General features: G+C 44.7%; 1 protein-coding gene across 11 annotated transcripts; it reads left to right on the top strand.

Annotated features, from left to right (window-relative positions):
* The first annotated feature begins 21,305 nt into the window (after positions 1-21,305).
* Positions 21,306-65,548, top strand: Atp1b3 (ATPase Na+/K+ transporting subunit beta 3). 11 transcript variants are annotated; one of them, XM_052717342.1, is made up of 8 exons: positions 21,306-21,320; positions 46,043-46,125; positions 47,754-47,882; positions 50,716-50,823; positions 57,966-58,150; positions 59,835-59,885; positions 63,189-63,275; positions 64,901-65,548. In XM_052717342.1, the coding sequence occupies exons 3-8, from the start codon at positions 47,816-47,818 to the stop codon at positions 65,069-65,071; spliced, it is 669 nt and encodes a 222-aa protein (XP_052573302.1). In that variant the 5' UTR covers positions 21,306-21,320; positions 46,043-46,125; positions 47,754-47,815; the 3' UTR covers positions 65,072-65,548. The 11 variants fall into 11 exon arrangements, with proteins under 11 accessions (XP_052573302.1, XP_052573311.1, XP_052573330.1 ...); XM_052717370.1 differs by lacking the exon at positions 21,306-21,320 and adding an exon at positions 31,358-31,473 and having other exon boundaries at positions 46,043-46,082; XM_052717361.1 differs by lacking the exon at positions 21,306-21,320 and adding an exon at positions 31,359-31,473 and having other exon boundaries at positions 46,046-46,082.
* Positions 65,549-71,197: the final 5,649 nt, after the last annotated feature.

Below are 71,197 nucleotides of genomic sequence, written 5' to 3'. Positions count from 1 at the left end.
GTTTGAGGCCGGCCTAATCTACATAATGAGTTTCAGGCCAGGCAAGTCTACAAAGTGAGACTGTGTCTCAAAAGCAAACAATTTTTAAAAAATAAGCTTTCCTTACTAATTTGGTTTTAATTATCTTTGATCACTGACCACTAGGAAAAACGTTGGGGGACGGTGGCATAGAAATGGCTCAGCGGTTAAGAGCACAAATTGCTCTTGCAGGGGACCCAAATTCAGTCCGCAGCACCCACATCAAATAGCTCACAACTGCCTATGACTCCAGCTTCAGGGGATTCCTGACTCTGCATGCACCTGCACTTACACATGTGCATAGGCACATCATTAAAAACGATTTTTTAAAGTTCAGTGCTGAACTGTTCTTCGGGATGAGGCACAGGGATTGTGCTCCCATTAATGAGGAACAGCAGACTCATGGCACTCATTATTTATTTCTTACAGGTTTGTATTGTGTTCAGAAAACAAAGCCTCGGGTCTCCCTCGGGGAGGGAAGAGCAATTGCTTCCCCTACGCACAAACTGTCTTGGCAATGTCAGCCTGGAAGTCTCCATTTTCTCTGTGGCTGCACAGGAATCCAGTTCACACTAAAAGCTGGATGGCCTCAGTTTCTGGGGGAAACAAGTATTCTTTAATGAGACTCATTAAATTTAATGAAATTGCTTGAGCGGTCTCCTGGCTTAGTGAAATCAGGAGGAGGATAATGATGCTGAACTCCATGCTGAACTCCATGAACACACACACATACGCACACAATAGGACCTCATCTATAACACACATGTGTACACATGCACACAACAGGACCTCATCTATACACACATGCACGCAAGACCTCATCTATAACACACATGCATACACATGTGCACACAAAAGGACCTCATCTATAATATCCAAATAAGATTTGATGCCTTATTTTGGTGATTTGGCTAAACTTGCAGAAGACTCCAGCTTTCTTCCTCTTACGAATGACAAAACGAAATTGTGACTTCCTTTTTTCCCTTTTTTCTTTTGAGACAGGGTCTCACTGTAGCTCTGGCTGTCCTGGAACTCACTAATGTAGACCAGGCTGGATTCGAACTCACAGAGGTCTGCCTGATTCTGCCTCCCAAGTGCTGGAATTAAAGGTGTACACCACCTCCACCATCACCCGGCTGAGATTGTGACTTTTTATGTCTAGTTTCTGATTTAAAGCAAAACACCCTGAAGATGGAAATTGGCTTTCAGTCTAGCTATTTGGTTTCTTGAAGATTAAAATTTCTCTAAAGTATTATGCAACCAAAGTTAAACTTTCCATTGTGATAGTCAAGGTTTTATATCTATATATGTATATAGATATAGGTAGATTAGATAGATAGTGATAGATACAATTAGTAATATACTACTATTAATGTAATAGAAGTATAACCTTAAAGTCATCCAGTCATCCACCTGCTGGTTCACTCAGTCCTGAAGGACGAGGACCCAGCCACACACACATTTACATTTCGGAAGGAGTACTCTAGAGAGAGGAGACAGCGAGAACAGACTCTAAGTGAGGTTGGGCTGGGCTGGGACTGTCTATGAAAGAAGGGACCTGCAAAGCTGGACCTGCAAAGCTGGAGCACGAATGTGGCAGGTTTTCTCTTAGGCCACCAGCCAGCTCCCAAATCGTGACATGGAAACTTTTATTAGTTATGAGGGCTCGGCCTTCGCTTACCTCTTATCTTAATTAAAAAATAATTAATTCATTTTAATCTCTACCTGTGTTTTGCCTCAGGGCTTTTTTTTTTTACCTTTCTTTCTTCCTTCCTTCTGTTCCTTCTCTCTCTCTCTCTCTCTCTCTCTCTCTCTCTCTCTCTCTCTCTGTATATCTTACTTTCTTGCTGTCTGTCTCCATGGCTGACTGGCTGCTGACCGGCAGCTGACTGGCTTCTGGCCCCTGACCCAGGGTGTCCCTCTCCCCCTGTTCTCTTCTCTCTTCCCTCTCTTGTTCTCTTCTCTTCTCCTACTTATTCTCTCTGCCTGCCAGCCCCTCCTCTCCCTGTCCTGTCTAGCTATTAGCTGTTCAATTTTTTATTAGATCAATCAGGTGCCTTAGGCAGGCAAGGTGAAACAAATGCAATGCATCTTTCCATAATTAAACACACATCCTTACATCATTAAACAATTGTAGCATAAACAAATGTAACACACTTTACACGGTTAAAGTAGTATTCTGCAGCATAAACAAATGTAATACATCATTACACAGTTCAAGTAATTTCCACAACAGGAAGAGGTAGGGGATGAGGTCATACAAGCTGACGTCAGGGCAGAAGTGTAGACTGGAGATAAAAATCTGGAAGAAATCGGAGGATGGGTGGTTTTTCAAGCCTTGACGTTGGATTCAGAACTTCTATTGCTGTGATAAAACAGTGTGGCCAAAAGCAACTTGTTGAGAAAAGGATTTATTTAAGCTTACAATTCTCAGGTCACACTCTGCCACCGAGGAAAATCAGGGCAAGAACTCAAAGCAAAAAAACCCAGAGGCAGGAGCTAATGCAGAGACCATGGAGAAATGCACTTACTAACTTGCTCCTCTTGGCTTGCTCAGCCTGCTTTCTTATAGAACCCAGGACCACCTGCCCAGGCATGAGTCCCAGTGAGCTGGGCTCTCCTATACATCACTGATCAAGAAATCCCCCACAGACTTACCTACAGACCAATCTTATGAAGACATTTTCTCAATTAAGATTCCCTCTTCCGAATATGTCTAGATTTGTGTCGCATAGACACCCGCAGTGATGGTGGATAAAGAAGAGGGTATAATGAATCTTTCTCTGTCCCACCAGTCAGCTCCCAAATAACGACATGGAGACTTCTTACTAATTATGAAAGCTTGGTCTTAGCTTAGGCTTGTTTCTCACTAGCTCTTATAACTCAAATGAACCCATTTCTATTCATCTATGTGCTGCCACATAGCTCGTGGCTTTTACCTCTCCTCCTACACGTCCTGCTTCCTCTGTGTCTGAATGGCAACTCCTCTCTTCTTCCCAGAGCTCTCTCTTTCCAGAAGTCCCAACTGTACTCCTGCCTAGCTATTGGTCATTTAGCTCTTATTAAACCAATCACAGTGACACATCTTTACACAGTGTAATCAAATATCTCACAACAGGAGGGAATATCAAGGAGGTAAATTCCAAGAAGTCCAGTGAAGACATCACTGAATGAATGGAGACCCCTCACCTTCCCCACCCACCCGACTTCATGTTCTTTCTATCTCTTTTTTTTGTTTTTTTTTTTTTGTTTGTTTGTTTTTTTTGGTTTTTCGAGACAGGGTTTCTCTGTGTAGCTTTGCGCCTTTCCTGGATCTTGCGCTGTAGACCAGGCTGGCCTCGAACTCACAGAGATCCGCCTGGCTCTGCCTCCCGAGTGCTGGGATTAAAGGCGTGCGCCACCACCGCCCGGCTCTTTCTATCTCTTAAAAACAAAACAAAACCAAATATTTCTTGGTCCCATGTGCAGCTCCATTCTTCGCTTCCCTTTACAGTAACACTTCTGGCGTTTTCTCGATGTTCGGTTTTTCACTTCCTTTCCTTCCCTTCTCCCTTGAGTCCACTCCAGCCATTTGCTCATCTCTTCCTCTCTACCTAAATGGCACTAGCAGATGTCAGCAAGGCCCTTATAGTACCAATTCACCGAGAGTTTCTCGTCTTCTCTGGTACTCTATTTCAGTTCCTGCTTCAAAGTTCCTGTCTTGAGTTCATTCCCTGTCTCTCCTCAATGATGGATTGTTGTCTGAAAGTGTAAGAAGAAATACACCCTTTCCTCCCCAAGTTGCTTGTGGTCAGTGTTTTATCACAGCAATAGAAAGCTAGTTAGGACATCTTTTGACCTCTGCACACCCGTAGTGGCACTTGTACATCCACATTCACACACCCACCCACACACAGGAAAGAGAGAGGGAGAGATTAGAAAAATTAAAGAAAACAAAAATTACCCATCCTATTCTCTTGATCTGGTGCCAGTAACACAGGTGTATGAGTATACACACAAAAGTTCACCAGGGACACACTCCCGATTGCCATTCTTCAATATATCTAAAGTGTGCATACATTTTATTCTCTGTACTTGATTTTTTTTTTTTTTTTATTTAGACAGAGACTCGTTGTATAACCCAGGCTGGCCTCAAACTTACAATCTTCCTATCTCAGTCTCATGAGTACTAGAATTACAAGCATGCACCCCCCCCACACACACAATGAATATCTATACATTTTTTAAAGATCTAAAGCAAAATAATTACGCTGCAGAGAAGAGGGGAGACCATTGCTGGAGGCCATGCCAGGGAGGCACAGGCAGGTGGAGGCTGCTGTGTGGCTGTGGGAAACAGGCAGCTGGGACAGAGCTAAGGGGGAGGGGGAGGAGAAGTGGAAGACTAGAGGGTGAGAAGTGGTCGGGCCATCGAGAGGAGCCGCGTGGGAGACCCTTTGCCAGTGCTCAGCAAAGCCCGGCCTCAGGTGTTATTCGGTCATTCATTTCCGAAGAGGCAGGGTCTCGATGCTTACCCTGTCCAAACTCAGCTGGGCACAGGCAGAAAGGCTTTGCCGGGTTTGGAAAGAAGCAGGGGCAAGGAGTTGGAGATATGGAAGGAAAAAACAGATAATAAAGGTCCGGGTCAAAGAAGGGAGTGTGGTCACACAGAGCTAAGGGTGCTGTGTTAGGAAAAGAGAGTTGAAAACACATCGTGAGGCAAGGAGAGGTGAGGAAGGGCAAGGCAGGGGTGATGGAACTGGGGAGTTTTATTGGTAATCACAGTGTCTGACGCTGGGATGGGCAACCAGGTGTGTATCCATAGAAGCTGACTGATGGACGAGAGCCACTCAAAAGAGTTTAGGCGCCCAGGACACACAGGTTGATTTCTGGCTTTCCAATCACAGTGTGCTGTGAGTTTTCCGTTGGTGCTGCTCCAGGGCCTCAGCACCGACCTCTGGCACTCTCCATCAGGCTCGGAGAAAATGAGTGTGAGGGCAGGGGACTATATACTCCTTTGTCCAGAACTCAGCCATGAAGCCACACCTAACCTCAAAGGAAGAAGAGAGGAACTATTAGATCTCCTGAGTAATGAGCTGACTTCTGGCACAGGTGGGAAGTCAAGGTCACTGGGAGAGAGGTAGTCACGGCCAAGTCTGTTCGTGTGGGCTGTGGAACTATCATGAACTTGCAAAAAGTGACAGAATGAAACTCTAAGAAATCGAGAGACATGACCTCAGAGTCAACAAAGAGAAGTATTTCATAGTCACAATCGAGTTTCTCTTCCTCTCTCTCTCTCTCTCTCTCTCTCTCTCTCTCTCTCTCTCTCTCTCTCTGTGTGTGTGTGTGTGTGTGTGTGTGTGTGTGTGTGTGTGTGTGTGTGTGTAGCACTGGGAATGGAACCCGTGGCCTTGTGAGTGCTGGGCATGCACTCTACCATAGAGCTACACCCCAAGCTCCTGATGAGAACTTTGGATCTTATAGTTTTGAATCAGGAAATAGAGGTGCATTTACCCCCTCCTCAAGTGAGGTAAGTCCAAGCTGTGCAGGGTGAGAAAACAGTCTTCAGAAGCTTCTGGGGAGGTGTGTTCTCTCCAAAGGATGGGGGGCACTGGGCAACACCGTTCTATGTGAGGTTCACTGTCTTAAGACAGGGAGGGCAGTAATACTTTCCTCAGATGGCTGCATGAAATACAGAAATACCTGAAAAGTATTTGGCCTGCATGACATCACTTCTTAGTGTTGTGCTAGAGCATGCTGGGGCAGGTGAAATAGCACAGTGGGAAAGGTGACTGCCGCCGAGCCCGACAAGTTGAGTTTGGTCTCTAGGACCCAATGGTAGAAGAAGAGACCAGATATCACAATCACACTGTGGTGTACACACACACACACACACACACACACACACACACACACACACACACACACACACACAGAGACACACAGAGAGAATATACAGTTTCTCCTTTTTTGTTTTTGTATCTCATTGCTTATGGTTTTTGTTGTTGTTGAAACAGGGTCTTATGTAGCCCAGGCTGGCCTTAAACTTGCTAGTAGCCAAGGATGACCTTGAACTCCTGATCCTCTTGCCTCCCCTCTCAGGGCTGGGATTGCAGGTGTCATAACCATGACCAGCTCTCCTTCATCTGTCTTCTTTCTCTATCTCCATACTTTCCTACATGTGAGCCTGCGCTGGGCCTTTCTTTAGAAAAATGAAAGCTGGATTAGCTCTGCCCTTGTTCTAGGACCTGATTCACAAGTGAACACATCACGTTCACATAAACTTAGGCTGCCACTCAGAGTAAAGGTTCGGCTTTGGCACCATGTAGTAGAAATTCATTGAACTTTAGGCTAGTTCGGGGGAAAGGGACATGTATCGTCTATAAATAGAGTCAGAATCTCATTTCAAAAGGGTGGAGGGAAAAAAAAGCTTTTTATTAGAACAGGGAAGTCCCGGGAGGGTGTGGTTCCTTTCCAGATTACAGTCAAGGAAACTGTGCCCTCACCCCACTGTCTGACACAGACATGTGTGAATGACAGATGGGTAGGGAGGAAGAGTTTGGGCGTTTTCTCCAGTGCTTTGTTGTTTGACCACATCCCCTGTGCCATGCCCAGGGCAGCAAAGGCATCCATGCACGTGGTCTGTGGAAAGAGCCTACACCCACGTTCCACCGGCACTCTGTAGACTGGTGATACCCAGAGGGGACTCCTTGGACACCGCTCTTCAGCTCTCCCTCCAGAGACCCAGGAGCTCATCCGAATTCCCTCTGCCATGGGACTGTAGGCAGATAGCTACTTGTTCAAGTCCAGCCTGGGAGAGGAGAGAGATGATTCTTCTGCCCGAGACTAAGTAAAAACAAGGGGAAGGGATGTGGCATGAGGAAAAGCCATGCATGGCAAGTATGCAAAAGGTCCTGGATTTCACCCCCAGCACCACATTAGAAACGAACAACAGGGCTGGGTGTGGTGGCCCGTGCCTGCAATTCCAGAACATGGGAGGTAGAAGCAGGAGGATCATGCAAGTTCAAGGCCAGCCTGGGTGACATATTCAAACCCAAACAAAAAGAAACAAAACCAAACCAACAAAAAATAAGTCCATTGGTTGAAAACCTTCATCTTTACATCATTAAAAACAAACAAACAACCCCCCAAAAACTCTTGTGAGGGCCAGATGGCACAATGGATAGCAGTGCTTGCTGCCAAACCTGACAAGCTGAGTCCCACGACCCGTGTGGTGGGAGAGAACTGACTCCTGCAAGTTGTCCTCCGACCTCCACATACTCACTGAGGCCCAAGAATGCCCCCCTCCATGTGTGCACACATAGAATAAATAAAAATGAAGGAATAAGAACAGGTAATATGAAGGGGAAGGGGTGAGGGTGGTTGGGGGAGGGAGGGATCAGTGGGGAGAGAGATGGGAGAGTAGAGCAGAGAGGGGAGGGGAGGGATAAATCATATTAAGGATGTTTGAAAAGCCTGTACGGTAGCCTACCATTTTATAAGCTGTATAGTATAGTCATTAATAGAGTCTAATTGGAGTTAAACTACACAAGGTAGGCTATTTTCCTCCCAGCAGCCGTAAGTCAGTAATAAAAAGCCCAATACTAAGTTTGGGATATTTTTCCTTGAGTTGTTGGTCAGGGGCATCTTGGCGACCCCCTTAATAATACAGGCTCTGGGGCTGGAGAGATGGCTCAGAGGTTAAGAGCACCGACTGCTCTTCCAGAGGTCCTGAGTTCAATTCCCAGCACCCACAGGGTGGCTCACAACCATCTGTAATGAGATCTGGCACCCTCTTCTGTATACATAATAAATAAAATAAATCTTTAAAAAAAAATAATACAGGCTCTGTCATTGTTCTTGGTTGCCCACAGAAACTCGATAGTAAGACCTTATTGCTGGAGACCTAAGACACATTGCTCACAGGAGACGGAGAAATCAAGCTGGTATTGCCCAGGAAGCTCCCTCCCTGCTGGCTAGCTTCATCGTGCTGGAAGCCGCTGTGTAGGCTATTAGGAGGAAATGAAGACATCGAGTCTTACCCAGCAGTGAACTCTATGCACTACAGCGATGACCTGTGCGGCAAGATACACCTGTAAGTACAATAGTGGCCAAGTATTATGGGGTAACCAAGCACTTTCTGGGTGGATTTAAGGACTGACTGCAGGAGGGAACGCATACTGCTTTCTACTCCTTGGACATAGTATCAAATTGCCCTCTAAATCTCTCTCTCTCTAGTCATTGATTAGTGCAGTGTTCAGATCTCACCAGAGAAGTTGCTTTGTACAGTACATGATGGTTAACACAGAGACTCACAACTGGTCAAAGTGCAAAGAGTAAGGGTCAATGGAGTGCTCAACCTGAAGTGGGACATCCATATCACACACACCCCACCAAGGCTCGAGGCCACGAAGAAGAAGAGGGAAAAGACTGGAAGAATTAGAGGTCACGGTGAAACAGTATCTTCTGAGGGGACCTCTGCACTAAAGAACTCAGGACAGCTGTGTCGCCTACTCTGGATCAAGCCAGTCCACAGTCTAGTATGGAAGGGAAATGGTTCACAAGCAGTACCACCCCAACTGAGGAGCTATAGCCAGTTGATGGCTTCAGGGAGAGGGAGAGTCTGTTCCTTTAAGAGTGTGACCCCTGGTGTGAGCATGCTCCAGCGAATGGCCACACCCCCAGGAGTGTATGAGCAGCACAAACTGGACTCCTTGGGTTATTTAGAAAAAGAAAAGAGGACACAAGGCTGGGGGTGGAGGTGAGGTGGATCTGGGAAAAGTTAGGGTGAGGAGTGGGGGAAGTTGGGAAGGGGGGGGATGAAAGAATATGATCAAAATACATTGCACGAGATTCTCAAAGAGTTAGTACACATATATTAAAAATTTAAAATCTCTTATACATGAGTTAACGCGATGCCTATAGGGGGCTTTGATGGTTTTCTGAGTTTCCATGGTCTATCAAGTCTAACATGCCAGGAGACCTGACAAGCAGTGAGGCAAGGCAGGGGTGCTCAGCGTGCCCCAGTAAAAAAAATGTGAACGGAGAGGAGAGAATTCAGGGCACCTTCTGAATAGGAAGTGTTTTAACATTCTGTGGTACTTCATCACACCTCCATGTAAATTCCCTTCAAACCCGTGTCAGAAAGGTGTTCTCCTTATTTATAGATGAGGGAGATTTTTTTTTTTTTTTTTTGGAGTGGGTTCGTCATCGTCGTCGGGTCACACAGTTATGAGAAGTTGGTAAAGGCTGGCTCATAGTGCTCCTCTGATGTCATTTCCTGTGCTCTTGCACAATGCCTACCCTGTCCTGTTCTTAAAAATTAAACCAAAATGACACTAAACACTGCTTCCTCTTCTATATCATGCTATCCCAGAACTTGTGTGACCAGTGACTTGTCCCAGCTGCCCAGCTAGTAGGCGGCCACAGCCTCCAGTGGCTCCTGGATTTTTTTTTTAATTTATTTATTATTTATTATTGTTATTTATTAGATACTTAAATTCTTCATTATTTGAGAAGGATTAAAATGGAAAAAGTATATATTAAATTACCTACATTCAGTTATTTTTGGATTCTTCCCAAAGAATATTAGAATTTCATCCATGTATGAAATAGTAGCAGCTTTTAAATAACAACTGATTTAAATCAACCAACTTCAACTTAGATGGCCCAATGGATGTTGAAGTAGACAATTCTGTGTTGCAAATCTCAGTCGATATACCCCTGAGTTAGGGAGTAGCAATATTTTTCATGTTTCTGTTCAAAAAAGAGCTTTATTCAAATGTGTCAGTGACGTCACATGGCTGTGTTGAAAACTATGGCTCCCGGATTTTCCCCAGGAAAATCCTTGGGCTTGAGAGTCTAACACAGATGGAAACAAACTGCTCTTCTATGACTTTTATATCTTAATATTTTTTCAGTAATCCTTGTGTATTAATCATCATTTACAAAGTAGGAAGACAGGTTTCGGAGCCTGAGCATTAATTTAGTTTGAACCTAAGTTTAAGAACTTGACACAGAGCTGGGTGGTGGCGCACACCTTTAAGGCCAGCACTCAGGAGGCAGAGGCAGACAGGTGGAGCTCTAAGTTCAAGGCCAGCCTGGTCTACAGAGTGAGTTCCAGGACAGCCAGAGCTGCAAAGGGAAACCCTGTCTCAAAAAAACAAAAACAAAAACAAAAAGGGGGGGGGATTCAAATCCAAAAGAAAAACAAACCAGAGCAAACAGAACCTAGCATTAATTGCCTCCTCCTCCACCTCTTGCAGAGAAACGAGCAGTAGTTTCAGTTTACAAAGTCCCATTTTACTGTTTAGCCTGGAGTTGAAGAATCCACCTCATCTAGCCTTGCACCACCATTCAAAGTCCTTATTTCTACGTGAGTCTCTGCCTCTCCTGCAGGTGCATCCCAGTGGGTACTATTCTTTTAACTTCACCTTCAAACAATAAACTTCAGCTGGGTGTGGTGGCACACCTCTGCGATCCCATTCATCACTTAGGAGATTGGGGAGAAGAATTGCAAGGCCACGCCCACCTGATTATCTTAGTTACTTTTCTGTTGGTGGCTGTGATAAAACACCACAACCCGGGCAACTTATAAAAGAAAGACTGTATTTGGGCTATGGTTCCATAATGTTGGCATCCATAATGGCAGGGACATCACGGCAGTAGGCAGAAGACATGGTGGATGGAACTGGAAGCTGAGCGCTCACATCTTGAACCACAAGCGTAAAACCGAGAGTGAGTCAGGAATAATATGTGACAGACAGGTCTTCCAACAAGGCCACACTCCCTAAGCCTACCCGAAGAGCACCACCAACTAGAGAGCAAGCATCCAAACATCTGAGCCCACGGAGTCATTCTCACATGAACCACTGATCTACAGAGTGAAACTGTCTCCAAATACCAGAAACTTCCTCCTAGCCTAGAGGGCTTTATTCCAACCACGGCTTTTGTGCTCAAGACCTCTACAGAAAGAAAGGATTCCTCCTTCTTGACCTCAGTGGTACTGATGGTTTCATGTATTGTGTTATCTTCATTGACAGTGTTCATTAACTAAATGACTATAAAGGACTGTAAACCACTGTAGCTACTTTTTGTTTGTTTGTTTGTCTTGAAATGCTGGGGATTGAACCTGGGGCACATGCTAGGCAAGCACACTAACACCAGGATACAACCTCAATCCTTGATTTTTTTTTTTTTTTAAAGACAGTCTCATTGTGTAGGCCAGGCTGGCCTTGAACTCACGATCGGCCTGTCTCTGCCTCCTAAGTGCTGGGATCACAGGTGCGAGCCATGACCCCCCACTTGTGAGTAACTAGCTCTGTATGTCACCCAAGAAGCTTGTCTGCTGGAAGGGGATATTATCTATGATTGCTTGCCTGATTTTTCCCCTGTGGTATGATGTTTATATTCCAGAGACCAGCTCAGCATCCCTGACTCAGGGACTACTCCCTATGAAAACAGTTTGACCATTTGGGAAGAGTGATAAACAATGGTGACTCTTTTTGAGAGCTGAGGTGTCCTGTGGTTCTCCATTCTTTGGCTCACTGGACAAAGGAACAAATCCAGGCATCAACCCTCTTAGAGCTGGGGCTGGAGGCGGTCATGAGCCACCCGGAGAGAGTGTTAGGAACTGAACCCTGGTCCTCTGGAAAAGCAGCAAATGCTCTTACTTCGCAACCATCTCTTCAGTCCCAGTTATTTCATTTTTTTTGAGCTACTCTCATGAAGCCCAGGCTGCCTGCAAACTGACCTTGAACTTCCGATACTCCTGCACACCACCCAAGGGCGATTATAGATACGTATTATTATAGATGGGTATTGCCAAGCCTGGTTTATGAGATGCTGAGAATTAAACCTCAGGCTGTGTGAATGCTGGGCAAGTACTCTGCCAACTGAGCGACATTCCCGCCTGTTTTTTGTTTGTTTGTTCTTGGTTTTGGTTTTCGGTTTTTGAGATAGAGTCTCATGTAACCAAGGTCAGCTTTGAATTTGCTGTGTTGTAGTGACTGTGTCAGGCCCTCCAGGTGCATGAGTGGCCAGGGCCTGAGGACCTCCAACTGCCAGACTCTCCCCACAGAGTACTCTAATAGCCATAACGCTGGACCCAGGCCCTCCAGACACCTCCGGTTCCCTCCAGAGTGAAAAACCCAAACTCAGAACTTGAAAACTCATCAATCCTCACCCTGGAAAGCTCCTTCCTCCAAGAAGCCCTATACAAACCCTGTCTCCAGATCAGTTCTCTGCGGCTTCTCCCCTGAGCAGAGGCAGCCACCCTCCTGGGTTTTTCCCTCCCAATAAATCTCTTGTGTGAGGTTTGTTGTGCGGTGTGACTTTGTGGTATTCCTTCGTTCCCGACTGCTTTCCCTTCGGAGCTGTAACACTCCCACTGGGAAGGCTAACCCTCAGAGTGTGACACTGACAGGCTGGGGAAGGCTACCCCTCAGAGTGTGACACTGACAGGCTGGGGAAGGCTACCCCTCAGAGTGTGACACTGACAGGCTGGGGAAGGCTACCCCTCAGAGTGTGACACTGACAGGCTGGGGAAGGCTACCCCTCAGAGTGTAACACTGACAGGCTGGCCTTGAGTTCCGGATCCTCCCTCTGTCACTACTTCCCAATGCTGCGGTTACAGGCCTATGCCACTGTGACTGCCCCTAATGCAGTTATTGACTTAAGCAAGGATTATCAAATGATGTTAAAACCTACATAGGGGCTGGACAGAGGGCTCACTGGTTGAGAGCACTGGCTGCTCTTCCAGAGGATGTGGGTTCAATTCCCAGCACCCACGTGGCAGCTCATACCTGTCTGTAACTCCATTTCCAGGGGATCTGACACCCTCACACATGCAGGCAAAACACCAATGCACATAAAGTAAAAACAAGTTATAAAAGAAAAAACTAACAAACAAAAGCTTAAATGGGCCGGGCGGTGGTGGCGCACGCCTTTAATCCCAGCACTCGGGAGGCAGAGCCAGGCGGATCTCTGTGAGTTCGAGGCCAGCCTGGACTACCAAGTGAGTTCCAGGAAAGGCGCAAAGCTACACAGAGAAACCCTGTCTCGAAAAACCAAAAAAAAAAAAAAAAAAAAAAAAAGCTTAAATGGATGATCTTCTACGGAAGCCAGGCCAATTTTCCTAGAGAACGTGTCCTCTTTAATCCTGTCTGTCTCTCCACATAGATGTGAAGCTAAACCCTCTATTTCATTTCCATAAGCTTGTTGTCAACATTTAGCTACATCCAAGCTCAGTACTTTTGGTTAAAACACAGATGTGTGGCTTAAACAAGGTCTGGCAGCTGATACCAATAATGGTGCTGAGGGATCAACTCCCACAGGTACCACACTTGCTGTGTAGACCAAGCTGGTCTCAGACTCACAGAGATCGGCCTGTCTCCGCCTTGAGTGCTGGTCTACACACTTCCAGGCCAGTCAGGGCTGCGTCGTAAGACCTTGTCAAGACAGGAGAGGCACTAGTATAGGTAAAATGGTGCTTGAAAGCCATAATTAAGAGGAATGTTTGGTGGCCTTGTTCGTAGTCTGCAGAAACCAGTTATAAAAGACATTTGAGGGCAGGAGTGGTGGCGCACACCCTTAATCCCAGCACTTGGGAGGTAGAGGCCCGTAGATTTCTGGGAGTTTGAGTCCAGCCTCGTCTACCTATCAAGTTACAAGTCAGCTATGATACGCAGTGAGATCCTGTCAAAACAACAACAACAACAAAGGCATTTATGAACAAAATTAAGGCATTAAATATGTATTAAGTATTAGATAATTTTTGAAGACAATATTAATAGATGAGAAAATGGTACAACAAAATCCATTACTTTGTATGCTAACCGAAAAAATTAATAAAGGAAAAAGAAAATGTTATTTGAACTGCATAGGAAAATATTCCTTTTATTTGTTTTTAATTTTTTATTATTTCCATTTTTTTACATGCATTGGTGTTTTGCATGCTTGTATATCTATGTGCCAAGACAGGGTTTCTCTGTGCAGCCCAGGTTGTCCTGGAACTTGCTCTGTAGACCAGGCTGGCCTTGAACTCACCTGCTTCTGCCTCCAGAGTGCTGGGATTAAAGGCATGTGACACTACTGCCCAGCTATGCTTGCTTTTTTTAATTTTTAAGGTGGAGCCCTGCCAAGGAAGACACCTAACATCAACTTCTGGCATCCACATGTGTGTGGGCAACCTCCCCTCCCCCACGTCCCCCCACTTCCCAAATGAAGACAAAAGATAATGGGGCTCCACTGTGAACTTTATTTCTTTCATGTTCTATTGGTCAAAGCAAGTCACATGTTCAAGTCTAGCATCAGTGAAGAAAGGAAGTCTAATTCTTCTTTCCACAGGGAAAGACAGTAGAATTATCTAGAAATCAATGACAAGCAGAACAAACCACGCCAAACTTAGACATAACAAATTGTTTATTAGGGAGAAAATTGCAATCTTAAATCCAGATGTTGGAAAGCAAAGAAGAAGAAAAAGTAAATGAACTTGGCTTTTTCCTCCAGAAACTAGAAAAGGGATAACAAATAAGAGAAGAGAGGGAAGGGATTAATAAAGTGAAATAGATAATATCAAATAGAAAACCAAAAACAGTAGACCTAAGTTCCACGTTTTTGATACGATCAGAACATAGAAAGCCTTTGGCAAATGTAAGCCAGAAAGAAAAAAAAGTACACTAGCATGCCAAATAAAAACAGGATGTGGAGATGTCAAATTCCTTTAGAGGCTGCATCCCCATTTATTCCAATGAATTTAAAGATTCAGATCACCAGGAAAAATATAAATTACCAAAAAGGATTCAGGAAGGAGAAAGGCTGAATTCACCAACAAGAAACAAATAATCCAAGATTTACATTCAAAAAAGAGAAAAGTCCACGTGGCTGGGGGAGGTGGCACATGCCTGTAATCCAATCGGGTGGAGGAAAGAGGGTCAGAAGTTCAAGCTCATCTTTGTTTACAAAGTGAGTTCAAGACCAGCCTGGGCTTCAAGATACTCTCTCTCACCTCTCCACCCCAAATAAAGAATAGAAGAGAAAAAAAGTCCGCGTGAACCATAGGTAAGGGTCCCAGGGATATTTAAGGAGGGCATGGACCCCGTCTGTTGGGAAATGTCTCTGGTGAGAGACTGTCTCATTGTCTAATGTCTCATTAGTGAGGGATGGAGAGCTTCCTAAAGGTAGAGGAAGTTGCCATAGGACCAGGAGCTGGACAGTGAGCTAAAGAATGATCAATAGAACACCTTCTAGGCAGCTGTTTTTGAGAGGGCTCTCCGTGGCGTTCTCAGTGAGTTCCCTCTCTGTCCTGTCCTCTCACATACATTTGCGTTTTCACAAGTCGGTACCTTTCATAGTTGGCAGCTTGCCCTCAGGTACCTTTTGTCCCAATGAAGGGAGCAAGATTTCTCCATAGCGGCTTTCTCTCCACATAGATCTGAAGAAGGGCTCTGAGAAGTAGCTGTGCCACAGACTGAATGGAATGCTATCAGACAATTTTCTCCACCACAGAAAATAAACCACCATTCCTATATTCGGCATTCCTCGAGTTCTCAGGGCATGGGCAGAATGCAGACAGACCCCCCCCCCCCACACACACACACTCCCCCTTTTTAGAGGATCTTGCTATGTAGCTCTTGGGTGGCCTTGAACTCATAGAGGTCTACCTGCCTCTACCTCCTAAGTGCCAAGTGTAAAGTCATGTACCACCACACCAAGCTTGTAAACAGATTTTCTTTTCTTTTTTGGAGCAGGAGATTTCAAGACAGGGTTTCTCTGTGCAGCCCGGGCTGTCCTGGAACTCACTCTGTAGACCAGACTGGCCTCAAACTCACAGAGATCCACCTGCCTCTGCCTCCCGAGTGCTGGGATTAAAGGCGTGCGCCGCTGCTGCTGCTGCTGCTGCTGCTGCTGCTGCTGCCGCTGCCGCCGCCGCCGCCGCCGCCGCCGCCGCCGCCGCCGCCGCCGCCGCCGCCGCCGCCGCCGCCGCCGCCGCCGCCGCCGCCGCCGCCGCCGCCGCCGCCGCCGCCACCACCACCACCACCTGGCTTTCTTTTCTTTTTTTAAAACCAGAATACAACATGAATGCCCAGTTTCCAACAGTCATGTTTCCCCTATGAAGCTTTGTGAGCCCAACCTTGACGGTTATCATTTCTCTGAGCATTCTAGTCTTCCAAGTTCCTGTCAGAATGTCCCACTAAGCTCTGCTTTTAGCACTTTGGGGCTTTTGTTATCCACGGCTGCAAACTGTTCTACCTCTACCCCCTACACATCCCAAAAACCAGTTCTGAAGACCTAAGAACCGTGTGATCAGGTCCATTAAGGCAACAGCCCAACTTCTCAGTAACAATAACCTGTATTAGTTATTTGTCATGTTGCCAGGACAAAATTCCTGATAAGCATAGCCTGAGGGAGGAACGGCTTAATTTGGCTCACAGTTTGAGGGTACAGTCCACGGAGGGAAGTCAGGGCATCTGGAGTTTGAGGCAGCTGGTCACGCTGTATCCACATGCAGGGAGTAGCCAGCTGTGAATGCTAGTGGCTAGCTCACTTTCTCTGTTTTAGTCTGAACAGGTCCCCCGCCCATGCAATGGTGCTTCCCACAGTTAAAGTGGGATTTACCACTTCAGTCCGCTTCATCTAGGTAATCTCTCACAGGCACGCCCAGAGTCTTATCTCTTAGGTGAGCTCTTATCAAGTTGGCAATCGATATTAAATATTACATGATATTAAACATCACAAGGATAGACAACAAATGAATAACACAGATGTGATGCTTTCTGCTTACTAAACATTTCAAAATCAAGGGTAAGTGAATACATGCTCCATGCCCCAAGTGAAAAGTTCACATTGGAATGCCTTTGCTGGGGGAGCTGCCAAGTGACTCCAGGCCCAGGAAGTATGGCATGTGAGGTGGTGAATCAGGCAGGGGGTTAGGACAAATCTAGTTAATAAAGCAGAAAAGGCAGCCACCTCTCTGAGGACCTGGGAGAGCAATGTAATTGCTAGGGACTTAGAAACAAACCCGGGGTGAGTCAGAGATGGGGAAATGAGGCAGGCGCTTGCTTGCTAGGAGTCTGGAAGCCAAGGCAAAGACAGAAAAGGATAAAGCAAAACGGGCCATTCTCAGAGTTTTCTGGAGTTAGAGGCCGAAGGAATGAGCCTGGAGGTAGGCAATAGGCCTAGGGAAGGGCCAGGCAAGGTCCCAAGAGAAGCTCATTACCCCAGACACACCAACTGTCTCCTTAGTATTTGAACTGTTGTCAGAAAAGGCCCACAAGATATTGCTAAGAAAAGAAGCCAGCTGTGATGTACACACCTGTAATCTCAGCATTGACATGTGGAGGCAAAAAGATCTGGAGTTCAAGGTCATCCTTGGCTACATAGTGAGTTTGAGGCCAACCTGGGTTCCATGAGATATGGAGAGAGAAGGGGGGAGAGGCTAGGAGAGAGAGAGAGAGAGAGAGAGAGAGAGAGAGAGAGAGAGAGAGAGAGAGAGAGAGAGAGAGAGAGTGCACGCTGCAGGGAAGGGACTGACAAGAGATGGATGAGCTGCAGTGAGCCCCAAAGGCAAGGGCTGCCGAGCACAGGAGGTGCAGGAACATCAGATGCAGAAAGACCTTCCAAAGCCAGACTAAGAGCCTCTCATTGGAGATCAGCCCTGTTTGGAACCCGAGGAACACAGAAGAAAGTTAATGTTAGTTGGTACTCCGTTCTCAAGAGAGTTCATCCCTGCCAGGCAGTGGTGGCACACACCTTTAATCCCAGCACTCGGGAGGCAGAGCCAGGCAGATCTCTGTGAGTTTAAGGCCAGCCTGGTCTACAGAGCGAGATCCAGGACAGGCACCAAAACTACACTGTCTCGGAAAGAGAGAGAGAGAGAGAGAGAGAGAGAGAGAGAGAGAGAGAGAGAGAGAGAGAGAGAGAGAGAGTTCATCCCTAAAGGCCAGAAGTATCAGAAGTGCTCAGCTCCTGGGAAAGGCCCTGCACACAGCCCAAGGCCAAGCTTGGATCTGGGTTCCCTCTAGGCAGACTTACATTTGTCTTAGAAAGAGGCCAGGGGACTAGAGAGAAGGCTCAGAGGTTACGAGCACCAGCAGTTCTTCCAGAGGACACAGGTTCAATTCCCAGCACTCACATGGCAGTTCCCAACCAGCCCAACTCCAGTTCCATGGGATCTACACTCTCTCCTGACATTGTGGACACTGGACACACATGGTCCACAGATACACATGCAGGGAAAACACTCAGACACATAAAACAGTAGAAACGGTTCAGGCCTGGGTCTGGGGGTTGGTTCAGGCCACAGAGTGCTTGTTTTTCAAGCATGAGGACTGAGTTTGATTCCCTAAAGCCCACATTAAACAGGTAGGTTGGTGTGTCAGGCGATTGCCATCCCAGTGCTGGGTCGGTGGAGACAGGCCCCCAGCCTAGCCCACTTGGCAAGTACCAGGCCAATGAGAGGCCCTGTCTTACAAACAAGATAGACAACTCATGAGCAATGACACCTTAGATTGACTTCTGGCTTTCAAACACACTGGACACTATGTGTGGATGTGTGCATGTGTGCAAGCAGGTACACACGAACATACACACACAAGCAGGCACATGCGAACACAAGCACGCACACTTGCACGTGACAAAATAAATTAGATCTTTCTACTAGGTGGCCCTTTTCTCCCTCCCCATCACCTAAAGAACATCGGTACACTGCCGGGCAGTGGTGGCGCACACCTTTAATCCCAGCACTCGGGAGGCAGAGCCAGGTGGATCTCTGTGAGTTCGAGGCCAGCCTGGGCTACAGAGTGAGTTCCAGGAAAAGGCGCAAAGCTACACAGAGAAACCCTGTCTCGAAAAACCAAAAAAAAAAAAAGAACATTGGCACAACATCTGCCATAGAGCAGGTAGTCCAACCCTGTAGGAATCACGAGGGAGTTTATTCCGCTGCATTTTGCCAGCCTTCTGTGGTTTTCCTCTCTTTTCTGCTTCTCTTCTGTTCTTCACTCCCTCTTATTCCTCCCAGCTTCCCTGTAGGGGGGCATTCCCTGAGACCTAAAGCCCGAACTATGAGGCCCAGAGCATCCCACTGGACACCAAGGAAAGGAAATATAAATGGATCCCCTCGGTCCACAGAAATAGCCAGCTCAGACTGACAGACAGACAGACACCGGGAATGGCACAGTCACAGGACCTCCCTCTCTTCATGGATGCGACTTCTTTTTTTTTTGGTTTTTTGAGACAGGGTTTCTCTGTGTAGCTTTGCTCCTTTCCTAGATCTCGCTCTGTAGACCAGACTGGCCTCGAACTCACAAAGATCCGCCTGCCTCTGCCTCCTGATGCGACTTCTTGGGTCTTTCAAAACACTGTGTCTAGCAGGCAGGCCCAGTCAGGCGTGGTTCCCTTGTGCTTCCTAGGCCTTGGCGTGTTTTCCCAAAGGGAGCCTGAGGAAAGGTCTTAGTCATCCCTTATCGCCTTGTAACTTCCTGCTCTGGCAGCGGCAATGTCCAAAACGTATGAGTAAGTCTCAGGCCTTATTTTATGTAATGCACACAGGAGAGAGATTTAGTTTTCTTTTTTCGAGACAGGGTCAGTCTCACTAATGTAGCTCTGGCTGTCCTGGAACTCAGGATTTGTACTGGATTTGTAGACCAGCTGGCCTCAAATCCAGAGTTCCTCCTGGCTCTGCCTCCCAAGTGCAGGTATTAAAGATATGTGCACCACTATGCTTGGCTGAGGTTTCGTTTTCTAAACTAAATTTCTAATTCCAAGCAGGGTTCAGTGGATTGTGGGGGCAGGGAGACGGAGACCCCCTAGGTTCAGGTACTAAATACTGTAACTACTTCATCACTCAATGCAAAGGTGATTTCTTTCTCCAGAGAAGTAGAATGTGCCAGCTCTCCTTGGTGGTTCAAAATATAGCACTATTTCAACTATCAACGTCAAATTACAATATCATTATTACCTTGCACCTTCATTTCAAGTGCTAGGGACTGAACCCAAGCCTTGCCTAGACTAGATAGGCACTCTACCCTCAAATTACATTTCCAGTCTTAGGGAGAATCTAAGAGGTCTTAAGTTGTAGGGTTAGACTCACAGTGGTTATCAACCTGTGGGTTGAGACCCCCTTGGAGATCAAACAACCCTTTCATAGAGGTCACCTAAGACCACTGGAAAATACATTATGGAAATTAATACATTTTTCTAACAATAGCAAAATTACAGTTATGAAGTAGCAACAAAAATAATTTTATGGTTTGGGATCACCACAACATGAGGAACTGCATTAAAGGGTCGCAGCATTAGGAAGGTTGAGAACCACTGGTTTAGAGGCATCTCTTCAGCCTCCAACTCCAACAGTGAATGATACAGTAGGAAGATGTGCGTGCCTGGTATGGTGTGTGGGTGGCTGATTGGTTGTTTATTTTCTTTTCCTAGAAAGCTGAAGATGTGAGGAACCAGTCTAGAAATAAGGCCATTCTTGGGAACTGATCTCCCTAATGCCTTTCACAATGCTGCCCATATTCTAAAGTCCAGTTCTCGCTGCTTGCTCTTGCATGGAAAGGAGTGATCTCAAGGCAGAGACAGGATTGATTACATGTCTCAGGTCAGTGAGTTCAAAGTCAGTGTGAGGTACACAGTGAGACCCTGTCTCCAAACCCCAAGAGAGGGGATACGGATTCAGCAGTTCAGTGCTTGCCCAACATGTTTGAGACCCTGGGTTTTAGCCTTAGCAAGGGGAGAGGGGGTAATTTCAAGGCCTTGTATATTGTGAGACAAAGAAAAGTTTGCTTAATGAATCAGTAAATACATGGGTGACTGTAAATTCAAATGCCAGTGTGTGTGTGTGTGTGTGTGTGTGTGTGTGTATGTGTGTGTACTGGGGATCAAGCTAAGATCTTGTGTATGTTATAGGTAAATGTTCTACTATCAAACAACATCCCCAGTCCCTGAAGGCATTTAAATAGATTATAGAATTTCTCTCCCTTTTCTTCTTAACACTACTTCAAATTTCTGACCCATTACACACAGGTCAAGAGTAGTGTCTTAGGCTTTACCCAATCAGCACACCCCTTTTCTCTGGTCTCCACGAATGCTTTAAATGAACACAGGACCTCAGGGCCACCAAGGTCAATGACATGACATGTGGGAGTTTTGAGAGTTTGTCTTTTCTGTGTGAAATCCTGCAGGCCTATATGCTTCTGAAAATAAACCATGAGGTAATGGAACAATCGATGGAAAGCAGGAGTCCAGGATGTGTTTAGATCACTTGGGCCCCGAACCAAACCTTTCTTGATGCCAGTAACCTCTGGACTTTCCGGCAGTGCTCACCTGTAAGTTCCCCTTACTGTTCAATTTCATTTTCTTTCTTGTTATGTATGTATGTATGTATGTATGTATGTATGTATTTCCTTTTTATTATTTCATACCTGTTTATCATGTAGTAATACATTTTGATTATATTCACCCCAAATTATCCCTTCTTGTCCCAACACACTTCGTGTGTGTGTGTGTGTGTGTGTGTGTGTGTGTGTGTGTGTGTGTGTGTGTGTGTGTTTTCTTAACCTCTGAGCCATTTCTCCAGCCCCTAGGGTTGTTTATATAAGCACAGGCGAGGCGTCATTTCCCTTTGCCAGTCTAGGGGGAAATCTCCCATGCCCCCAGCAACCATTAACTGTCAATCAGGCAGGGATGGAGCCTCAGGAGTCCCCTCCCCTGTCCATCACAGAGTATTGAAGAGTCCAACTTGTACAGCTTCTGGGAGTTAGGAATGTAAGCAGCATTCCACAGCACTCCTCTCCTCCCTCTCTTCTGACCTCTCTGCCCCCCCTTCGATGTTCTCTGAATCCCGGAGGAGGTGATGTAGATTTCCCATTTATGGCTAAGCCCTCAGCAGTCCCTGATTCTCGGCACTTTAACTGGTTCTGAGTCTCTGCAGTAGCTGTCGTCTACTACAAAAGAAGCTTCTGTGACCAAAACTGAGGGCAGCACTAACCTATGCGTATAGACATTATGGTGGTTTGAATAAGACATCCCCCTCATCTTGGACATCTGAATACTTGGTCCCCAGTTAGTGGTGCTGTTTGGGGACACTTAGGAAGTGTGATCTTATTGGAGGAAGTATGTCATTGGGGATGGGCTTTGAGAATTCAAAGATTCACACCACTCCCAGAGTTTGCTCTCTGTTTCATGCGCGTGGTTCAAGGTGTGAACTCTCAGATCTCAGTTCCAGCTCCAGCCTCCATGTCTGCTGCCTGCTGTCAGGCTGTCCCCACCTTTAGGGACCACAACTCTTTTTTTTTTTTTGGTTTTTCGAGACAGGGTTTCTCTGTGTAGCTTTGCGCCTTTCCTGGAACTCACTCTGTAGACCAGGCTGGCCTCGAACTCACAGAGATCCGCCTGGCTCTGCCTCCCGAGTGCTGGGATTAAAGGCGTGCGCCACCACCGCCCGGCAGGGACCACAACTCTTATGGACCATAAGCCCAAATAAATCTTTCTTCTGTAAGTTGTCTTGGTTATGGTGTTTTATCAAAGCAATAGAAAATTAATTAATACAAATAGGAAAATTTAGAAATCAGTGTGACAGGCACAATATGTCCAGTTATCAAACCAACATTATAATCTCCTCCCAAGCCACAAGCAACTTAAATTGAGTTAATTAGTGAGGGGAATTTTTACCTTGCTTGCATCATCAGGCTCGAATTCCTTCCTGTGAAGCAGGTCACAAGCCCAATCAGAAAGCGGTTGTTTACCCCATAACAGTGATGTCCCGATAGTACCAGTGTGTACACCATGCCTGGAAGGTCAATAGTGGAGGGTGAGGGTCCACTGTTGGGTAAGACTATTGATGACTCCCCCCACACTCCCCTGAGCAGCCTGCGTCGTACCTACCAGGACTATGAGAGCCAGATAGCAAGGAGGAAACCTCCAACTTGGTTCTCTATGTTCTGCAACCAACATGTGTGTTGTCTTCAGCAATAGGTTCTTTTTTTTTGAGACAAGGTTTCTCTGTGTAGCTTTGGTGACTGTCCTGGATCTTGCTTTGTAGCCCAGGCTGGCCTCAAACTCATAGAGATCCGCCTGGCTCTGCCTCCCCAGTGCTGGGATTAAAGGCATGCACCACCACCACCCAGCTCAGCAATAGGTTTTTCACCCAATTCTGGTTGGCAATCAAGATCAGTGCTGTCCTGGTCACTGTTCTATTGCTATGAAGGGACACCATGACAATGGCAACTTTTGTTGCTGTTGTTGTTGTTTCAAGACAGGATTTCTCTGTGTAACAGAGCCTTGGCTGTCCTAGAACTCACTCTGTAGACCAGGCTGGCCTTGAACTCACAGAGAGCTGCTTACCTCTGCCTCCCAGATGCTGGGATTAAAGACATGAGGATCATGACAACTCTTACAAAAGAAAGCATTTAATTGGGACTTGCTTACATTTTCAGAGGTTTAGTTCATTATCATCATAGCAGGAAGCATGGCAGCACACAGGCAGATATGGTGCTGGAGAAGTGGCTGAGAGTTCTACATCTGGATTTGCAAGCAGCAGGAAGAGAGAGCCACTGGGCCTGGCTTGGGCTTTTGAAACCTCAAGTCATCCCAGTAACACACTTTCTCCAACAAGGCCACACCTACTCCAACAAGGCCACACCTCCTAATCCTTCTCAAGTAGTGCCACTTCCTGATGAGAAGCCTAAGCATTCAAATCTATGAGCCTATTGGGGCCTTTCTTACTCAAACCACCACCACAAGTGCCAATAGCCTTGGATAGGGGTAGAGGGTCACAGGGAACTCCCTTACAAACAACTCATGGGTAGGTATCCAAAACGGAACTGGAGTGTTTAAGAATCTGTGGTTTATGTACTCTATTTCTTGGGAAAGATAAATAACGAACACTGCTGTGGGATGGTCTATATGTCAAATGTGTTGCTGATTGGTCAATAAATAAATCACTGATTGGCCAGTGGCCAGGCAGGAAGTATATGTGGGACAAGGAGGAGAATAAAGCTGGGAAGTGGAAGGCTGAGTCAGAGACACTGCCAGCCGCCACAATGACAAACAGCATGTGAAGATGCCGGTAAGCCATGAGCCACGTGGCAAGGTATAGATTTATAGAAATGGATTAATTTAAGCTGTAAGAACAGTTAGCAAGAAGCCTGCCATGGCCATACAGTTTGTAACCAATATAAGTCTCTGTGTTTACTTGGTTGGGTGTGAGCAGCTGTGGGACTGGCAGGTGAGAGAGATTTGTCCTGACTGTGGGCCAGGCAGGAAAACTCTAGCTACAGAACACAACTTTATATGATTTTTAAGAATGTGAAACACAACATGAATTTATGGAGGTTTCCTGGTTTCCAAATCAACATTTAACCCAAAGACAATTTTTTCCCCTTAATATTCTTTGTAAGGTAAAATTACATATTTACATGCAGGGCATTGGAACACAGTAGATATGTATAAAAGTAATCAAGCTATGGTCTTCAGCATGTGATGGCAAAATAATTAGAATAAAGGAACTGGAATCCCCACCCATTCACCCCAACACATTATCAAGTCTCTCAGAAAATAATGAGCTGATAACGCCAATGGTGCCATTTAAAATTTCCCTCATGTTCCCCTTAGCCAGATTGTGACAGACTTTCTGTGTTTAAAAGGACATAGTCACTTCCATGACACAATTATTTTTCACTAAAGACAAAACATCAAACTGATAGGGAGAGACAGCACTTATACAACAGCATGTCAGCCATTTACTAACAAAATCCAGTGATACCATCTTGGTAACTAGAAAATTAGATTCCAATTTTGACTTGCTCCAGCTTTGTTCTAGTCTAGCAAACCAGAGGGAAAGAGTCCTGACCACCTGGAGGCTTTGTTTCTACTGGCTAGCTTCCATAGTGCTGGAAGGTTCTATGTACAGTACCGGGGGAGAAAAGCCAAAAGTCTTACCCAGTTGTGAACCCTGCAAGGTACAAAATGACTGGCCTGGCAAGATATACCCACTGTTGCCATAGTGGCATAAATGTTATTGGAGTAAGCAACCACTTCCTGAATGTATTTAAAGCCTGACTCACAAGATGGAACTCATGCTTGGTACCATTAACTGGGCCAAAAGTCTGTGGCTGACTAGGTCATAGATCCTAGGGAAGAATCTGGTACTATTACTCTGCTAAACAATAGTAATAAAATGCCCTATAAGTTCTTATCTTTATTATTTTTAACTTTATTTTTATGCATAAGGGTGCTTTGCCCACATCTGTCAATGCACCACATGTGTGCAGTGCCCAAAGAGGCCAGAAGGTATCAGATCCCCTGTTACTGGAGTTACAGATGGTTGTGAGCTGTCATGCGGGTACCAGGAATTGAACCAGTGTCCTCTAGAAGAGCAGTAAATGCTGTTAACTGCTGAGCCAGCTCTCTTTGTAGACCCTTATTTTCATTTTTTTATGACTGATTTTATTATTTGTGTGTGTGTGTGTGTCTGCATGAGTTTATGTGCACTGTGTGCATGCATTGGATGTATTTGATCCTGTGGATCTGGAGTGATAGGCAGTTGTAATCTATCTAATGTGGGCACTGGGAACTGAACTCAGGCCTCTGGAAGAGCAGCCAGCACTTTTAATCACTGAGCCATAAGTCCAAGCCCTCTTTTTTTTTGTTTTTTGTTTTTTGTTTTGTTTTGGCTTTGATTTTTTGAGACAGGGTTTCTCTGTGCAGCCCTGGCTGTCCTGGAACTTGCTCTGTATACCAGGCTGGCCTTGAACTCAAAGATCTGCCTGCCTCTGCCTCCCGAGTGCTGGGATCAAAAGGCATGTGTCATCACGCCCGGCTCCTTCTTTGTATTTTATGTACTATAAAATTTCAAAATCGAGCCAGTGAGTAGCTCAGCAGGCAAAGGCATTACAACCAAACCTGATAATCTGAGTTCAGTCCCTGAGACCCACGAGGTGGAAGGAGAGAACCGACTCCTGAAAGTTGTCTTCTGACTCCATGTATGTGCCATGGTATACATGGCCCCCCATACATACAAGCACATAAATAAACAAAAACGTAATTTTTAGAAGTTACAAGGTAAAGTTACGTACCAGTGCATTTCCATTTCTTTTGCTGAGCACTTTCAGTCTGAGAACTCCTGCCTGTTCCTTCGCCGCAGGAAGTTTTCTTGTTGTCTCTTGCAGTTTCTTTTCTTTCCCATTATAATAGCCATCGTTCTTGTAAAAAATCAAATTATTAAATGTATATTTTCAATCGTTTTAGATTTTTTTCTTTTAATAAAAACCTCCCCTACTGCTCCTCCCTTGGGTGGATACTCTTCAGGAAGCCCCCTCTGGCCCACCCTACTTCAATAGCATCCTCTCGACTTCTTAGTTACCAGTGTGTTGCTACATTAACCTTGTCTCTGGACTTCGGACAAAGTTTCCTTTCCTCTGTCTTTTCCCTTTTCCTCTGGGAGTCCACTGAGCTTTCCTTTCAGCCCTTAAGTTTGTTTTTCTTTCTTCCATGTTTGAGATAAACCCTACATAGCTCTAGCTGGCCTTGAATTTGTGGCTGTCCTTTTTCCTCTGTCTCCTGAGTACCGGGATGGCAGATGTGTACCACTGTGCCTGAACTGATGTTTTTGTTTTTGGAACAAGTCTCCTGACAGTGTTGGCCTCGAAAACAATATGTAGTTGTGGAAGGCCCTGAACGCCTGATCCTCCAGTTAGGGTTAGGGCTCATCTGCCTCCCAAGTGTTGAAGCTACAGGTGTGGGACACCTATGTGGTGCTAGGACTCAAACCAGTGACCTCATGCATGCTAGGGTAGCATGCTGTAAACTAAACTTTATCCCCAGCCCTGATTTTCTTTTCTTTTTTTTTCTTCTGATTTTCTTTTTTAATTTTAGAAAATTTTAACTTCTTGTAGTACAGGCCTGCCATCCCATCCATCTACTTAGGAGGTCGAGGCAGGGGGATTTCAAGTTTAAAGCTAGCTTGAATAAGTGTGTGAGAGTCTGTCTCAGAATAAAAAGAGGACTAGGCTTAGCTCGATGCTTGCCCAGCAGTTGCTGAGGTCCCAGTTTCCTTGTTGGGTTTTGTTTGTTTTTTTGGAGACAGGGTTTCTCTGTGTAGTCTGGCTGATCTAGAACTCACTCTGTAGACCAGGCTGCCCTCGAACTCAGATCCGCTTGCCTCCGTCTCCCCAGTGCTGGGATTAAAGGCGTGTGCCATCACCCCCGGCAATCCAGCTTCTATTTTCAGTACTGTACACACATACCCGCACTTTTGGTAGCTGTTAACTACCAATAGCTTTGACTAGTGGTGAGACCTCATGTGCTCCCTTTAAACCAACCAGAAAAACAACAACATTGGATTTATAGCTCCTTCTGGCTGTTTTTCAGCTAAGTGAATCAGAAAAATACGTATCAGGGAGTTTGCCTATCCCCTGCCCATATTTGGTCCTAGGATTAAATTCAACACATCATGCATGCTACTGAAGCACTGGTCGTTCTCTGAGTACTGCCAATACTTTTAAAAGGGCCTACTATGGGAAATTTCAAAATTACACAAAGCAGAGTTTAGTGGACCCCTTTAATTCATCTACCAGCTTCAGTAAATCAACACCTGTGGTTTACCTCCATTCAGTGCTGCAGAATTTCACAGCTGAATTAAGTAAATAACCTCTCACAGTGAGTCGGTCATTTGGATTTATTATGTTATATCTGGTTTGTTCAGTTTTTTTTTTGAGACAGGGTTTCTCTGTGTAGCTTTGCGCCTTTCCTAGAACTCACTCTGTAGACCAGGCTGGCCTCGAACTCACAGAGATCCGCCTGGCTCTGCCTCCCGAGTGTTGAGATTAAAGGCGTGCGCCACCACCGCCCGGCCCTTGTCGTTTTTGAGGAAGGGTCTCATGTAGCTTAGGCTGACCTCAAACTTGCTTTGTAGCCAAGGCTGACCTCGAACTCCTCCTGATCCTCCTGCCTCCCTTGTGATGAGACTAGAGGCATGTGCCAGCAGGCTTGGCTCAGGAAATTTAATATCCATTCTCTCAGGGACAAAGCTTCCAGCAACTCAGTGCCAACATCATATCCGTTATAGACCCAGTTACAAAAGACAAAGTCATTTGAAGAACCCAAACTCTTTTTTCTATCCGTGCTTCTAAAATTCAGGAACGAACCTAAGATTTTCAGTAAATTAAGGGCTGAACGATTCTATCTGCATTCACAGAAAGTGGGAAATGGATTTTGCCACCCAGTAAGTGGCCTACAATGGGTCTTCCTTTCGATTCCCTCAGCTTGATGACTTTTTGCCAGATTTCTACCTTGGGCAGCAGAAGAGAGATACTCACTTAAATCTAACTGTTGTTATTCATTAGCATTGTGACCACAGTGAGTTAGTTTCTCTACACATTGGTTTACTCATTTATAAAATTAGGCAAACACTTTCAGATTTGGGTTTTTGTGAAGATTATGCACTAACCACTCAGTCCAGGGCAAGGATGTTAGTTATCTACGCATGGCCATTATTACCGTGGGTTTCTAAGTTTGTTTTCTACGGTAGGTAGGGCTGTCAGATTCGCCAAATACAAATATAAGATACTCAAAGTTAAATGCACCTGTATTTAATTTCAGATAGGTAAAACCCAGTGTTTTTCAGGGCAACTATCCCAAGTTATTATTATTTTAAATTTATTCCAATTATTTATTTATTGTGAGTGTGCTTGAACATCCCACAGCACATGCGCGGTGGTCAGAGGACAACTTGCAGGAGTCAGTTCTCGCCCTCCACCATGTGGGTCCCGGGGATCAAACTCAGGCCTACAGACTTGGCAGCAAGTCCCTTACCCTGCCAAGCCATCTTGCCAGCCCTGTACCAAATATCTTACTAAAAAAACTTATACTAGTGCTGGAGAGATGGCTCAGAAGTTCAAAGCACTGGCTGTTCTTCCAGAGAACCTAGGTTTAATTCTCAGCACTTACAGGGCAACTCCCGATGGTCTGTGACATCCAGGGACATGCCCTCTTCTGACCTCCTTGGGCACTGCACACGTTTTACACAGACATAGTGCAAGCAAAACACCCACACATATAAAAAAGAGGGGAAAAATTAAAAATACTTATAATAAGAAAGTTAGGCATCATTTCTGAAATTCAAATTTAATTTGGCATCCTGCATTTTACCTTGGCAAAGCGACTTCTCTTGTAAAATAGAAGGTTACCTACAAGGAATAAAACTGACTGAATTTGATATTTCATCTGCTCATATTTGGCAGGCTAATATCCCAAGACAATCAGTGTTTTCTCTTCCAGGTCATGCTCGATTATTACACAGAGGAGAAACAAAGAGTCCCCATATTGCTGGAGTAGAGTATAATATTTTTGCCAAATTGAAATCTGTTGGAACTAGCTGCTGTACTGACTAGACTAGGCATGGGTTTTGAAAGTGTTTACTGAATTATATTTGTATTTAAACCCTTATTTAGAAAAACCACAAAGCACTAAGTATAAAAGCCATATTATGGCTACTAAAAACACAGAAACCGAAACTCTCAGACAGACACTAACATCTTTGAAACACAGTTTCATAATGCTCTTATTTTCCATTTTCTTTGTGTGCACCAGGTAATTATTTAAGTATGCTTATTATTAGCACATACACACACAAAAATAAGCAGACAGGTTTTATATTTGACTCCAGATAGACTATGTATCTTTCTTCTTACCTAAACTAAAAAGCTTGTAGTTAATTCTATCAGCACTCTAGCTGTACCCTCGTGTACAGTTCAGTTTTTGAGGTAAAATTATTTCCAATCCTTAGTCTTTAACCTTGCCTATAATCTAAAGAAATGTACTCTAGGCTCCTTGCATGGTATTTTGGTATTTCTAATATCAGCTCCATGCCAAACTCTACAAAATGTTTCTGCAAACCTTCTGATGTTATTAGCTTAAAAAAATAACTGGAGGGCTGAGGATACAGCTCAGTTAGTAATGTGCTTGTAGTGTATGTATGAAGTCATGGGTTCCATTCTCGCCCCAAAACCCCAGTACCCCAAAACAAAACAGTTAAAAACTGGAAATCAGGATGGCAGCACATGCTTGTAAACTCAAGAAGCTGAGGCAGGAGGACTGGAGCTGGGATACATAGTGTCAAGTCACCTGAAGCTACATAGGAAGGCTAAACCAAACTTGATTTTGGATAGTCATGATAAATTGGGGCGGGGTGTTAATGAAGAAAATTATTGCAAACAAAGTGTGTTGCGTTTATTCATTCGTTATTGTTATTTAACAGAGGCAATGCTCCATTTCTTTTCCGGAAAAAAAAATCTCACCTTCTGCTCCAACTCCCATCTTGGGTCTTTTAAAAACCCATCTATGGTGTGAGAGCACTTTGCTCTTCAGCTCCCTCTCCTGTAGAATGCCACTTGCATCCTCCGCTCCTCCCTGGCGCAGCGGCCACCAGTGGCAAAGAAAACACCAGCAAAGTGGTTCAAGCATCCACACTCCATCAAGTATTGTAGTTAACAATTGGAGTGGCCGGGCAAAAAGATCAGGGCATCTTTCAGTGGACAGGAATCTCGGGAAAACATTTATATTGATTTAACTGATATGCTTAATTGAATCTGGAGAAAACGTATGCGGTACTCCATTTCGTTAACAATAGCATATTTAGAACAAAACTGCCATGCCCGAGGCCCTGGGTCAGGTGGCCACAGCAGCCAGTCCACACTGAACGCCACAAATGCTGCCAAGGCCCCGCCGCAGGTGTCTTTTAGCGACGTCATAGAGACCCCCGAGGAGAACGCACAGCGACGGTTTGCAGGAGGCTCCCGAGCCGAGGACACCCTCCAGGCTTTGACGGCTACACCTCAGGCTGATGGCCCGAGGCCTGGGCTTCCAGTGGAGAGCGCTGCAGACTCGGGTGCCCACCGTCCTCAGGCCACCACCCAGCCGGTCCCTGTGCCCTCCAGACTTCCGCCCGCAGCCCCGCGGTGCTAGCTTCCTCGCACCTGGGCGGGGGCCACAGGCGCAGGGAGCCGGGGCGGGGCCTGCTCGGGGGCGGGGCGCTGGCGTCATGGGCGTGGCTGCCGGGGGCGGGGCCACCCGGGCGGCCCCGGGCCTTCGGGCCGCGCCCAGCCGGGCGGGAGGCAGCGGCCGCGGTGCGCGCCAGCGGCGCGGGGATTGGCTGCGGAGGGCGGAGACGTCAGGCTCCCGCGGCCCCAGCGGCCGCCCGGCCCGGCGCGGCGCAGTCGGCTCGAGTGGTCTAGTAACGGAGAGTTGTCTGCGGCCCTGCCGTCCTCTGCCGCAGTCGCTGGGCTGCGCCGCCGTCGCCAGGACGCGCCGCCGAGCCCCTCGTCGCCCCCAGCCCCGCGGCCTGCGTTCGCCTCGCCTTCCGCACGCCCACCATGACGAAGACTGAGAAGAAGTCCTTCCATCAGAGCCTGGCCGAGTGGAAGCTGTTCCTCTACAACCCGACCAGCGGAGAGTGCCTGGGGCGCACCGCCAAGAGCTGGGGTGAGCGCGCGGCGGGGCGGGCGGCGCCGCGGACGGCCCCATTCATTGCCCGCGGCCTTGGTGGCCCGGCTCCGAGGCTAAGGCGGCCGCTTCCCCGGCCCGAGCGGGGCGCACGTGCTGCCGGTTCCCGCCGCGAGCGGCGCCGGAAGCGGGACCCGCCGGCCGGGCCAGGCCTCCTTTGTGGGGAGCGCGCCCTGGAGGCCCGGGCCGCGCCGACTGGGGAAGCCGGACCTGCCCCTCGCCTGCCTGGGGAGAGGAAATTTCCACTGTCCGCTATCTTGTGACTCGGCGACGCTGCCACCCGGACGCCCGGGAGAGTGCGGGCGAGCGCCGGGTGTGTGTGTGTGTGTGTGTTGCAGGGACGTGTGACGGGGGAGTTAATCACTGGGGCACATTGTCCGCGAAAATGCACTTGAATTCCGACCGAGAAAGGCCGGCTCGGGGAGGGCTTCCTCGTGCTCGGAGGTCACAGCGCTTTTCTGCCTTGCGGATTTTGTTTTGGGGAAAGACAGTCCTATCTAAACACCCCTTCCCCGCGCGCCCGCCCGCCCCGAGCCTTCAAAACATTGGAGTGATGGTTGAATGTTAGCAGCTTTTCTCTGCGCGAACTCATTGTTTTAAAAAGAGATAGTGAATCCATCTTCTGGGTGTCGTACTGTTGCTTTAAGGTGCCCTTTTTGTTCAAAAAAAAAAAATGTTAGGGAAGAAGGTGGACAAGCGAGTTCCATTATTACCTTTATGTTTCAACAATTTTATCTTTTTGAAATCCTTTTAAAGAGTATTTTGTTAGGGGATCTTGACCGTTTTTTTTTCCTTTCATTCCGAGCAAGACTAGATTTCTAGAGGTGAGAACCGTTGGGGCAATGACATTTTTAAGAGAAGCATAAGGACCTTAAATGAGCTGTGTGGCTCAGAAAACAAGTGAGCTCCTCCAGGGTGGAAGGCGACGTGACGTCCTGTCACCAGCTGAAAGGGGCCCTGGAAGGGTGGTTTTTTTGTTTTTTGTTTTTCTTTAAATTCCCAACCTCCACTTCAGAAATGAGGAAAATGAGACCCAGAGGTTGTGATTTTGCTTATGTAAAATTACATATTCCACGGGGCCAAGAAAAGAGCCCAGTCTCCTTTAATCCCAGTCCAGTGGTTGTATTATCTTACACATGCCTTGCCTAACTGCCCAGTAATCATGTACAATTTTTATTTAAATTGCTGTCTTTTCTTGGGAGCTCACTATGTGATGACGAAATAAATCTTCCACCCAGAGTTAAAGAGAGAATGATGAAAATTGCTTGTTTCTGAAGTACACTTTCAACCGAAGCGACTTGGGGGTGCAGGGGAAGAGATTTATTTTTGTAGATTACCTTTTGCCTTCCTGTCTGCCTTTCTTACTTCTAGCACTGAGTGTCTTCACTTCGCTAGTGCTTCTGCAGGTCCTCGCCCGGACTGGCCCCAGGCTAACTTCTGGGTAGTCCTCTTGTCTCAGCCACTTACATGAGTGGACCATCATGGCAGCTCAGACGGTGCTGTTGTAGGATAGAGATTTCCTTGGTAATAGGCATTTAAGTAGATAAGTTGTACAAAGTATCTCAGAATTGGGCAGAGTATAAGGGGTTGTAGCAGAACAGAAAATAAAGCTGGGCTTAGCAGCTTTGAAAGAATTAGGCAAAACTTCTTTTTACAGAATCAGTATTTATTAGCCTTATGCTCAAATAGTAAATTTCGAGTTTATTGTAATTGTAAGCCTGTGCAGATTGCATGGCTAGTTGAAGATTCCAGCACAAGGACATTCTTTTAAGAAAATGTGGGTGAGAGGAGGCTGGAGTCCATTCTCAGCCTTCAAGGCCAAGGACCTAGTAGTCATGGTGGGTCTGCTTTGGAGAAGGGCTCCTACACTCAGACTCTGCCGAGGTTTGGACAGCTATGTGCCTATGGGGCTGTCTGCCAAGAGGGGTGCTTTTTACTTAAAATCATCAAAGCCCTGTATGAGCCAGCTGCCTGATCCACCATTAACATTCTGGTGTGTCTTTTTGCAATTTGTATGATTTTTTATTTGTTTGTTTTAAGCCAAAAGAGATCATAACCATATAATCTAAGTATTTGTAAACACCTTCCTATGTTAAAATGATCTGTATCACCATTTTTATTAATTTATTTACTTGACTGGTGTCCCACTGTATAAATATCCTTTTTTCCCCACTATATGTCCTGGTCCTTCCTTCATCCCCTGCGCCCCTTCTTGGGATCTGTTCAAACTGGTAGGATTTCTAGGCTGCTCATACAGACCTTGTAGAGTTTGAAAGCATGTTGTCATTGGTGCCTTCCTGGAAATGTGTCAGAGTATATTCCCACCAGTGAGGGTGTAATGGTGTTTTATCTTCCACACTGAAGCTATTCTTAACTTTGTGATTGCTTTTACATTTTCTGGTAATAGCTTTTTTATTCTTGAAAAAAAAAAAACTCTTTATGTGGGCAAATATTTATCATAAATTTAATGTATGTAGGTGGTTGTAAAGAAAAATGGCGCTTTTTTTTTTTTTACTTTGTAAAGTTGCTCAGTCTGTTTTGTATAAAGACCTCCCTTCCAAGATTTTATAAAGATGTCCATAGTTTTCTGGTCTTATTATACTTAGGTCTGCAGCATGTTCCATATTGGTCTGAGGTGTTTCCCTTTAAGTGTATTAGATATTTTAAAAATCTTATATTTAAAATAATTTTATGCCAGTCGTGGTGGCTCACGCCTTTAATCCTGGCAGTCTGGGAGGCAGAGGCAGGAGGATTTCTGTGAGTTCCAGGACAACCAGAGTTGTTACACAGAGGAACCCTATCTGTACTTTTGCTGTAAATATTTTAGAAAATGAAAATTTTTTTGCTTGTTGCATCACATTACCATATTGAAAACAGCTGTCTGAAGTTTTTGAGTAGCTGCTTGCTGCCCTGTGTATTTACTTGATAATCTCGGCACACTGGGTTACAGCAGTCTCAGAATGCCTACATACACCTCATTTAGTTTCCCTAACAGCCCTGTAAAGCAGAGGCAGTGTGGGGATTGAGGTATACTTAGTGTTAGTTTCTCAAACTGAACAGTAAGCACACAGCAGGAATAAGTATTGCCATTTCTGACAAAACAGAACAGAAAATGTTGGCGCCTGGTGGCTGATTCTGCAGACATTAAATAAGCTTGTGAATTAAACACAATGAGAGCTAATGTAGTGTTAAGGTAGGCAGTGTACCATGTGTTGCAGATAAATTTGTTTGGTTGTTTTGAGTCCTGCTGGCTTTAAACTGGAGCTCTCCCACCTCCACTTCCTGAGTGCTGGGATTATAGGCATTTGTTACCACATCTGGTTTATAAGTAACATGTAATTATGGCATATAGTAGCAAACAATGTATCTAAGGAAGAGTTGTTTCTTATTGTTTCTGTATATTGTGTGTGTAGATACACTGTAAAAAATAAATTTACATCAGGTACCAAATACTGTGATACGCTTCCAGCAGGAATTGTACACAAGACATAGGTGAGAAAAGTCACTTGGTGAGAGGACAGAATCCTAGATCAGAGGTTTGGTTTTGTAAATTATGCCCGGCATGGTATCATTAAAGATAAACTTGGGGCATTCTTTGGAGTCCGTTATCGTATTTGGTTTGTCTATTGATCAGCGTTGTAAATTAATATTGACTTAGAACTCAAGATTCCGATTACTAAGCGTAGTCACATAAGTTCTGGTCCATAACTAGCCGACTGCGGGTGTTCATGTGCCTGCTCTTCACTGTAGATCCGTGGAATGCCATTTTGGCAACTGCTTGCTTCCATTCTGGGTCAGACCTTAGCAAATGTTCTGCACAGGAGAATAGATTCCATCTAATGTTAGTGTCTAGCTGTAGGAGAAGCCAAGTGTGTTTATCATTCCAGTATTCTGTAGCTTTATAAGGTGGTTGTCTTTGTCTAGTGAGTAAGACAGTTGTGAAATTTTACAGATATGGGCACTTTTGAAAAATTACAAGCCTTACCTTACCTTGTGTTCAGGTTATAAATGCAGGACAGTGGGGGAGGGGCAGCCCCAGATCAGGGCATGTACTGAACTGTCATCAGCAGGACTAAGACATCACTCCTGAACTGTGCAGGAAGTAGACCTGTAGTGGATGGGAGGGAAGGAAGGAGGTCACAGGACCATTGTGACGCACGTGTTTTAATGTTATTAAAGAACCTCACTCCCAAATGGTTTGTTTGCTTTTTCCTCTCCCTTAAAGTAGATTTCTGAAATTTTATCAGAATTAAACTTGTACTAATAGGTAGCTTTTATTTTATTTTTTAAACTAGTTAATAGGTCAACATGACAGCCCACATCTGTAATTTCATCATTTGGAGATTGAAGATGGAATTACGAAGTAGAGGCAGGAGAATTGCTGTAAGTTCCAGGCCATCCTAGTTTATATATTGAGTTCAAGGACAGCCAGGGCACCATAGTGAGACTCTGCCTTAGAAAAACAAAACAAAGACCTACCTACAGTAACAATTTTGCAATGGTTTATTATTACATTTGATTAAGGACTAGTTATATAAGCACTGATTGTGTAAAAGAAAAAAGTTACTTTTTTAAGATTTACTGTTTTTACATTTTTTTAAGATTTTATTTATGTGTGTGTGTGTGTGTGTGTGTGTGTGTGTGTGTGTGTGTGTGTGTGTGTGTGAGTGTTTTGCCTGCATGCCTATCTCTGCACCCTGTGTGTGCTTGGTACCCTCAGAGGTCAGAGGAGGCTGTCCAATCCCCTGGGACTAGAGTTATGTATAGATGGTTATGAGCTACCATGAGACTGCTGGGATTCAAACCCAGGACTTCTGGAAGAGCAGCCAGTGCTCTTAATTGCTGAGCCATCTCTCCAGCCCCCAAAACATTTACTTTTGAAAGATAAATTTATTGTTTTCTGATATTTGTATTGTATTGATTTTAAGTAGACATACTGCTGTTCTCTGACCATTTCATGTAATTGCTGTTAACATTCTAATAGTCTCTTTTCCTATATGTAAATAAAAGTTTAAAGCCTGTAATACTTAAAATATAGATAGCTGATTTTTGTCATTCTGTGTTTAAGGAGAATGACTTTATCTTTTTAAAGTTTAGTTAATATATTAAGTATCCACGTTTCATTTTTTTCTATTTGTTAATTATATATTTGTGTGTGTGTTTATACACACACGCACATGTAAATGTTTCAACAGTGCCATGTGTAGAGGTCTCACGACAACATGTTAGAGTTGATTCTCTCCTACCGTTGTGGGTCCCAGGGTCATGAAGTTTGATAGCAGATGCTTTTACTCACTAAGCTATCTCATTTTAAAGACAGTTTTACTATGAAGACTTGAACTTGAGGCAGTCCTGCTGCCTTAGCTTCCAAAGTGCTAGTGCTAGATGACAGGCACAAACGACTTTGTGTGCTTCCTTGTGAGGTGTATCCTAACAGCCTCAGTGTCTTTGTATCAGGATCCAAGGACTACATGTCTGTCTAGTCATAGGATTTTTATATTATCATAAGCCTGCTGCCTAGCAGAGATCTTCATGTGTCTGACACTTATCTCTTTGTGATAGTCTGCACTGCTCTCGAGGCCTCCTTGGTCTGGAATGACCAGCTTGTTCCTTTCTCCATGCTGTTCATTCTCTGCATATTAATTCTTCCTATTGGACTTCTTTTGCATGTCAGATCTGCCACAAGCCTTCTGATGTACTCTAAGTGAAAATAATACCATTTATTTCTCGTACTATCTGAACCTGGTGTGTGTATTCCATAATGCAGGATTTTCACCTGCAGTTATATCCCTGTAGCATCTAGTAGTGTGTGTTTTGGGACGAGCAACGTTTTAGCTTGTGATTCATTTAGTCCTTGAAGTAAAATTGAGGGTTTTGAGTTAGTTGCTTTAGCTGTATACTGAAAGTTTGATGGCATTTGTTGTACAAAAAGTCGTAATTCAGTCAGCCAGATTACTGTGTGTTCCACTAAGTTTTGCACTGATTTTGAAGTTTCTAGGGTCATAATAAGGGTGAACCTATGCACATGTATATTACTTGATGTCTTTCAGAAGTCCACTGAGAAGATGATCAGACTGGGACAGAATACAGACCTAAATTCCAGTTCCACATCTGTATCTAAGCTTAGATTTCTCTTTGATTTTTTTTTTTGTTTGTTTGTTTTTTGTTTTTTCGAGACAGGGTTTCTCTGTGTAGCTTTGCGCCTTTCCTGGAACTCGCTTTGGAGACCAGGCTGGCCTCGAACTCACAGAGATCCGCCTGCCTCTGCCTCCCAAGTGCTGGGATTAAAGGCGTGCGCCACCACCGCCCGGCTAGATTTCTCTTTGAAAAGCCTCTGGGCCTCTGTAAAGGGAGAGGTTGCCTAATTACAGATGTCACTGTATGAAGCCTGTCCGAATGTAGCAAACATTGAAAGACCAGATAGTATTGTAGGCTTTGCTGACTGTACAGTGCCTGTTGGAGCTTTACTGGCACTCCAAGTGGATGACAGTTGTGCGAGTCTGTATTGATTACAAAAACGAGTTGCAACTGTTGACTCTAGACTTAAAAGTAGTCGTTGTGGGGGGCTAGAGAGAGGGATCAGAGGTTAGGAGCACTGGCTGTTCTTCCAAAGGTCCTGAGTTCAAGTCCCAGCAACCACATGGTGGCTCATTGCCATCTGTAATGAGATCTGGTGCCCTCTTCTGGCCTGCAGGCATACATGCAGGCAGAACACTGTATACATAGTAAATAAAAAAAAAAAAAGTAGTCCTTGTGGACTGACTCAAGACATAGTGAAGTGGGCCAGGCTCAGTAGTGCACACCTGTAATCAATCCTAGCAACTGGGACGTGGAGCAAGAGAACCAGAAGTTCAAGGCCAGTCTTTGCTACACAGCATAGTTTGAGGCCAGCCCGAGCTGTATGAGGCTGTCTCAACCCCCTCTATTCCCAAAAGAAGACAAGGAAGGAAAAAAATCGTGAACTGATCTGAATGGCATATAGGATTCTTGGGTTTCCTATTCTCATGTAACAGAGATAACACACTTGTTTGCAATTTTACAAGTAGATATCAGTAGATCCATTGCTTCTCTGGGCAATCACTATTTATTATCTGTGTTGGTGCTTTTAAACATGTGATGCTTGATGTATCTATTTTGGGTAGAAGTCTGTCAGCTTCTTATAAAAGCAAATACACACTTACATCCCAACCCAGCAGTTCTCCTATGTGTTTACCCAAGAGAAATGAAAACATGTCCACAAAAACACTTGTACAAGAATGTGCATAGTAGTTCTATTCATAATAGCTCTAAACTGGAAACAGCCCAGGTGTCCACCAGTAGGAGAATAGACAAACAAACTGGTATGTCTACACAGTGGAATACGACTCAACTGTAAGAAATGTATTAAGGGGCATACGTGGATGATGGATAACGCTGAGTGTGGTGGCACATGCCTCTGATTCCAGGAGTTGGCAGTTTGAGGCTAGCCTGGTATACATAGGGATTTCTAGACCAGCCAGAGCTACATCATAAGACCGTGTATTTTAAAAAACAAGCAAACAAACAAATACCCTCATAATTTGATTGGGAATGCTTCACTGAAGAAAGTACATACTACATGATTTCATTTGCGTGGGGTGGAAATGTCCAGAATGGTGGCCGCATTTAGAGCAGTGGAAGTAGAGATCTACTATGATGGTATGAGGTTATGTCTTCGGTAGGAGTTGGGATTACAGAGATGAATGGATTTTGTCAAATGATCTGTTGGAGATTTGTCTGGTTTCTTGAGTGTAAACTTGCCCCTCAACTTTAGCTCATAGGATGCTGTATTGTTTGGGGGTGAAGGACATTGACACCTGCTGTTTGAACTGCATTCAGAAACCAGACACAGGAAGGTAAAATGTTAACTAGACTCTGAGTGGGCTTCTGGGTGATCACTGTTAAATTTCATTCAACTTGCCTTTGCGTTTATTTGTAAGTAATACTGATTGAAATGGCATTACCAGTCTGTTTCCTACAGAAATTTCAGTTTTCAGGACTGGAGAGATGGCTCAGTGGTTAATTCCCAGCACCACATGGCAGCTCACAACTCTGTAACTCCAAGATCTGACACCCTCACCCAGACATGCAGGCAAACACCAATATGCATAAGAAATAAAAACAGTTTTTTAAAAGATTTATTTACTTATTATGTTTACAGTGTTCTGCCTACATATATCCCTACAGGCCATGCATACTAGAGATTTGAACACTTACTGATTGAGCTACCTTCCCAGACCTGTGCTGTTTTTACTGCCTTTGTATATTTTTGTAGCGGTTTGTGCCTTTCTTTATTCTTTTTTTTGGGGGGTTTTTTTTTTTTTTTGGTTTTTTGAGACAGGGTTTCTCTGTGTAACTTTGCGCCTTTTCCTGGATCTTGCTCTGTAGACCAGGCTGGCCTCGAACTCACAGAGATCCGCCTGCCTCTTTATTCTTTTTAAATATTTTAATTCTATTTTTTAGTCTCCATTTCGTGTGCGTGTTCATTATTGGAAATTAGACTTAGTTTTGTGCATGCTAGGTAAGTGCTGTACTACTGAACTATATTCCCACTGTTGTTTTGAGACAAGATCTCACTATGTAGCCCTGGCTGATCTGGAACTGGCTGTGCAGCCCAGGCTGACCCAAAACTCAGTTTGTCTGTCTTGTTCTACCAAGTGATGGCATGGGGCAGCTACAGCCACCGTGCCCAGCTTACCCCATCTTGTTTATTATTTTAGATGTATGTGTTTTGCCTGCATGCGTTTGTGCATTGTGTGTGTGCCTGAAGAGGCCAGCAGAGGGCATTGGAGCTGCCATGTGGGGGCTGGTGCCCTTAACTGCTGTGCTTTCTCACCAGTTTCTCTTTTGGGTGTTTTTGAGACAGGGGTTCATGTGTAGCCCAGGCTTTACTCCGGTGTTTCTACCTTAAGTTGTAAGAGACGATTTTGTTTGTTTTTCTCTAACCTAAGCAAGGTCTTATAGCCCAGGTTGTCTGGAACTAAAAATAGCCTAGATAGCACCAAACCCACAGAGTTGCAACACATTTACCTACAGTAACTTTGAACTTCTCACCCTCCTTCCTTCAGAGTGCTGGATTACAGGCCTCTGCCATCACACCTAGTTTCATGCTGTGCTAGGAATTGAACCCTGGACTTCATGTGTGCTAGGCAAGTACTCTAAAATCTAAGCTATGTCCCCAGCCCGGTTTACTCTTCAACTAACTGAAAACCTGACATTTGTTCATCTCTTTTGAAAAGTCAGTCTATTTTTAAATGTGTTTTAATCATTTTAAATATGTGTGTGTGTGGAGGGGGAGTATACAAGTGAGTGCAGGTGCCAGCACAAATCAGACATCAGACACTCCGGAGTTGGAGTTGGAAGAGGTTGTGACTACCTGCCGTGGGTGCTGGGAATTGAACTTGAGTCATCTGGAAGAGTGAGTAGTTCATGCTGAACTGTCTCCAGCTCTAGTGAATACACTTAGAGTATAGGTTTTACTTTGGTTTCTGATTTGACTACATCATTTTGATATTCTATTTCAGTATTTTACAGTGTTTTATTTTTTATTACATTTATTTACTTTGCACATGTAAATAAAATGTTGCACATCATAATGTGGGTGTGAAGGTGAGAGCAGTCAATTTCTTCTTCCACCGTACAGGTTCTGGGGATGAATTGAGGTGGTCAGGTGTGGTGCTAGGTGTCTTTACCTGCTGGCCTACCCTACCAGCCCTTCCTGGGTTTTGTTTAATGGTATTAATCTCGGCACAAAAAGCAAATGTTTTGCCATTGAGCTGTATCCACAGCCCAGTTTTTCTTTAAAAATAAAATAAAATAAATATTTTAGCTCAATGGTTATTTCAGAGACTATTTTCTAAACTTTCGGTTTTTTGAGACAGGGTTTCTCTGTATAACAGTCCTGGCTGTCCTGGAACTCACTCTGTAGACCAGGTTGCCCTGAACTCACAGAGATCCGCCTGCCTCTGCCTCCTAAGTGCTGGGATTAAAGGCATGCGGGCGCCACCATGCCTGGTTTATTTTTCTTTTTGAAACAGGATCATATGTAGCCTTGGTTGGCCTCAAACTATGTAGCCAAGAATGGCCTTGAACTCCTGATCCTCCTGCCTCAGCTTCTTAAGTGCTGGGATTACAGACATGTGCTACTGTACCTGCTTTGTTTTTTAATTAAAAATTTAGAAAATCGTTTTCTGAGGGTACAAGAGATACCAGGGATTGAGCGCCAGGGCCTCACACCTGCTGAGCAGGAGTTTATCACTGAGCTATACCTCTAGCCCACTTTTTTTTTCATTTAGTTCATGGCTAATTTGTGGGCAAATGCTCTTAGATTTGAAGAGTGTGGTTTTTGACTACAAAGTTCTGTGTATCTTAGGCAACTTGGTTATGTTTGAAAAATACTTGCTGTCCTTGTTATCACTCAATTTCTGGACATCTGGCAAAGGTACATTGAGTCTTTATTCATGATGGTGGGGCTATCTACATATTCATATATATATACACAAAGCAAGAACAGGACTGCAGAATTTGAACCCACACAAAGTCGTGGAGGTTCCTAGCTCTAACACTGTCTTTTTTAACTTGAGTCGGGGTGTCCTGTAACCAAGCATGCACAAGGCCCTGATATCAGTCCCCAGCGCTGCAAATCAGTAAATCAAAATGCTTAACAGGACTGAAGGTATAGCTCAACTACAGAGTGCTTACCAGCACCACAGGGTCCTTGGTCTGATCCACAACAGCGGGGTGGGGACCTCACTAAACTCAGAAGTACATGAGACCTAGCAGTTCAACATAGAGATAAATACCTAAGAGTATTTTGGAAATATTCTAGCCTAGTTTGTAATGGTAGCTCAAAGGTCAGTGAAATGTATATCAATACAATTTCAGCCACAGAAAGGGCTGAAATGCTCATCCATGTTTAGATATAAAAGAAGTTGTTTCTGTTTATGTAACATATTTAGAAAATAGGTTAAAAAAATTTGTGATTGGAGGAACCTGGTGAGGTAGAGGACAAAGAATGAAGATAAGTATGGAGTGGGTAGGAGACAGATCTTGTTTAAAATATTCTGAAATGTTTTGTGGTAGAGTTGCATAAATCTGGACATAACTAGAAGCAGTTAAACTACCTAGTACATTTGAATGTCGGTGCAAACCATATACTAGTAACATTCTAGTTTATGTTTATGTTGTTTTCTTTTTTCCGAATTTGTTGTTGTTGTTTGCCTCACAAGATTGTCAGTATTGCAGCAGGCTGCACTACAGTAAAATAAGTGAAAGATAAGACATGGGGGGGGTGCGGGATACAAAGTGTACATGGATGAAACTGTCAGAATAAAAGATTCAAAATTCAGATACACTGAGTTTTTTAAAATTAGTGTGAGGCATAGAATTACTTTTTTTTTTTTTTTTAAAGAATACTTGCCGCTGCCTTAAAACAATCAAAACTATAAACAGAGTGGTTATTTATCAGGTGAAAGTTTCAGGCCACAGAATCCTCTGAGCTGTCTTTCATGTCAGGTGCCTGTGGGTAACTAGAGGGTGTGTACTCAGGGCTGCTTCTGTTCTGTTCTGTCTTTCTGAGCCAGGGCTTCACACTGTAGCCCAGGCCGACCTCCACTTCACTGCTCTACTTTTGCCCAGGCCTCTGACACAAGCTGGTGGTGTATGTTGAAGAACTTGGTCTTTATCCTTGGTTTCTGGCATGATCTTTAAAACCCTGGGATTTTCTGGGTGATAGTCTTTGTTAGGCTGATGAAGAAATTAAGTTAGATCCCTGGCTGCAGGATGAGGGCTGGTTACCTGAAAGGCCACCCCAGGACCCAATGGTTTAGGGACGTTGAACTCTGTTGACTTCCACGGAAGGAAGAAGGCGTTGTAAATTGAGTCCCTTGAGCAGCCTAGGATTCAGTCAAGCCTCACTAAAACATGAGACCCCAGTACACACTAAGCTGTATCTCAGTGGGCCCCCAGGGTATGGAACAGATGTGCTGGAGGCTTGCCCTGACCCTAGGACCTGATAGAAACCCTGCATCCCTCCTGGACCTCTGTGCTTGCTTTATGACTCAAAATCCCAAATATAGCTCTCCTGAGTTCTGTTGGGATTTTCTAGCGAGGAATGGAAGCTGAGGGCTGAGGAGCAAAGTATTTCCAAGATATTGCTGGGCCCCAGCCAGCTTCCTGCTGTGGATGCATTCCAGTGGAGCATTTGAGGCCTGTATTCACCTGGTGGCAGGACTACATTTTACAGTTAGAGCTGAACCAGAGTGGTAGGGTGGGATGGGACTGGTTTGTTTGTTTGTTTGTTTGTTTGTTTCTTTCTTTCTTTCTTTCTTTCTTTCAAGATTTTATTATTTATGTATATGAGTGTTTTATCTGCATGTACAACTTTATGCCAGAAGATGGCATCAGATCCCACTAGAGGTGGTTGAGAGCCACCATGTGGTTGCTGGGAATTGAACTCAGGACCTCTGGAAGAGCAGGCAGTGCTGTGCTCTTAACCACTGAGCCATCTCTCCAGCCCCCGGGACTGGTTTCTTTAGTGAGACAGGGTAAACCTTGGCCAGATTTCTTGCTTCTTAGTTGTGTAGATAACACATGAACCAGACCTCAAGTAAGCTTTTTTTTCTTCTTTTTTAAGTAGATGCAGTTGATTAGGTTAAACATGAAACCTTGAGTTTGCTGTGAAACCTCATTGCAGTTCCATTCCAAACATGTTTCTTTTATCTTATCAACTCTCCTGAGTTGGAACCTGAGACCCACATGCTGGAGAAGAGGACCTGAGAGTTGTCCTGCCTGCCACAGCTGTCCCACGTGCACACAGTAGTGAATGGGAAAGCAAAAACACCTTGACTTTCTAGGTCTCCTTTCTGTGAACTGAATACTTAGCAAGGGTACCACTGTTAACTTCTTTTGGGGGGTAGGAGGGGGAGTGGAAGTCGAAAACCAGATTAGAGCGGGGCAAACTAACAAGACCCATGGTAACCGTGGCCCCTGGCTCCAGCTGGAGCTCTGTCCTAGCGCTGCCTCTTCATCAGAAACCAGGGAGGTGCAGTTTGAAAGTTGGGCTTCTCAAGAACAAAAATAAAAGTCTGGGCTGGTGGTGAAGTACTGGCCAAGGATCTTCGAGGCCCTGGGCTCCATCCCCAGAATGATGAGAGAAAAGAAAAGAAAAAGCAGGAGGAGCCATGCCCCCTGAAGAGGAAAAGCTTTCTAGTTGGCCATCAGTCCATGCTGACAGGTCCTGGAGCAGAAGGTCGTGTTGGTGCGAATGCTGTACAGCAAGAGTGGCTTTTGTGGAGAATGCTGTTCAGTAATAAACTGGACCCCTTCCCTTCTCTCTCTTTCTGGCAGGGTTCTGCTATGTAACCTTGGTTGTCCTAGAACTCACTTTGTAGTCCAGGCTGGCCTCCATTCTGTGACCAGCCTCCCGCTGCAGCCTCCCTTGTGCTGAGATCACAGCTGTGACTTACCATGCCTGGCTGGCTGTGATATTTCTTGAGGGTTTTTTGTTTTTTCCTTCTTCTTCTTCTTCTTCTTCTTCTTCTTCTTCTTCTTCTTCTTCTTCTTCTTCTTCTTCTTCTTCTTCTTCTTCTTCTTCTTCTTCTTCTCTCTCTCTCTCTCTCTCTCTCTCTCTCTCTCTCTCTCTCTCTCTCTCTCTCTCTCGTATGTGTGTTTTACCTGCATAATGCAAGCGCTTCACAAGCTTGCCTGATGCCCTTCAAGGGCAGAAGAGGGCATTGTATTTTCTGGAAGTGGAGTTAAGGATGGATGTGAACCACCATTGTAGGTGTTGTGATTTGAACCTGGATCATTTACAAGATCAACAAGTGCTCTTAACTGCTGAGCTGTCTCTCCAGCCCCATTTCTTCAGAATCTTTAAGTTCGTGTTAGTGTCTTTTGGTTATTTTGTTAGTGATGCTGTGTGGATTTTTTGTTTTTGTTTTTGGGTTTTGGTTTTGGTTTGGGTTTTTTTTTTTTTTTTTTTTGGTTTTTTTTGGTTTTGTTTTGTTTTTTTCTAGATAGGGTTTCTCTGTGTAGCCCTGGCTGTCCTGGAACTCGATTTGTAGATCAGGCTGGCCTTGAATTCACAGATCCTCCTGCCTCTGCCTCTCAAGTGCTAGGATTAAAGGCGCATGCCACCACCGCCTAGCCCTTATGTGAAGTTTTAACACTTTTTATTGTGTAATGATTCTTTGGATAGTTTGTTCATATTCATAAGTTTCATTTATACTGGTTTTCCTGGAAATTTCAAGTTGGAAAATGTGAGAACATTTTGAGGTGATTCTTAAGCACTTTTCTTCCATATTGACCAGCGAGCTTTCCTGGCCGCCGTCTTTCTGTGTTCTGTCAGTGTGCGTACTCCTTAGGCTGCGTGCTGGGTGACTCTGGTTTTATCATTTCCCGTGCACCTGGAGCTGAATGCCTCGCTCTGCTACCTCTTCTGGTGGCAGGGGCTGTTTCTTTTCTCACTGTAGCATGTGACTCACCCCATGAGGTTTTTGTTTGTTTTGTTTGTTTTTTTCTTTTTCTGCAGCAGGACCGAAGTGGGTGGTGGGAAGCGATGCTGCCGGAAGGTGATATCTGTCTTCCTTCTGTCTTCTCAACTTCTATCTCCTGGTAACTGGGAGGAAGGGTAGGATGCTAGTCTAAAGTAACATGGAATTGATTAGACTGTCTCCCTTTGAAGTGGATTCTTGGCCTGCAATTGAGAAAGTTTACCTAGCTTTGGGCGTAATCTGTTTTGGGATCTTGTTCTTTGAGAATCGAAGAAAGTTGTGTATCAACTTGTGGGGTGTGGATGGATAAGTATGTTCAAATTTTCATTATTACAGAAATTTATAAGCCCTTTGAATTTGTTCCTGTGAGAGTCCTCTTAGGATTCCCTGCCGTGTCTCTACTCGGAAGGGACTTTGGCAAATATTAAGATGGGAGTAAAGTAAACTGGTAAGATGTCAACTCGGTGGAGTTGAATGTTGTTTAGTTTTCCCCCATCATTTTTAAAAACATTGAAATAGAAATAAGACTTCTGATATATAATTTTGAGGATAGTTATTTCTAATGTTAGAACTTGGAATGTAAGTGAGGAGAGGGAAATACTGGTTATTTTTGGTGTTCCCAAAACAAATCATTGGCTTGAGATAGACGTGTTTCCCAGTTAGAGGGCGGGATTAAGTTTGGGTGTTGAAGTGTGTCTGTCACAGGGGGCCTTCAGCGCAGCTGCAGGGCTGTGCTCCTGGAGCCCAGGGCTTGCTTCTGCTCTTGCCTCTTCTCTCTGCATGTCTGCCTGAGCCCGCCCTTCTGCTTAACCAGTGTTTTCCAGACTTCAGTGAATTTCATCTTTGTGATTTTTTTTCCTTCTCTGCACATTTCTTGGTTATTCTCTAAGTCTACTTACCCTTTAAAACATAAACGCAAAGCCAGGTGTGGTAGCATATGCCTTTAATCCCAGCACTCAACAGGTATGTCTTTGAGTTCACACCAACTGGTCATAGCAAGTTCCAAGCTAGTCAAGGCTGCATATCAAGACCTTGTCTCAAAAAAGCTCTTTTTTTTTTTTTTTTTTTTTTTTTTTAAAAAGAGGCCAAAAAAAACCCACCACCACCAACAAAACCCTAACAACTTTAATGTATATAAAGTGTCTGAAATACAGGTATAGAGGAGGATTTTTTTTTTAACTTGCCACTTAAAGAAACATCTAAGTGTGTTGGGGGAGGCTATCTCACCTAAAGTCATCTTAGTTTTGAGGGCATGAAATTCTTGGGAAACACTCCTCCGTGTGCTGGACTTTCAAAGCTCTTTTTTTTTTTTTTTTTGGCTTGCTTATTTGGTTTTGTTTTTTGGGACAGGTTTTTCTGTGTAGCTGTGGCTGTCCTAGAGCTCGATTTGTAGATCAGGCTGGCCTTGAACTCACAAAGATCTGCTGCCTTTGTTTCCCCAGTGCTGGAATTAAAGATGTGTGCTGCCACACCCGGCTAAAGTTCTAGCTTGAACCAGCGTATGAGTAGTGGAAACTTTGCAGGAAGGACAAGATGAGAGGAGGGCTCATGGGGTCCGGGACAGCTGCTTGCCAGAACTCCTCTTGCTTATGCAACTTCCGTACCCTCAATATGAGGATACTTGGCTGCATGCATGGCAAAGCATGGGTTCATAGCCTTGCAATGAACAGTAGTTGGTTTGCCCCTTATAGCCCAATGTGAGTCCCTGTGTATATCTCCACATCTCACGTGTGTTCATCTCTTCTGCAGGTCTGATCTTGCTCTTCTACCTAGTTTTTTATGGGTTCTTGGCTGCACTCTTCACATTCACAATGTGGGCCATGCTCCAGACTCTGAATGATGAGGTTCCGAAATACCGAGACCAGATTCCTAGTCCAGGTAACGGTGTTGACATTATCATAGCTTTTAAAAATCACAGCATCTAGAAGTTAAACCTTAGAGTTCGGGAATGTGAACGATTTCTTTCCTACTTACCTGCTGGTTTCACTTACTGGTAAGTTTTGAATCCTTTGACAAGAATAAGCAGAAATGAATGTTGGAATCGTTATGAAGAGTTGGTATGGTTTCATGAATACTGTATAGCACTTTCATACTGCCTTCAGTAAGTTACATATGAAGCACATATTTTGGCTCTGGCTTGAGTTATACTATTAGTCTTATAAAATAGATGCTTTGTGGTTTTAATTGCTTGTATGGAAGTGGTAAAAAGGTTACATCATTAGAGAATAAAATCAGTGTGTTCTTTATATGCCTAATTCTCTGTTGTCATTTAAAAATCAGTTATACTAAAAAATAGACTTACCTAAAGTGTTGGTTATATAAACTACATTTTCTTTTTCCTTTTCCTTTTTCTTTTTCTTTTTTTTTTTTTTTCTTTCAGTATTTCAAGACAGGGTTTCTCTGGGTAGTTTTGGTGCCTGTCCTGGATCTCTCTGTGTAGATCAGGCTATTCTCGAACTCACAGAGATCCGCCTGGCTCTGCTTGCCAAGTGCTGGTATTAAACGTATGTGCCACCACCAACCGGCTCTAAACTACATTTTTTTCGCCTGATTTTATTCTTTTGAAACAATTTTTGAATGCTAGTTCTGCCTCGGGAGTAGGACAGGGCCCCTGGCCTCAGGGAACTGACAGTGTTTGTTTGGCAATACTGGAAACTGAACTGTATATCCATTACCACTCCCCACCCCACCCCACCGCAAAGGCTAAGTAAGTGCTCTAGCACCAAGTTACATCCCTAGCCTGGTCCTGGCCTTTCCAACAGATTAAATAATGACTTGTTAGGAAAAATGAAAAAGAACTCCATAAAGTAAGAGAGGCTAGTGAGGACCCGGTCTTGATGACATTTCCAGAGGAAAAGCATTGCATGAGATTCCCCAGATAAACACGTTTTTAGAACGTGCCTGTCCAGAGGAGTAGAATCTGGTTAGCAAAGAGAGTGGGCAAAGTGGGAAGCTGCTCTCTAGAACTTTGTCAGTAATTTGGATGTGTCTTCCAGAGACCACTTGGCAATGTCCAGAATCACTGTTAGTTATTGGAACTGGAGTGGTAGTTGCTAGTAGAAGCCAAGGATGCTGCTGAGCAGGACAGCCTTCCTTCCCAGCAGAGCTCTCAGCTCAAACTCATGCTGAGGCTAAGGAACCCTGTCTATAGTCTTTCTCCTGTGTGAACTTCTGAGCCATCTTCTCAGCCACTTTTTGTGGTTGTTCTAGTTTCTTTTGTTTACACCTAATATACTTTTTTGCCCTCTGCCTACACTAATTTAAATTTCATTTTCTTGCCATCTAAGTTATATGACTTTGTTATTATCAGCCATAGTCTGACCTACTTCAGAAAATGCTAAGCTGTTTGTAATTGTATAAACCATCTAAACAGTAAAGTGTTTTCAAAAGTTCTGAGTTCTATAATATTATCAGTTGTATTGTAGTTTTACAGTATAAATAAGTAAATATATAAACACATGTGTATTTAGTACAAATTAGGTATGAGAAATGTTTACATTAAAGTTGGAAGCCATATTATTCTTTATAGACAAGTATGTTTGCTCTATAATGCATGGGTATCAACTTCTGATGTGAAATTGTTACTGATTGTGATCCAGATTTGATATATAACAAACATACTTCAGTGCTGGAGCAACGGTTATTGAAGGAAGAACATTTACTGCAGGGTTCTAAATGGAAACTCTTTAACTAAAAGAGTAGGCTGTCTTTGATATGTCCTCAGAATTGTATTTTGAATGATAAAGTGCTTAGACAGAGCAGAGGTGCACCTGCTGGTGGCTGGTACTTACACTCTTAGTATTCTGGTATGCTAAGATGCTTGTTGTTTATCTGTAGCAGCAAGCATACAGAAAAACCTAAAATAGCATTTGATAGAAATCTGAGTTTAGAAAGTTCCAAGTCAGAGCCAGGAACATAGCTCAGTGGTAGAGCGCTTGCCTAGCAAGCATAAGGCCCTGGGTTCGGTCCTCGGCTCTGGGGGGGAAAAAAAAAAAGAAAAGGGAAAGAAAGTTCCAAGTCAGAGCCAGGGACATAGCTCAGTGGTAAGAGAACTTGCTATGTAATCGTGAGGACCTGAGTTCAGATTCCTAACAGTCAGTAAAAGCTAGGCATTGCCACTTGTACCAATAACTCCGGTGAGGAGGGTAAAGGTGGGAAGGCCACGCACGGGCTTGCTGACCAGCCAGCTGAGCAGAAAAACTGTCAGCTCCGGGTTCACCGAGAGACCCCGGGTCAAGGATAAGGTAGAAACACTTGAAGTTGTCCTCTGGTATGCACGTGTGCGTATCTCACCCACTCCTACCCGCCCACGCGCGAACCCATGCATTTGTGGGGTTTGTTTGTGTGTTTGTGGTGTTTAGTTTGTTTTTTGTTGAAACTAGCTCTGTAGACCAAGCTAGCCTTGAAGTGACAGAGATCCACCTGCCTCGGCCTCCCAAGTGCTGGAATTAAAGGCACACAGACCTGGCAAACATCATGTTTTAAAGTAAGGAGTGATGGTTATAATTAACTGAAAATAATAAAATTGAGGGACTGTTTCTAATTCATTTGTCTAACTAGTTGTAAAGATTTGAGCTCTTTTAGATGTCTTTCATAATTGGATCCAAATAGAGAGTTGTTGATAATTGTAATGTTTGTTATGTGTCTGTGGACACATGGCCCTAAGGAACAGGAACATTTCTTACTGTTAATCCTCCCTGTCTCTTTTTAGGACTTATGGTTTTTCCAAAACCACTGACTGCCTTGGAATATACATACAGCATGTCTGAGCAGCCTACTTTTGAAAAGTTCACCAAAGACCTGAAGAGGTTCCTAAAGCGTAAGTGTGTTGTCCTAGAAGATGGAGAGCTTAGAGTTCCTGCCGAGCCCAGAGCCACACACAACTGCCTTTAGAAGCAGCATCTTTAGTCTGTTTTCTGATCTTATTCTCCCCCTTTCAAACACAGACAGCTGGGAAGATCTGCAAGTAAACTCACTGTTTGTAGCATGAATCTTAAAAGTTCTTATTAATAAAATCAAACCCGGGGCCAGTTATTGGGGTGAAATGCTAGATGGTCAGAGATGCAGAACAAGCCACCTCACCTGGCCAACTTCTCAGCTGATCTAGTTTCCTCAGACTGGAAGCCTCTGAGTCCTCATCCGAATGGCTCTCAGCTGAACTGTGCTGCTCAACACCTAAAAGCTTAACCAGCCAAATTGCTTCTAGTTTCTGGTCCTCATGCCTTATATACCTTTCTGCTTTCTACCACCACTCCCTGGGATTAAAGGCGTGAGTCACCATGCTGTGGCTGTATCCTTGAACACATGGATTTCTGCCTCTGGAATGCTAGGATTAAAGGCGTGTGCTACCACTGCCTATCCTAAGTATCTAGTGGCTTTTCTGTTTTCTGACCCCAGATAAGTTTATTAGGGTACACAATATTTTGGGGAACACAATACCACCACAACTGTTAGTTGTAAGACTGAAGCCAAATCTGTGTCCTGTACAGCAGTGCCTCTGTGGTGCTGGAAATGGAGCATGGTGCCTCCCACTGCCTGTGCCACGGCCCATTATGGGACTCTTTTGTATCTGGGATAGTACCCATGTCAGATTTTTAATGTATTCGTTTGTTACATTATGTTTGTTAAAGAGTCACCAGTATGTGATGCTCTTTAGCAAGTATTATAGCCCACATCTTCCTTGTTCTGGCTGGCTTATCCAAATTCATGTGAATATAACAAGAATCAAATGAATAAGTAGTTGAAGCTTGGATTCACGTGGTCCCCTTGTCCCCTTCTCAGTTGTGATTCAGCACGGTTGTTCCCCGGTGGCCAGTGGTTGCCAGTCCCTGAGCAGCTTTCCCAGCACCACTGTGTCTTTCCAGCATGTTGACTTTCTCCCGGTACCTTGTGCTAATGGCTCTTACTGATGGCTTTACTAATCTCAGCCTCTTTCCTCTAGCAGTCTTCCTCATCTAGCGTTTGTTTGTTTGTTTGAGACAGGGTTTCTTTGTGTAGCTTAGGAGCCTGCCCTGGAACTCACTCTGTAGCCCAGGCTGGCCTTGAATTCACAGAGATCTGCCTGCCTCTGCCTCCTGAGTGCTGGGATTAAAGGCGGGCGCCACCATGCCCCGCTCCCACCTAGTTTATTAACATGATTTTTCATTTCAGTTTTACAGACCATTCTAAAATTCCTTGTCTTTAAGTCTGCCAATTACTTGTGGTGGAGCTGTGCTCTGCATAAAACCACGTAATTCCTGGATTAGCAATCCCTCCCTCAGGTGGCATGCTTGACTGCCTGGTTACCCATTGTCTTTCTCTGACTCTAAAGCTATGATTGCTGCTAGCCTTTACTCAGGCCTCTGATCCTTTTCCTTCCCCTATAACTTACCAACTTACCTTCTTCTATAATGTAGTATCTTACTGCAAACGATAGAAGAAAGGCCAGGATGGGGCTGTAGCTGTCGTGCTTGCCTGGCACGCAGGCGCCTGGGCGTCCACCCACTTCACCATTACATTTGCCGGGATACTTCCTTATAATCTCTGTTGGTTGGTGGAGGCAGGAGGATCAGAAGGTCAACGTCATCTTCAGTTAAATAGTAAACCCAAGGCCACCTTAGGCTACATGAGACCCAGTCTCCAAAGAAGAAGAAAGAGATAGTAGAAGTACTCAGGCCAGTATTCTTACAGTTTCTCCATTACTAGTAAGTACTATACTTGCATGTCTTCATGTGAGGACACTTGTACATCTGCTGCTTTGGCTCTAGTCCCCTCTGTCTCAGAAACATCACACTAGGGTATACTCCATTGAATTCTCCTTGTCAACTACTTCATTGAATTATTATTATTAATTTGGCGGGGGGGGGGGGGGGGGGGGGGGGGGGGATTGGCTTTTCAAGACAGGGTTTCTTTGTGTAGCCCTGGCTGTCCTGGAACTAACTCTGTAGACCAGGCTAGCCTCAAATTTAGAGATCTGCCTGCTTCTGCCTCGGGAGTGCTGGGATTAAAGGCGAGCACCAACACCCAGCTGGGCTGTGAGGTTTTGAAGGCTGATCTGAGATGCCTAGGTGACACTAACCCCTGAAAGATAAGGGAGGTGGGGAGGGAGCCAGAGAACTATCCAAAGTCAGTGTGTTCAAGGTTCATCGGAGAGGGAGAAGGGCTGGATACAGCAAGCCAAGAAGTAGTTGGAGATGGACATTGGGGCTTAAAGGAGGACCAGGTTTTGAAGGTCCTTAGAGACCAGTTCCAGTCCTTGGCTCCTATAACTGACCAAGATGGGAGATTTAAGAAGAGAACATACATGGATTGAACTCATGTTTGAAGAGTCACTAGGATGGCTTTTGAAACCAGAGTGCAGAATGGAAGCTGTTTTAAGATTGATTGATTGGTTGATTGATTATTTATGCAAAGTTGTGCCTGCAGACCAGAAGAGGGTCCAGATCTCATTATTATAGATGGTTGTGAGCCACCATGTGGTTGCTGGGAATTGAACTAAGGACCTCTGGAATAGAAGAGCAGCTAATGAGTGCTCTTAACCTCTGAGCCATCTCTCTAGCCCTGTTTTCTGTTTCCTTATTAGTACAATTTTTCTTTCCTAAGGTAGAGTCTTGCCCAAACTGGCCTTGAACTTAGGTCCACTTGCCTGAGCTTACAGGCCTGAGTCATCCCCAGCTTGTGTTTAAATTTATCTCGGGGCTGGAGAGATGGCTATGAGGTTAAGAGCATTGACTGCTCTTCCCAGGGTCCTGAGTTCAATTCCCAGCACCCACATGTTGGCTCACAGCCATCTATAATGAGATCTGGTGCCCTCTTCTGGCATGCAAGGATACATGGAGGCAGAATGTTGTAAACATAATAAATAAATCTTTAAAAAAAAATTTTTTTTCTTTATCTCAGTAAGGCTCTAAAATTAAAATGCTTTTTTGGATTTCATCCTCCAAACCATTTTGCTGGGAAGTGATGAGGCTTTTCAGTTCATCCTTCAGTTACTTGAAGCATTTCATACTCAGCTGTTTGCAGGTTCTCCAGTATTGCTCTGTGTTGGGTTTTATGTTTCTCTCCTTTTTGTTTATATTTAAAAAACTCGCCAGAGCTGATTTTACCATTTAATCCTCTTGGAGTTTTGTTTTTGTTTTGGAGTTTTATTACTTTTTTTAAAAAATGGGAGTATAGTGCATGTGTTTGTCGACCAAAGGACATCTTGTAGGAACAGCGTTTTCCTCACGTAGATTCTGGGGTTGGACTCAGGGCATCAGGCTGGCAGTGCTGCTTTATCTGCTGAGCCATCTCACCTACACTGGTTTTGTTTTTAAAGATTCACCTGTCATTGTTGATTCTTAGGAATTTCCTTTTCATGTCTAAAAGACAAATATCTGGTTTAAAAATAAAGGTCCCCCCCCTCATCCTGATAGATTCTAAATTGAAAGTTTTATTTTGTTAAAATTAACTTTTTCTTTAGTACCTTTTGGGGGGGGCAGTCGGTTTCGAGACAGGGTTTCTCTGTGTAGCTTAGGAGCCTGCCCTGGAACTCACTCTGTAGCCCAGGCTGGCCTTGAATTCACAGAGATCTGCCTGCCTCTGCCTCCCAAGTGCTGGGATTAAAGGCGTGTGCCACCACCACCTGGCTTTAGTATCATTCTTATTCCAAGCTTTCCTCAGGTGTTGGGACTCTGGCTCCTCTGAAACTGGTAAATCCGTGTTCCCGTGATGTGCTCATACCTCCCAGCTCCTCTCATTTAATTTTGTATAGAAGTGAAAGTCTGCTTGACAAACAATCTAAAAGCACCCTTTGCTACAAACGACGTCCTGGAGAAATCGGTGAAGAGAGTCAGAGTTGCCTCCAATAATCCCACTCATTCTTTGCTTTTAACCAAATACATGTAAGGGGTGTAGCTCAGAGGTAGATGACCTGTTTACCATGTGTGAAGCCAGGAGTTCAGACTCTCCCATCCCTCTCAAAGACAAATTCTCTTGTGTTACAGTTTGCTCGCTGTTGCTGCGATAAACACCACCACCAAAACCAAGTCAGGGAGAACAGCTTAGGGTTCATCATGGAGGGAAGCTGGTCAGGACAGGAACTGGCTGAGGGAGAGACCGTGGAGGAGAGCTGCCCACTGGCTTGCTCAGATACCTTCTTTATACAGCCCTGGTCCACCTGCTCAGGGGTGGCACTGCCCACAGTGGACTGGGCCCCTCTACATCAGTTATCTGTTAAGAAAATTCCTCAGTCGGGGCTGGAGAGATGGCTCAGAGGTTAAGAGCACTGGCTACTCTTCCACAGGTCCTGAGTCCAATTCCCAGCAACTGCATGGTGACTCACAACCATCTGTAATCAGATCTGGTGCCCTCTTCTGGCATTCAGGCATACATGCAGGCAGAACACTGTATACGAAAGAAAAAAAAAAAAGGAAGGAAAGAAAATTCCTTAGACATACTCTCCTAAGCTAGTTTGATGGAGGTGTAGCACAAATCTTAAAAGGTCTGATTAATAAAATCAAACCCGGAGCCAGGTATTGGGTTAAAGCTGAAAGGTCAGAGAAGCAGAACAGGCCACAGCCACCTCACCTTGCCAATTCCTCAGCTGACCCTGTTTCCTCAGACTGGAAGTCTCTGTGTCCTCCTCCAGAATGGATCTCATCTGAACTGCTCCTAAAAGCCTAAAAGCTTAACCAGCTCTAGTTCCTGGTTTTCACGCCTTATATTCCTTTCATTCTTTCTGCCATCACTTCCTGGGATTAAAGGTGTGAGTCACCATGCCTGGCCGTTTCCAGTGTGGCTCTGGACTCAGTGATCCAGATGGATCTCTGCCTCTGGAATACTAGGATTAAAGGCGTGTGCTACCACTGCCTAACCTCTATGTTTAATATTATGGCTGTTCTGTTCTCTGACCCCAGATAAGTTTATTAGTGTGCACAATATTTTTGGGAACACAATATCACCACATGGAGACTGTTCTTCAATTGAGTCTCCTTCTTCCTTAGTGTGTGGAGATGGCAGCCTAGATTAGCCATCACTATTGATAACCTTTTTATCCACAGAGTATCACAAAAAACAAAATCCCCACTACATTTCCTTCTGAAAGCATTCCCTTTGAAATGTTCCTGTTTGTATTGAATTAGATGGCTTTTTGTGGTCCCACTTGTATCCACATGCTAATAGCTGTCACTAGGGTACTTTCACATGTATGTTAACTCTGAGTGCCTTTCACACTAGACCAGGCTCACTGAGCAAGGGTCCTTCAGACCTCTTCTTCTTGATGCCGCTGAATGCCAGTCGTGCAGCTGGCCCAGAGTGAAGTTGTACTCTGTACATATATGTTGCTGGGGGTTTTTCCTTTTTTTGGGGGGGGGGCAACACCCAGCTCCCAAATAAATACACATGGAGGCTTATTATTTCTTATGAATGCCCAGCCTTAGCTTGGCTTATTTCTAGCTGGCTTTACTTAAATTATCCTGTCTATCTTTTGCCTCTGGGCTTTTCTCATTCTCTCTCTCTCTCTCTCTCTTTTTTTAAAATATTTATTTATTATGTATACAGTGTTCTGTCTCCTTGTTTGCCTACAGGCCAGAAGAGGGCACCAGATCTCATTACGAGATGGTTGTGAGCCACCATGTGGTTGCTGGGAATTGAACTCAGGACTTGTGGAAGAGCAGCTAGTGCCCTTAACCACTGAGCCATCTCTCCAGCCCCCCCCCCCCCCCCCCATTTTTGTAAATCTTCCTATTACTCTATGGCTGCTGTGTAGCTGGGTGGCTGGCCCTTGGAGTCCTCCTCTTCTGGCTGCTGCTGCTTTTTTCCTCCCAGATTTCCCTTCTCTGTAGTTTGTCTGCCTGCCAGCCCCACCTATCCTTTCTCCTGCCTTGCTGTTGGCCATTCAGTTCTTTATTAGACCATCAGGTGTTTTAGACAGGCACAGTAATACAGGTTCACAGAGTTAAACAAATGCAACATAAACAAAAGTAACACACCTTAAAATGATATTCTACAACGCATATATTTCTCCCGTTTCTTCCTTTCTGGTTCCTAAACATGTTACTTCTTTGGTTTACTAGTTACCTCTGTCATCACCATGCTCAGCACACCTTTCTCAGCTGGCGTCTTACCTGTGCTACATCAGGAGTCTGTTTCACATTCTAGGTCATTATGCTTTTCTGCATGGTTCTGTCTGCATAGCATAAATACTAACAGATATCGCCATCCCTTTGTGACCATGGCCTGGTATAAAATCTTTTGATGGGGCATCATGCTGTTTTGTTGTTTTTATTTTGAGATAGAGTTTCTCTGTGTAGCTTTGGAGCCTGTCCTGGAACTCACTCTAGACCAGGCTGGCCTGGCACTCACAGAGATCCGCTTGTCTTTGCCTCCCAAGTGCTGGGATTAAAGGTGTGCGCCATTGCTGCTGGCACATCGTGCTTCTTTTGGCAACCCTTCTGCCTCCGTTCTTCACAGCTTTTACAAAATTTACATGGTCCAGCTTCTGCCTGTCTATATCCTGCCTGCCACCTTACCTCACACATCCCCTGTGCTTTTCAGGTCAGTGGGGTCCCCTTGCCATAAATGGTTAGAGTGCTGTTTCTTTCCATAGCCCTGCAGTGGTGAAATGATAGTTTCCCCACTAGACGTGAAGCCCCAAGGGGCAGCAGCCACACCTTTGCACATCCTTGCCATTGTTGCTGAGGTCGGGCACATACAGCATTTTCTGATGGTTCTGTAGCTGTTGCTGGTGCCAGACATAGTAGGGAAACGGCTCTCTGTAATCCAGCCTGGGCACTCTGGGAAGCAGGAAGCTTTAGGGCACTGGCTGCTGCTACCAGGCAAAGGAAGTAACGTACCCTTTGCTGAGCACTGGCTGTTGTTATCTGGAAATTCACAGTGCTGCTGTTGTCTTGGAAAACATTCATTTGGGGAATGGTTTGACTTGTTTCTGATTGTGTGTGGTATCTTGTCTTGGCTAACCTGGCACACACATTTCCTTTCTAGCATACTCTGTAGAAGAACAGAAGAATCTCACAAACTGTCCTGATGGAATACTTTTTAAACAGACTGGTCCAGATTATCAAGCATGTCAGTTTCCAGTTTCCTTGCTTCAAGATTGTAGTGGTGTGAATGATGCTGATTTTGGCTATTCCAAAGGACAACCTTGTATTCTTGTGAAAATGAACAGAGTACGTACGTACTTTACCTCTGTTGTTCCTCATTTCTAACAGTCATGTACATGTGATGTAGCTGCTAAGCTGATAGCTGCTTTTCAGACTGCTTTGCCTGAGTTAATGCCTTATTGAGCGTCATCTCATTGAGATAACTAACTTAAAATGCCAGCAGTGCTAGTTAATGCTTGGGGGAAAATGAATATGGCAAAAGGTTCATATAGTTTAATTGTGGATTTTATGCAGTTTCCTAAATAGTACTAAAGCATATAGCGGTGCATATAATTAAATAGTGGGGTATAAATAAACCCACATACTAATGAGCACAGTACAATGTTGTAGTTATAGCCAATATAGCTAGTGGGATGTTTAACAAGACATAACTAAGAAGTAAGGCCAAAATAGTAAGCCAGAAGGAATGTGGAACTTGATCTGTGCTGTAAGGTGAGTTAATACATTCATGTTAATGAGGATGTCTTCAGTAACACTGGCCTGCTACACTGACCCCACTGTGTCTGCTGTATGGCTGCAAAGCTACTTCCTGTTCAGAGGACCACCCTCTGAGTTTCTTTTCTTAGAAATGGCCTTTGCATGATGGGAATCAGAGGCCATGCTTGCTTTATAGACTGGCTTTGCAGGCTCACAGGGCGGCATCAGATCCAGCTGGCACGGTTTTTCTCATCAGTTGCTTCCAGAGCTGTTAGGAGTGGAGACTCCTGCTGCTCTCCATGTCGTTCTGTAGCTTCAACAGCCTGACTTTTGGATGCCTCTTTGTAGCTTGCAAACCTTTGCACAGAACTGCACTTGAATTCAGAGTGCAGAACAACAACGGTAACCCTTAGAAGATGGGGCTGGTGATGAAGGCCTTGCCACCAGCCTGACCTGAGTTTGACTCCATTGCCCACGTGGTGGAGGAAGAAACCCAAATCCTGCAGTTTGTCCTCGGTCTTCCACATCTATCCCCTTCGACACACACACAAAGAAATGAAGAAAGCTAATTTCTAAGTAGATGGGTGGCTGCAAATCTAAAAGTAGATCCAAAAGCTGGGGTTACAGCTCAGATTTAGTGTTTACCTAGTATGGTCAAGGCCCTGGCTTTCATCCTAGCACCACAAAAACCTACACTGTGGGGGAGACATAAGTTGGGATTCTTCTCAATATGTGCCTTTAGGGGGACAGGATAGCTGCAAACATATTTCTTATATCCGCCCCCCCCCCCCAAGCTGAGGACCAAACCCAGGGCCTTGCGCTTGCTAGGCAAGCGCTCTACCACTGAGCTAAATCCCCAACCCCATGTGAACATATTTCATAATGAATATTTTATTGTATGTGATTGTAGTGGTGCGTACCTGTCATCCCAGCATTTGGGAGGTGGAGACAGAGTATGCTCAAGGCTAGCCTAGGCTATGAGCAAGCTCTTTTTTCAAAACAAGTGAGTAGAATAGTTTGTTATACTCTGCCCCTGTAACTTAAGGGTTTGTTGTTTTAAATGTGGCAAAATTCATGACTGAATCGCTTCAGTACAGCCCTTCACTGTACTGGAAGGTTTGTTTTATGTTGTAAAACACAGGTTAGTACGACTGAGATGAATCTGCAGAGTAATGTTAATCTGAGCTGCTGTTCCCTGATCCCCAGCAACAGAAGCGGAGGTTCCATTGCATTTATATGCACTGACTGACTCCTCCATGTTTCTTAACCTTAGATAATCGAATTGATGCCAGAGGGATCACCACGGATAGCATGTGAGACAAAGGTTAGTATTTAAATCACTAAAGCTTTCATGGTGGTTCTTTTTTTTTTTCCTTCAAGACAGGGTTTCTCTGCGTGGACCTGGCCGACCTGGAATTCACTCTGTAGACCAGACTGACCTCAAACTCAGATCTGCCTGCCTCTGCCCCCTGAGTGCTTAAAGGTGTGTGCCACCGCCACGCCAGCACTTTGACCTTCTTTAAATACTTAAAATAGGTATCAGCAGGCTTTTTAGGGTGATCCCCTGTTAGCTAATACACCATTAAAAAGGGCAGTTTCTATTTGTTTGCATACACTGCATCTCATCAATCCCAGGGTGTGTATTTTTCTGGTTTGGTAATGAAGTTGGCATTACAACACCAGCAGTCCCGTCCTGTATCAGGATTTTTTCTTTCAAGTCTTAAAATTGGTGTGCTTATTTATTATCAGTGTCACCCGGGAATTAATGCAATCTGCTCCTTTGCCTTAAGGTGGAGGAGACATTCTTTTTCTTCTCCGTCCCTTTTCCTCCTTTCCTATAACTTGTTTTCTTTCCGTGCTGCAAATACAGCTAAGACACGTGTGTAGACAATGGGTCAAAAAGGTCGAAAGAAGCACAGTTGAGCTCTAAATTTGTCAGTGTGCCAGGCACTGGCATTCATCCCCGGTTTATGGAGAACTAGCTGCCTAAGATGCTGCATTTAAAGTTGAGGAGAAAACAGCATTTCTTAAGTCAGAGATAAATTTCTTACGTGGGCAGAGACTTTGCTCTGCAAATGTCATCATGCCACAGAATCTCTTGGGCTTGTTGGTTCCCCATTCCTATAGTTCTGACTCAGTAGTTCTTGGGGAGAGTCCAGGACTTGTGCTCCTGGGTCCAGGTGCTGCTACTGTCCAGGCCTCACTGAGCTGTCGCCTTGGAGCTGCCTTTTGGTAGTTGAGAGTGTCAGCCAGTGTAGAGTGAGTGAACGAAGTCTGTAGCTCCTCTTCTGGTGGGTGTGCAGGTCACATGGTACACTCAGTTCTCCAAGAAACTGAAAACTAGAAGTTTATCTGGGTCTACTGTCAAATGCCTGTAATGTCTGCACTCAGGACGATGACAATTAAGAGTTTGAAGCTAGCCTGAGATACACAGTAAGATCCTCCCTTAAGCAGGGCATGGTGACGCACACCTTTAATACCAAGCACTTGGGAGACCAAGGCAGGCAAATTTCTGAGTTTGAGGCCAACCTGATCTACATAGTGAGTTCTAGGCCTGCTAAGGCTACCTAGTAAAACTCTGTGCCCCCAAATTAAATGAAACAAGACAAAAACCCTAACTCGGGGGTGAAGGTAAGCCTGGTGTGGTGGTGTACCCCTTTAATCCTAGCACTTGGGAAGTTGAGGAAGGTGGATCTCTGTGAGTTTGAGGCTGCATAGTGAGTTCCAGGACATTCAGACCCTGTCTCAAAAAGGGGGTTGATTTAAAATAAAACTACATGCATGTCACATGTTAGCTGAAGAGTTTTTTGTTATTCGATGTTTATGTATATATGCATGTGTGCGTGCACTTGTACAAGCACATGTGTGAGATTGGAGGAGCTCATTTTCTTTACTGTGGGAGTCCTGGAGATCAAACTCAGGTTGTCCGCTATGGCAGTGAGCTTTACCCTCTGAGCATCTCATCTGCCCAGTAGCTGAACTCTTCCTGATAAATTCTTCTAAAAATCTAGTTACCATATACTTCTGAGCTCTTAACATGAACATACGATTGCTTGTAAGTCACATTAGTGTCGTGTTTAAGTAAAATAGGTTCAATGAAAACTACTAATGTTAACACGGAAGCACACCCATCAGTGTGTGACTTTTTCTTCATGTAAAATATAATTCTTGGTTTTTCGAGATAGAGTCTCTGTGTAACAGCCCTGGCTGTCCTGGAACTCTGTAGAACAGGCTGGCCTCGAACTCACAGAGATCCACCTGCCCCTGCCTCCCAAGTGTTGGGATTAAAGGCATACGCCACCACCGCCCGCCCTAAAATACAAGATTGTAAGTTTCTTTTTCAGTGCTAGGGATTGACCCACATAGTGTAGTGAGCGGCACTTGCCTTGAACACCCCTGATTAGGAACACACCTTTTGGAGTGGTGGTCATTCTTAGATGTGGCCATTGTTTCTTAGTCATTTTCTACTGGTTTTCATATCGTTTTATTTAGATCATTAGATGTTGGGTTTTCTTGTCCCTTTTTGCTGTTTGTTTTGCTATATGACGATAAATGCTATAATCTAACCTGGACTACATAGCCAGAATCTGTCTCGGAAAACAGCAGAAGCTTACAGCACGCCAGTGGAAGGGAGGGTGTCACCAGCGTACACAGTGCCTTCACAAGTGCGTCCGTCCGGTCACAAAGTCAAGAAGCAGAGACCAGGGCTGCTGTCTTTGCAGTCACATGGCTTCTGTGTGTGTTCTCAGAAGTAGACACCACACACAGACTGGCCTGCAGATGGGCGGCGGGAGCAAGTGTGCTCAGCACGCATGAACTTCAGCATCACACACAAGTCTAAGTTCATCCAGATCAAAAGCCCGGGTGTTGAGTGATGCTTGTCAGCTTGGGGCTGGTTTGTGGAGTTCATGTTTGTCTCTGCTAGGGATCCACTTGGGCGCCCGTGATTGGGATGTGAATGCACAGACACTTAGCGATTGACTTATGTAGAACTTGGTGCTTTTCTCTCTTTATTCATGGACACTGACTGCTTTTTCTGTTGGTTGGGTCGTGCTTTATCCTTATTACAGTTGGTAATGGTTCTGAACTGTAGCCTCCACTTGTAGGTCTGAGTGCTGCTCTCCTGGTTGTTAGCTTGTGTGCCATTACGTTCTGTCTGGCAGCACGGTACTTCATTCATTAGGAAAACCTCACCCCACCGTACTGGAGCGCTTCTGCTGTCTGTGCCCACATAGAGGGCGAATAGGAGTTCATGGGCAGCAGAGCTCACTATCACTGAGGAGGGACCCTAGGGTGGATCAGGAAGTATAAGGAGGACCCGGATAGTTTATGTTGACGCATTTCGTTATGTAATATTTATAATCAAGAGGAGCAGCCAGATGTGCTAGTGCATGCCTGAAACCTTAGCACTTGGGAGGCCGATGTGGGCAGATTGCCACGGCTTTAAGACAAAGCTGGACTACAAGGTGAGACCTGTCTCAGCAGCAGAGACAAGCAGTTGTCAAACACACTTGTAATTAATGTGGCTGAAGCATCGTATTTTCTTTAATTTTGTCATAACTGCTGTCAGTAATTTTTAAAACCTTTACTGTGAGCTGAAAAGGATTTCTTTTGTTTTCAACTCTAGGATGAAACCATAGCAAATATATCAACTTATCCTGACTTTGGAGTTATAGACTTAAAATATTTTCCATACTATGGGAAAAAACGGCACGTAAGTATTTAGAGTCATCCCTTAGGAAACTGCATATACTGAGGTAGCCCGTCTGTGGTAGGTGCACATGCATGTTGTCGTTCATCATCCACACTGTCTGTTGGGTTTAACAATGGCTGAGGGCTAGTGGAGATGCCCCACTGATGGACGGCACAGCAGAGCGTGTATCCAGATTCAGAGTGGTACTGATGCTTTTGTTTGGGAAGTGGTAGGTCTTCTTCACAGGTCAGGTGTAAAAATAAAAACTCATCTAAACACAGTAGGACTTGGATTTTAAGATTTTGAAATATATGTATACAAAAAAAAACACACAAAGTTTTGTCATATTTTTAAACTTATTTTGAAATTATTCCCAACTCAAAATGGCTAGAGTAGTATGTTTTCTGAAAGCATGTTACCAGATTTTAGTATGTATCTTAACCCATCCATGCATTTTTCACTTGGGCATTATGGGGCTAAAGTACAAGCATGCGCCTTTATAGGCATCTTCCTTGTGAGAGGCCATGCTGTGGCACCTTGGCAGCCTGGGATCTGGAACAACTTCTCAGCTCCTCCGGTTCATGCTTCTGTATGCTTCAGAATGAGTCTGAGATTGGGGGGCGGGGGGTGGGGGGGAAGGGGCTTGATTGGAGTTTGTATGTATGGTGCAGTTTTTTGTTTTTGGAATTTTAATTTTTTGTTTTTGGAATCAATTTTTCTCATTGATTAAATTTATTTGTGTATTTTTGGGGAGAGAGTGAATGTATTCTTCTCGAGGTCATATAGGAAGGGTCATTATTGACTGACTGAGTCCATTATTATGTGTTGACCACAACCTCTTAAGGTGGTCAGCTAGGCTTCCACATTGTAAAGTCACACTTCTTTTTGTTCATCAGTAAGAATGTGGGGAGAATATAAATTTTGAGTTTGTGTGCCAGCTTTTCTGGAAAACTCTAGCATTTGTTGTTCTTGTTGAATCAGCCATCAGTAGGCTTGTTCCTACGTACTAGCCAGAGTGATCACAAGGAGTGTTGCACATATCCCAGTTATGCCATAGAAAGGGTGTGCATAAGTGAAATTATCAGAATGGTTGAGCTTATAAATATTTGTCAAATATTTGTCAAATATGGTAATGTATAATTGAGCCCATAGCAAATATACATCATCTTTTAGCATATATGGAACAGTTAGAATCTCGTAAAAGTATATTTGTAAGTGGAATGTATTAATCAATATGTTGGGATCAGAATACAATAATGCTGTAACTTTAAAATATGCCTACACTGCAGGGGGGTGGAAACATTGAACTCCTGGGAAGGAAATGGGTAAGTGCCAGGGATCAGGGCATCAGGATAAGTCAACTGGCGTATCACCCACAGGATGCTCTCAGAGCTTGCTGAGAGAAGAGCCCTAGTGAGAAGGAAGGTGAAGAAGATAAAATCGTCGGCTAAATCCATAGACTTAATTTTACAAAGTAAGTAAGATAGGGTAGGGACTTGTCTAATCCTGAGGCAGGAGCCTAGAAAATGAAAAACCAGCCTGGCTACAAATCGAGACCTTGTTTCAGAAAAAAAGGGTTGCAGCTGGGCTCCTCCTTGTGAGTTAACCGAAGAGTGGGAACTAACGTGTGCTGCTCCGTTTGCCAGGTCGGGTACCGACAGCCCCTCGTCGCCGTCCAGGTCCTCTTTGATTCCAGTGCCACCAAGAAAGAAGCAACCGTTGAGTGCAAAATCGATGGATCACAAAACCTCAAAAACAAGGATGAACGTGACAAGTTTTTGGGACGAGTTGTGTTCAAAGTCACAGTGCGCCAGTAGGAGTAGGCCTCTCCACGAATAAATGTTGTGCTGTCTCCATTTTGTATCAGCTGGACCTGCCATTCTAGGAATATGAGGCCACCTTGGAGGAGGTGGTGTGGTACACACACTGGGATGACATCATAACGTGCTTCCAGATCATAGTGTTCAGTGTCCTCTGAAGTAACTGCCTGCTGCCTCTGCTGCCCTTTGAACCAGTGTACGGTCGCCAGATAGGGACCAGTGAGCTCCCAATTCCAAACATGCAGAGTGGGGGTCTCATCTTCTGTGTGTAATTGCCAAACGTCTAAAGCTTAATGTGCTATGCTCTGTAAATATTTTATGGATTTAACACTGGTAACTGTCATATTTTGATGCCAACCAAGTTTTAGGGATAAAATGGTACCTTGCCAACATCAAGTGACTTTAACTGCAAGAAATGTGTGAGAAGTTCTGTATGTGAGGAGGAAAAAAATAAAAGTGGATCTGAAAGTCTTAGCTTTGATTCTGTGTATGTGTGAGTGTGCATGCTTTAAATTATTTTTTACATGCTGAATGAGACTGGATCTTTTTTTATTGGGAAGACAAGCTTTCTGTTGTAAAACATTTTAAAATACTAACGGGGTGATTTTGAGTAATGGAAATCAAGTCTTCCACATTCATGTATCTTAGACCATGGATGAAACAACATTTTTAAGTTAGGTAAATGTACACCAAGTTTTTTTGTTTTGTTTTGTTTTTTGAATGAAATTAAATTCTCAAGACATAAATTGTATAGTTTTTTTAATGTCTTGTTACTGCTTTTATTTAGCAGAATATGGACGCTAATAAAAATATAAATTGTGAAATACAAAAACTTGAAACTGTTGAAAGCTCAGAAGACATGATGGATTCTTATTTCATATCTTGACTGGTGCCCTGGACTGTCCCTGTACTCTTGGGTGACTCTTGCTAGGACCACAACTGGAGCTCCCTTCTCTCTGTCCCCAGAAAAATGTCTCCAATGTGTTTGTCTGAAAGCATGCATGTACGGATACCACCTCAGTGCCTGGTGAATGTGGAGGCCAGAAGAGGGCGTTGGATCCCCTGGAACTGGAGTTACCACGTGGTTGTGAGCAGCCATGTGGATACTTGAAATGAACCCAGGTCCTCTGGAAGATCAGCCGGTGCTCTTAACCACTGAGCCATCTCTCCAGCCCCTCATTCATTTTATTTTTTATTTTTATTTCATGTGCACTGGTTTGTTTGGTCATGGGTGTCGGATCCCCTGGAACTGGAGTTACAGACAGTTATAAGCTGCCATGTGGGTGCTTTGAATTGAACCTGGGTCCTCTGAAAGAACAGTCAGTGCTTCCAACCACTGAGCCATCTTCTCCAACCCTGCCCCCTCCCCATTAATCAGGGGCAATGAGGGTCCGGGAAGAATCTACAACCAGCTTATAATTTAATCCTTGATGAAAGGAAATGAATCTATGTACACGAAACTCCTTAGTCCATACACTTCATTATTCTGTGTCAGTTCTCTGTCTACACAGCTTCTGTTCTGCGCTCGTGCCTAGCTCCTTTCTTGCCTGATTTCTCTCTACATTTATCTGCTGTCCCCCTCGAGGTTCTGTCTTAATTCCTTCATCCTAGTTCTGCCCCATCTAGGTTCTCATCCATCTAGTTCTTTCCCATCTCAGCTCCTCTCCCATCTCATCTCAGTCTCTCTCATCTTGCTCTTCCACATCTGAATCTTCCTCATCTTCCATCTTGTTCCTCTGGTACTCTGTTTTTACCCTTCAATCTAGTTCTTCCCGTCTAGTTCATTCCTCTCCAGTTCTTACCCAGCTAGTTCTTCCGTTCTCATTTCTTCTCTGTCTTGTCTTCAAGTTCTCTCTTCAAAAATCCTTTTCTTTCTCCTTCTACCTCTCAGTTCTCCGTATTCTCTCAGTTCCCCCCAAGTCTCAAAGGAATCCGGTTATAAACCCAAGCGACAGCAGTCCTCGGGCAGAGCAAAGTCACCAGGCAGTGTCCGGCAGGCTTGCTTTTACAACCCAAAATGGGAGTGGTAAAAGAGGTCGACTGAGTGCTGGCGACCAGTTAGTATATGAAAAGGGGTGTATGTGCTCAGTCTACATTCTAGAAGTGGTTAGGTGAGAAGTTAGGGGTCTATTAGGTTGTATAAGAAAGGAGAGTCTCACCCTAAATTGCACAAGAAATAACGCTATCAGCCTGACCTAGGAGACAGATGTGGTTTCGTATGGCCTTGGATGCTTGATAGACATTTTAGATAATTACATTGTTAGGAGTTCTTGGAAGCACACAAGAAAATCACTTTAGGAACCAGCTAATAAACACGCTAAAATATCACCAAGACTTCTTAAGCCATGGCTTGACCTTCGGGAAAGTCCTTGACTTTTCTTTCCAAGTAGTAGCTTTTGTGATAGTAACTGAATTCCATTACATTTTCCTGCGGCTTGAAGCACCCTTTTTTTTTTTTTTGGTCTTTCGAGACAGGGTTTCTCTGTGTAGCTTTGCGCCTTTCCTGGAACTCACTTGGTAGTCCAGGCTGGCCTCGAACTCACAGAGATCCGCCTGGCTCTGCCTCCCGAGTGCTGGGATTAAAGGCATGCGCCACCATCGCCTGGCTTATTTTTAAGAGCGGTTTTAGCGTGGTTGGTGCAGAGCCACATTTGGAGGTTTTCTATGGTCTGCAAGCCAGGCCTGGTAGGACAGAAGCCAGCTGGCTTGGGTTGGCTGTTTGGAAAAGCTGAAGGAATTGGGTGGTCTTGCAAGCTAGCTGGGGCTTCTGTGCTTTGGAGGTGGGCATGCTGCCCTGGGAAGGAGCTCTTTCCCAATTCCTGTTATGAGTGAATGTAAAGCCAAGCCTTCGGTGGTGTACACCTTTAATCCCAGCATTCAGGGGGTAGCATCACATCATCTCTGTGAGTTCGAGGCCAGTCTGGTCTACAGAGTGAATTCCAGGACAGTCAGGGCTGTTATACAGAGAAAACCTGTCTTGGAAAACAAACAACAAAAATGTTTAAGGCAGAATAGATATGTAACCCAGAGCAAGAAAGATGTCATCCCAAGTGAGGTGGATTTTGAAGGGACAGAGAGATCTAAGTCCCTAAAGCCTACTGGGGTTCCTTTCCTGGTTCAGTTTTGGACTCAGCCCCGCCCCCCTTGCCCTGACGTGACTTCAGCTGACCTCTACTCTTCTGGTGGTTTTTTCTTCATCTGCTGAAGTTAGGAGTGCCTGCTTAATCTGAAGCATCCTGACTGGAAGGACAGCCTAGTGGAGTCTTTAAACTAGAAGGGAACATGACAGAGCCTAAGAGTGTGTGTGGTTACACCGAGGCCGGTGATGTGCTAGGGGCTAGAGGTGGTGCTCAGGACTAGACCATTCCAGCCGGTCCTCGAGCTTTGTGGAAGTGGTGTTTGGTTGAGAGGTAAAGTGAGTAGGAGCTGGCTCTCTGTCCTGGGGGTGAGGAGTTGGATTTAGGTAGGAATGGTCTGTGTCCTGGGGGTGAGGAGTTGGATTTAGGTAGGAATGGTCTGTGTCCTGGGGGTGAGGAGTTGGATTTAGGAATGGAGGGAGTCAAGAATCAATTGGCATCTGCCCTAGGTTTTCCTCAGAACTTCGGATATGCAGCAGTTGCCTGTGATTTCACTACCTTGCCTACTGTGTTTCTGTATATCCCAGCAGCCTCCTCCGCCCACACTCTGTTCACTCCAACCATTTGAGTCATGGACCAGAGGGACGAAGCATCAGCTTTTCACATTTGTGACTGAGTTAAAAACACTTAACCTGACTATATACTAGATGGAGTTTTGACGGTCAGTTATTCGGCCCAATCATATTTTGAACTAGTGTGCAGTATTCCTAACTAAAGGAACATTTGGGGATACTTTTTTAAAAAAGCGTTCCAGAATGTTTCTATTTGGGACTGAGAGTTGACCGTTTTATTTTGGTTACAAATGAACCTTCTGTCCCCTTTGAACACATGGGCTTTCAGGCTTGTCCTGTGTCTTGGAGCAGTCAGTTTTCTGCAAACCGGCATGTGTGCGCCTCATCCTATCCAAAGGCTCTCCTAGAATTCGTGGTAGTTTCCTTCTTCAGGTATGTGGAGATGAGTGAGATCCAAGTGTAGCAGGACTGCCTGGCTGAAGGGAAGCCGCCCGGGGGGCCGGCTCAGATTCAGATGAGAATTCAAATGGCATTTGTCACCTTCCATTTCGAACAAGAATAAGAGAATTGCCTTGAATTCTATTTACATTAGTTTGCTTAGAAATCCTGGATAAATTGCTTAACGGAGAGCTACAGTTATCTGTAAAATGAAAGTAATGCTGCCCTTGAGTGTTCAGAGCACACCCTGAGGACATACTTAACAAATGTGTTCTTGAGTGCTGCGCCTGCTTCTGAGGCTGCAGGCTCGTCCAGAGCATTGGTGCAAACGGAAGACTACCCAGTGGGCTTCCTGCTGCCTTGGAGCATTTATTTGTGGCCCAGAGAGAGGGGTGGGGGCAAAGGCAGAGGCTAGAAGTTTTTTCCTGCCTAGAAGCTCACAGAAAGAAATGTTTGGATGCCAGGAGGAGCTCTACCTAGTGCCTGGAGCAACAGTCCATGCACGGTCTAGATTTTGCCTGTTGTTAGAAGTGACAAGATGGACTTACATTTTAGAAACAGTTTCCAGGCCTTGAAGGCAGAGAGGGTCCTGACCCTGAGGATTGGAGCTGGAATACTCGAGTGCTCTGCTGCTGTTCCCAGTGGCTGGGCTGCTGAGGGCCAGGCCACCAGCCTCAGCACAAAGCTATAAGCTCTGACTTGGGCACCTGGAGCCATAAATCTGTCATCTAAGACCACACAGAGATCTGCCTGCCTCCCACGTGCTGGGATTAAAGGCGTGCGCCACCACCGCCTGGCAGAACTTTTAAGTCTTTAGTTCTCAGACTTGGAGATAAAGAGTTCTGAGATGTTAGCATTGAAGTACTGAAGACAGGAACTGCTCACACAGGTTCTCTAATCGGTTAGAGAGAAGGCGCCAGCCAGCTCACAGGTCACATCTAGAACCTGAGTAAAGCCTCTCCTTGCAAGAGACTTGGAGCTCTGTCCCTTTCCACCCAAGGCTTCTGGGCTTGTCTTTATCTGTTTAGGGCAGAATGATCTAGAGTTCTGTAAGCAGGTTATATGAAAGGGTGTCTCTTACCAAATCCATTGGCAAGCATTGCTGACAGCTGCCCGCACTCAGGTACCCGGGTGTGGAAGATGACAGTGACTTCTGGCTGGAACTGGCTGGCACTGGAGTGGATGTGGGGTCGATGAAGTACTTGGTTGGTATTTGAGACACCTGGGCAGGTGCTCTTGTTTCATGGGGTCGTTATGGCTACAGATGTAACCAACCATTCTAGCGGGAGGGAAGGGTGCAGTGAGCGAAGGACCCCGGAAGCTAGAAAAGCACCGAGCGCTGGACCCGCACTCAGACAGGAGACTGCCCCTCTCCTGCCCAAGACCTCACTTCCTCTCCTCGGATCAGCTCATTTTATTGCTACTCTAGGCCATTCATTTCCTGAGCCAGGCAAATGCCACACTCGGACACCTTTATATTCCTTTCTCTGTCTTGGACATTTAATGCCCAAGAAATGAGATTCTCACCTTCCCTCACCCCAGGTGAGCTAGAAAAGACGGAGTCCTGGCTTGAGTCCAGGGTGAGTCTGGTTGGCCAGCAGCCACGATCTTTCCCTCTTCTTCAGGCTCTAGCCACAGAGAGCCAATCTCTTCAGAACCCCCAACCACCACAAGGTAACTGAGACACAGGACAGGACCCCAGCAAGGCTGTGCAATCCCCACATCCTCTTTGCCTCTACTAGGAGTTATTTCTTCTTAACAGTTTGGGCTGGGGAGATTGCTCCTTGGGTACAAACTGAGGGCCCGAGTTAGGATTCCAGCATCATCCACAGAAATGCTCGATGCGGGGCTGGAGAGGTGGTTCAGCAGTTAAGACACTTGTTGCTCTTGCAGAGGGCCCAAATTTAATCCCCAACACCTGCGAGGTGGCTCACAACCGTAACTACAGTTCCAGGGGATCCCACACCCTCTTTCTGACTTCCATGCATGCCAGGCAGTACACATACAAGTAAGCAAAACACACATTTAAAATATGT

Source organism: Peromyscus californicus, unplaced genomic scaffold, assembly GCF_007827085.1.
Source record: "Peromyscus californicus insignis strain IS unplaced genomic scaffold, ASM782708v3 Scaffold_11__1_contigs__length_118956290, whole genome shotgun sequence".
Classification (NCBI taxonomy): Eukaryota; Metazoa; Chordata; class Mammalia; order Rodentia; family Cricetidae; genus Peromyscus; species Peromyscus californicus.
Note: the sequence above shows the minus strand (reverse complement) of the source record. Positions and strands in the feature narration are given on the sequence as shown.

What these genes read in the sequence shown, in the direction of transcription:
- Atp1b3 (XM_052717351.1), top strand. Translation starts at nt 31,365, where the DNA reads ATGACGAAGACTGAGAAGAAGTCCTTCCATCAGAGCCTGGCCGAGTGG. An exon ending in AGACCAGATTCCTAGTCCAG is followed by an intron (nt 47,883 to 50,715) that starts GTAACGGTGTTG and finishes GTCTCTTTTTAG; the next exon opens with GACTTATGGTTTTTCCAAAA. An exon ending in CCTGAAGAGGTTCCTAAAGC is followed by an intron (nt 50,824 to 57,965) that starts GTAAGTGTGTTG and finishes TTTCCTTTCTAG; the next exon opens with CATACTCTGTAGAAGAACAG.